The 71,065-nt window shown below is 43.5% G+C and overlaps 2 protein-coding genes across 9 annotated transcripts in view; both read right to left on the bottom strand.

Annotated features, from left to right (window-relative positions):
* slc4a3 (solute carrier family 4 member 3) overlaps window positions 1–20,183 on the bottom strand; it is a 44,956-nt gene extending 24,773 nt beyond the window's left edge. For 2 of the 8 annotated variants that reach the window (XM_017302446.2, XM_017302448.2), the window contains exons 1-9: window positions 20,019–20,183; window positions 16,014–16,328; window positions 12,084–12,249; window positions 11,275–11,513; window positions 11,035–11,204; window positions 9,425–9,642; window positions 1,156–1,301; window positions 908–1,088; window positions 703–838 (exon numbers count right to left, since the gene is read on the bottom strand). In XM_017302446.2, coding sequence (XP_017157935.1) covers window positions 703–838; window positions 908–1,088; window positions 1,156–1,301; window positions 9,425–9,642; window positions 11,035–11,204; window positions 11,275–11,513; window positions 12,084–12,249; window positions 16,014–16,055 — 1,298 coding nt within the window. In that variant the 5' untranslated portion in view covers window positions 16,056–16,328; window positions 20,019–20,183. Of the gene's footprint in view, window positions 1–702; window positions 839–907; window positions 1,089–1,155; window positions 1,302–6,600; window positions 7,044–9,424; window positions 9,643–11,034; window positions 11,205–11,274; window positions 11,514–12,083; window positions 12,250–12,595; window positions 13,075–13,165; window positions 13,254–16,013; window positions 16,329–18,398; window positions 18,423–20,018 lie in introns of those variants that run through there. The other 6 variants (XM_017302450.2, XM_008404233.3, XM_081604717.1 and 3 more) reach the window with 6 other exon arrangements.
* Window positions 20,184–25,679: 5,496 nt separating this feature from the next.
* col5a2a (collagen, type V, alpha 2a) lies at window positions 25,680–69,141 on the bottom strand. The gene is made up of 54 exons (XM_008404234.3): window positions 68,875–69,141; window positions 48,586–48,813; window positions 47,065–47,084; window positions 46,953–46,985; window positions 46,854–46,886; window positions 46,700–46,753; window positions 45,323–45,415; window positions 45,176–45,247; window positions 42,339–42,383; window positions 42,209–42,262; window positions 42,070–42,123; window positions 40,241–40,294; window positions 40,108–40,161; window positions 39,909–39,962; window positions 39,048–39,092; window positions 38,886–38,939; window positions 38,754–38,798; window positions 38,074–38,127; window positions 37,887–37,985; window positions 37,743–37,787; window positions 37,564–37,662; window positions 37,426–37,479; window positions 37,223–37,330; window positions 36,777–36,830; window positions 36,596–36,694; window positions 36,452–36,505; window positions 35,434–35,532; window positions 35,296–35,349; window positions 35,169–35,222; window positions 35,043–35,096; window positions 34,884–34,937; window positions 34,767–34,811; window positions 34,594–34,692; window positions 34,037–34,144; window positions 33,898–33,951; window positions 33,684–33,737; window positions 32,836–32,889; window positions 32,699–32,752; window positions 32,514–32,621; window positions 32,326–32,379; window positions 32,186–32,239; window positions 31,274–31,435; window positions 31,082–31,189; window positions 30,618–30,725; window positions 30,036–30,089; window positions 29,857–29,964; window positions 29,705–29,758; window positions 29,516–29,623; window positions 28,304–28,357; window positions 27,922–28,029; window positions 27,529–27,838; window positions 27,269–27,450; window positions 26,955–27,197; window positions 25,680–26,618 (listed from the first exon to the last, which is right to left on the bottom strand). The coding sequence occupies exons 1-54, from the start codon at window positions 68,957–68,959 to the stop codon at window positions 26,472–26,474; spliced, it is 4,488 nt and encodes a 1,495-aa protein (XP_008402456.2). The 5' UTR covers window positions 68,960–69,141; the 3' UTR covers window positions 25,680–26,471.
* Between the last annotated feature and the right edge of the window lie 1,924 nt (window positions 69,142–71,065).

The raw sequence follows: 71,065 nt of genomic DNA, 5'->3' as shown, positions 1-71,065 counted from the left end.
AACATTAATTTAGGGGAAGCAGTTAGCTTCCCCTAAATTAGTTGGAAGCAGTTAGCTTCCCCTAAATTAACCGCGCTGAGCGTTTTCAGAATGAGCAAACTGTGGATTAGCGCCAACAGTTGGTTTCCCCCAGTGTCTCAGAGTAACTGTGCTCCGTTATGTAAGAACGGATCGATTCATTGATCAGCTCAGTTCTGGGCTCACCGATCAATAAGTTGGATCAGTGGAGAAAGCTTCGGACGATTTAATTGGATCTAAATTGGCGTCATGATGTGTTAGTGGCTTTTTACTGGAGGACGAACCAGGTGAACATGTAGGATCAGACGTCCGGCTGGTGGAAGGAAAAGTCTTTTGCTAGTTTTAAAATAAATGACTTGGTTCTCAGCAGTGAAGTGATGAAAGGAGGATGTGGAAGCGTCTCCAGGTCTGAATCTGTTAGCTCTTGGTTTAGCGCTTTAGCGTGTTTTGCTAACGTTGAAAAAAATGTTTAGCTTCCACCGTTTCCTGTTTTCCTGAAGCACAAACTGTACAAGAAGGTGAGCAGTGGCACATTTTACCCTGTTGGGGGCGATATAACACGTTCCAACACACATGGCTTCCGTTAGCATTTAGCATTAGCTCCCGCTAACTGCCACGTTGACGTAGCAGAACTGATACTTTTCATCTCGTGTGGCTCACCACTGTCTAAAATATCCGGCTGACCTGTGTTTGAGGAGCAGCGCTCGCAGAACGCCGGGCCGGTCCTCCGCTCTGATCTGATCCGAGATGATCATGGTTTCCACCACCAGGTGGGCGATGCCGGGCAGAGTGTTCTGCTCCAGGTCCAGAAGGACGGCGCCTGGAAAGCAGACAGGAAGCAGTGACGGGACAGGTGAGCGCTAGCCAGAGCAGGAAGCAGGAAGCTTACCGTGCGTGATGGTGCGGCGGAGCTCCAGCAGGCTGCGGAACGACAGCGACGCCACGTGAGGTTTTCCCCAGCGGTCCGTTTCCTCCTCCACGTCCTCCTCAAACTTGATCCAACGCGCCCGCTCCTTCCAGCGCATCTCCTGGTCCTTGTCCACGATGAGCTCGTTGAGCTCCACAAACAGCTGCGGAGCAGAAACACCGGCGTTAGAGACGCGAAAACGCATCAGAGCTGCCCGAACGGCCGCGGACCTCGTGGGTCTTCTTATCCGCCGCTCGCTTCTTCTTCTTCAGGCTGGACAGCGGCGTGGAACTCATGCTGGACCGAGACATCTGGCAACGCGAGGATTTCTTCACCAGGTGGCGCCGAACGCCGGGGTTGTCCTCAAACCTGTGACCTGGAAAAGCAAAGCAAGTCAGAGAGGCGGAAAGACGCAGCGTCCTCAACGTGAAACAGCGTGAATAAACGACGAGAAGAAACGACGAGAAGAAACAGCGTGAAGAAACGACGAGAAGAAACGACGAGAAGAAACAGCGTGAAGAAACGACGAGAAGAAACAGCGTGAAGAAACGACGAGAAGAAACAGCGTGAAGAAACAGCGTGAAGAAACGACGAGAAGAAACAGCGTGAAGAAACAGCGTGAAGAAACGACGAGAAGAAACAGCGTGAAGAAACGACGAGAAGAAACGACGAGAAGAAACAGCGTGAAGAAACGACGAGAAGAAACAGCGTGAAGAAACGACGAGAAGAAACGACGAGAAGAAACAGCGTGAATAAACGACGAGAAGAAACGACGAGAAGAAACAGCGTGAAGAAACGACGAGAAGAAACAGCGTGAATAAACGAGAAGAAACGACGAGAAGAAACAGCGTGAAGAAACGACGAGAAAAAACAGCGTGAAGAAACAGCGTGAAGAAACAGCGTGAAGAAACAGCGTGAATAAACGACGAGAAGAAACGACGAGAAGAAACAGCGTGAAGAAACGACGAGAAGAAACAGCGTAAAGAAACAGTGTGAAGAGACGAGAAGAAACAGCGTAAAGAAACAGCGTGAAGAAACGACGAGAAGAAACGACGAGAAGAAACAGCGTAAAGAAACAGCGTGAAGAAACGACGAGAAGAAACGACGTGAAGAAACGACGAGAAGAAACGACGTGAATAAACGACGAGAAAAAACAACGTGAAGAAACGACGGCGATCCGCCTGCAGAGCAACAGACTCAGGGACATTTTTACAAACAAACCGAGGGAAGTGACAGACTTTGGGTTTCAAACAGACGAGCAGAGACTGAAACCAGGTTCTGTAAAATACAGACAGATTTAACTTCTATCAGGTATGTTGGTTTACCTGTGATGTTTTAATAAAACGTTCTGCTCGACGACATGATGGCAACAACAACATTCCAGTTAAAGTTAAAGTGACTCACATGATCAATTAAAAACAACAAGAAACTGGTAACACAGCTAATATAATTACATTACTAAATAAGGATACCGCAAAGTATGTTGCGTGTCGGGGGGGGGAATAAGAAGGGTTCGGTGAATGCGCATATGAAACTGGGGGGTTCGATACCTCAAAAAAGGTTAAGAACCACTGCTCTAGGTCTATGACTCTAGATCGCTCCTCTAGATCTATGGCTCTAGATCAGTGTTTCTCAACCTTTTTTGGCCCAGCGCCCCCCTAGCCTTTATCCAGGTCCCTCACCGCCCCCCACCAAATAATTTGTAGGCTACTTTGCACTGACCATTATTTTATTATTAATATAATAATATATAAAAGATGATTAATTAATTAATTAATTAATTAATAATATAATATCACTATTGTAGATGTTTTGAATCGGCGCACCGATTATGTTTTCCCGTGCACTTACGCTCCTTCACCTCGCGCACATAATGGGGTAAATGTAGCGAGTTTTGCACTTCAACAATATTATTTTACCTTTTATCTGGAAATAGTGTCTGTTTATTCTTGCCATACAGTCTCTGTATTAATTATTGCTCGAAAGGTCTTGCCATACCAGTTTATTCCTCTGTATTTACTTTAGTTTTTTAGTTTCTTCTTGCATTTTGTTCTTCATTCATTTTCATTTAGTTTCATTTGATTAGTTTTATCCTCTCTTGGTTTATTGCTATGTCCACTTTAGTTTCTTTACTGTTGCTACATTTATTTGATCGTTTATTCACCATCAGTAATCTTCACTCATCACCTGCTGCGCCGTCTAATCATCATGTTTCACATCATGTGTTGATTTTTCACTGTTCAGCGTCGGATTCTCTGTTTTTATGCCATAATTCACATCCAGTTCGTCGATCCGTTTTATGTCCCACTGCTCATGTTTCAGAGTTTTGCGCAATGTGAGCGTCTTTTTTTAACCCCTGAGGTGCAGGGCGGTGGGGAAGCGTATCGATGGGGAAAAGGCAGACTGACATAAATCTTTTAAAACAACGGAAACAATTTCTGCATTCTGATTATTGAAATATAAAAGTGCTGTGTTGTTCTATCAAACCCGTTTTATGTCGGACCACTTACAGCTCCGTGTTAACGCTATAAAATGAACGCTCTCTATCGTGGTATCACACATGGAGGGATTTCTTTATTTAAATGGGTTCATGTTTCAGAGGGATACAAAGTGAGAGCATCGTGATTTTAGTAATTACATGTTTATAAGAGCAATTTTCTGTTGTCCTTCCACGGAAGCGGGCAGCTCTCAAACGGACAAAAAAAAACTTTTTAATATAAATTGCTGCTTTGACATGATCACAGAACTGCCAAAACATATGTAGCTACATAAATACCAGACAAAGTGAATCACAGCAGCGTCATCAGCCGGTGTAACGCTGAACTGATGTGGAGCCATGAAGCTACAAACACTGACTAGAAGAAGAGCTGCCATCGATACAGCTGCAGCCAAGCATGATTTAATGTTACACAATACAGTTTTACCAAGTTGCTCAAAGTTTAAACTGGTATTGTTGTGCATTTAAGGTGTAAAGTTTACCTTCGACCAAACGCCCCCCAAAGGCATCCCAGCGCCCCCCTTTTGTGAAAATGTCCGCCAGCGCCCCCTGCCGCCCTCTGAACGCCCCCTGGGGGGCGGTAGCGCCCACGTTGAGAACCGCTATTCTAGATCTATGGTTCTAGGTCTAAGACTCTAAGTCTATGACTAAATGTATGACTAGGTCTATGACTCTAGATCTATGACTCTAAGTCGTCCCTCTAGATCTATGACTCAAGAACTTTGACTCTAAGTCTATGACTCTAAATCTATGACTAGATCTATGGCTAGAGCCATAGATCTAGTTCTAGGTCTAAGTTCTAGACCTAGAGTCTAGAACTTAGACTCTAGGTCTAGAACTAGATCTATGGCTCTAGGTCTATGGCTCAAGAACTTTGACTCTAGGTCTATGACTCTAAACGTCTATGACTCTAGGTCTATGACTGTAGGTCTATGACTCTAAATGTCTGACTAGGTCTATGACTCTAGGTCTATGACTCTAGGTCTATGACTCTAAATGTCTGACTAGGTCTATGACTCTAGGTCTATGACTCTAGGTCTATGACTCTAGGTCGTTCCTCTGATTTGTCACTTCCACACGTCTCGTTTTAATCGTCTTGGTGTTTGAAAAGGTTCTGAGTCGCCGTTGCTGTGACGTAGAGCTGCTCATCATAGATGTCTGCAGTAAAGAGTAACCTGATCAACGTAGAGCTGCTCATCATAGATGTCTGCAGTAAAGAGTAACCTGATCAATGTTCCCACCAGCCTGAACAGGAAGTGATCTGGATTCACACAGGAAGTACAAACTTCTCCTGAACATCAAAGTTCTGCTGACCGACAGAAAGAGCCCAGGCAGCGACAAACACGTAGCTGCTACGTTAGCTAGCAGAGAAAAGCTACATTAGCGAAGCTAATTCTGGTAAGTACTGCAGTAAACATCACCGATACCTGGTACCGATACCTGGTGCCGATACCTGGTACCGATACCTGGTACCTGGTGCCTGGTACCCGGTACCAATACCTGGTACCGATACGTGGTACCCGGTACCGATACCTGGTACTGGTACCGATGCCTGGTACCTGGTACCGATACCCGGCACCGATACCTGGTACCTGGTACCGATGCCTGGTGCCTGGTACCTGGTACCGATGCCTGGTACCGATACCCGGCACCGATACCCGGCACCGATACCTGGTACCGATACCTGGTACCGATGCCTGGTACCTGGTACCGATGCCTGGTACCGATGCCTGGTACCGATACCCGGCACCGATACCCGGCACCGATACCTGGTACCTGTACCGATGCCTGGTACCTGGTACCGATGCCTGGTACCGATGCCTGGTACCGATGGTACTACAGAGGTGAGCAGAGAACTAAAAACTCATCAGTTAATAGTTGTAATGTTCTTGTTTGTAAGTTAGACAGGAAGGAGACGAGAGCCTGTGGCTTGCTTATTGTCGTCATAGCAACTGCCTACCAAGATGGCTGCTAGCTACAAACTTCATGACATCACATGAGATCTGTGTGTTAGTCGCTATAATCTCGGCGCCGCCGGAGCAACAGAGAAGCTCAGAGATGCTCCCTGCTCTCCCGCTGCGTCTGAACTCGTCGTGTTTACTGATGGCTCCGTGTCACTTCCTGTTCGACACAGTGGAGGAGTCAAACCCGACGGGATGTTCTGTGGGCCCAAACCGGAGCTCGGAGCAGAACCGCTGCGCTAGTCAATGAGATGTTTCCGCTCGGCTGCCGCTGACCCGACAGGAGCCGCCGATCGATGCCAGGCAGGAAGTCCCGACCCGATTCTGCAGCGCGCCGCGTGAGATCCAAGCCCGTCATGGAAAGTCACTTCCTGCTCATCGATCGGCCGTGTAAAAATATCCCAGCATGCACCAGAGCTCCAGGACAGTGATGTGATAGTTCCCAGTAAAACTACAGGCAGCCGTTCACACTCACTGAATCGGTAAAGGTCAGAGGTCATGATTCAGAGGGAGGAAAATGGCCTCATTCATGGCAGAGTGAGAGCCAGAACCGCTGCTGACCCGGACCGACCAAACGACCCGAATGAAACGGAAAAAACCCAAAACTTTACAGATTCACATCTCGTTTTAGTGAGTTTTATTTTATTTTTTCAATTTTTGCTCCTCATTCTGTTTTCAAATTATCAAGTTTTTTTTTTTTATCTTGTTTTGAAGAAAAAGTTTCTAATTTAGAATCTTGTTGCATCTAATTAAAGATGATTTCATTTAGGGGCAGCAGACTGGATGAACGACACACCACACTTTTCAGGTGTTTCCTTCATCCTTTCCTTCAGCTCCTCAGTTATCAACTTGGTTCCTGCTTGATGGAAACCGCAGACCTAAGTTTTCCTGCCAAGCTCGGTGGTGGCAGTGTGGTGATGTGGGGCTCGGTGGTGGCAGTGTGGTGATGTGGGGCTCGGTGGTGGCAGTGTGGTGATGTGGGGCTCGCTAGCAGAGGGTTTGGAAGGAGAATCTCTCACTGGGACCAGAAACTGTAAATGATCCTAAACTCACCAGCAGCTCATTTCTGAATAACTCAAAAAAACTAAGTTAAGGTTTTGGAGTGTCCTAGTCAAAGTCAGGGTGAATCTCATCCACAGTGAGGATGCCCCACCGGTTCCTGCTGGTTCTGGATGATTCCCCTCCTAACGAAGGGAAGCTCGGCGGTTTGGACTCACGGCTCGGTTCCTGCGGCGCCTCCAGGTGGCTGTGGATCGACTCCAGCAGGTCGTAGTCGTCAAAGTCCAGAACAAACTCCTCAAAGTCCTCGAAGCCGTCCGCCAGGGAGAAGGAGCCCTGGCGCTCGTAGTGCTGCGCCGCGGCGCCGAGGCCGCGCAGCGCGCTGCAGCGCCGCTCGTGCTGCGCGTCAGAAGGGCCGGCGCCGCCGCCGGCGCGGCTGCGGCTCGCCCGTCCCTCAACGTCTGTCATCTCCAGCGCGCGATCCGCCTGCCGGCCGCCTCTCCGCTGCCGGTGGCTCTGATCATCCAGCGATCCGGACCGCGAACCGAGCCGACACGCTGCGAGGGCACAGAAACCAGAACCTGCGGCCCGCTGGCAGCGCGGAGGCCAATCTGAGGCTGCAGGACGGAAACGGAGGTATTGGTGCCGCGGTGGCGCCGCCCCCCTTATTGACGGGTTTGGAGCGGGGGGGGGGGGGGAGAGCGGATCGGATCAGGACACGGAACGACCTCTATTCCGCTGAGCCTCTTTCCAAAGCAGCTTCTGGCTCACTGGAAACCACAACAAGCTTCCATTCACAAAGCTGAACGTTTCCCCGACTCCGAAGACTTCAGCTGCTTTGGACCACAGATGAAACATCGACAGACTTATTGATGAGCATCAATAACTTGATAAGCATCAATAAGTTGATAAGCATCAATTAGTTGATGAGCATCAATTAGTTGATGAGCATATTGATGCTTATATTCATTCTCCAAATGAATATATAGAAAAAAAAATATTCTCTCTATTTCTTCTGCTTTGGTGACATAAAGCCTTTGAGCTGCCTCATTGACAACATATACAAATGGACTTGATTGATTGATTGATTGATTGGGGTCTTTATTTGTGAAAAGTTTATTTCAGATGCAGACCCGGCAGTAAAAGTGTCTCCTGGACGAAGCTGCTAAGCTAACTGGCTCCCTGAGTAACGTTTAGCTCTGATCCGAACGCGTTGAAGTTAAAGAGATGCAGAAATGACAAGAGGTGATGAAGATGAGGAGAACCAAACTGATGAAGAGGAGCGAGTCGGCGGGTTTCTAACTCAGCTGTTAGCGGTTAGCATCAGGATAAAAACATTTTCTCTAGTTTGTAAGAAACATTTGTTACAAAAGACGTAAAGATGCTTCATGCCTCTTTAAACATCCATTTATTAAATCCCAATTTGTTTTGACTTTGTGTAGCTAATGGCGTTAGCTCCTGCTAATGGCGTTAGCTCCTGCTAATGGCGTTAGCTCCTGCTAATGGTTTAGCTACAGCTAATGTCGTTAACTAACTTTATGAAGCAAAGCACTGCCCTGTTGCTGGAATATGCTGTGCAAATAATCTCATTGATAATTAGCGGTGTTAGCTCATGCTACTGGCGTTAACTCTAGCTAATGCTGTAGTTGTAGCTAATAGCATTAGCTCCTGCTGTTGGTGGTAGCTTTAGCAAATCATAACAGTTGATCACAAGTCAATAACCTAATATTTTTAGGCTAATGAGAAAATGAAAACATATTTAGTCAAATGTGTTTAGCTAGTCGAGGATCCGTTCAATAAACATTAACTGTTAGCATAGCTACTACTGTTAGCCTGTGTGTTGCCAGGCCTTCAGTGTTCCAAATAAGGAACAGAGGAAGCTAACGTCCTAAAGTAAGTAAATATGAAATGTGAGTCTGTCTTCCTGTCCCATGTGTTGCTGCAGAGCAGCTGCTAGCTGCAGCCTGCATGCGGCGCGCTGCAGCTTTCAGGGCGGACGGCTCTGAGCCGTCGATGGCCGCTCCGCTCCGCTCTGGTTGATGCAGGAACCGCCAGAGGCAGGGTCGCCGCTGAAGGGGAATCGACTCCACCGCCCGTTAATTAACGCCTCCTGACTCTGAAACCTGCTTTTCTCTCCACACACAGGAACTCGTTCGCGCTTCCACTGCCGATGGCTCCTCTGGAGAAAAACACTCCGGAAATTATGTCAGAGAAATTATAAGGATCTGTGAGAAAATCTCAGATGAAACCGACACTTTGTCTAATTTAGTTTTCAGCTGAGCTGCAGCACCTTCACCTCAAATGCAACTAAAAGTCAGATTTTTCTCCTTGTTTAGTTTTACTTAAGTTTGAAAAATGTGTAAAATTCTGTGGTATTTTTTACCAAATATTCACAACGTTTGGGCTTCAGTGTATTTAATTTTATAAGTTATACTGAATTTTAGCATATTTAAATATTTAATTTTGGCATTAATTCTCATATTATTTATTTAATCTTTTGAAATGTGTATTTATTTATTTTGTACTTATTCACTACCTCATCTTATTTCATTTTAGAACTTTGTCAGATTTTTATCATCTACTTTCTTGTAGTTTATTCAACTTTGTTTTTATATTTAATTTTTGTCCTTTAATTTGATTTTTATTAATTTATACAATTATTTTATTTTTACCTTTAAGAACCTGCTTTGTATTTATTTCATTTTAATACTTTCATTAATTTTATGTAATATTTCTGATTTTAGATTTTATTTATTTATTTATTATTTGTATTTTTGTTTCTCTGCTTTAATAAATTCACTTCGCTTCAAATAAGGTGAAGTTTTAATTCTTCAGAATAAAATCCTGCCGTTCATCTCAGCAGTATTTGCTCCACTCAGCCAGCAGGTGGCGCCAGATCTTCACTATAAAACACAAACGGATTTTGTGGCTCTTTAGAAAATAATAATAAAACAGAACCGATCATATTGGCAGCATGATTCATTTGATTGATTTGAACTTCTTGTAACTTGATGACTCAACAGAATAAAAATCCAATCGTACTTTTCATGTCGTCCAGGTCGGCGCTGACCAACATCTGGGCCTCGGCCTCGTCGGTGGGCACCTGCTGGTAGACGGCGGTCTCCATGGCGGTCATGCTGCCGATGCAGAGCCGCTCCCGCAGGTCGTAGTTGCTGCGCTGGGCGGCCATTAGCCGATGGTGGACGGCTTTGCGCCGCAGCCAGCCGCGGCTCGGCGCCGGATTGACGGCTTCCGACGCACTGATAAGATCAACAACAAAAGGAAAAAAATCAGCAAATGTTTCCATTAGCTACTAAATCCAGCTTTGTTTAATTTTAAATGACTAAACGCGAGTTTTCTGTTGGCACTGTGTGAATTGTAATGCAGCAGGTTGGCCAGCAGGGGGCTCTGATGGAAGCCTGAGTCGGTTCTGCCCGACCCAATCACCATGGAGCCCCGGGCCTCCCGCAGCAAAACGCCATGCATGATTCAGAGTCAACAAATTATTCATATTCTGCTTGTCAGGCGCCCAGCCGGCCCAATTAATATGCAACATTCAGCGTCCAGAATCCTTACTGGTTCCTACTGGGAACAGTTACTGGGTCTAATGGTTTCATGAAAACATCCTTCTGTCACGTTTCCTTTATGATCCGTGTTCAGAAAATAACCAGGTTTCCAACTAAAATCCACCTTCGAATGCAAAAAAAAAAAAACATTTTTAATTATTATTGTTTTATTCATTAGGTTGGTTATTTTATTTCAAATAATTTCATATTTATTGTTTTCTTTAGTATTTATTTTATAAATATATTTTCTTTATTATTTTAATATTCATGACTTTTTCATTTTTAATAATTACATTTAACTTTTTATTCATTTAATTCATTTTTAATCCTTTATTTTTTAATTTTCCATTTAGTATTCATGAATATTTAATTTCATTCTTATTATTTTAAGTGTATTTTTTATTCAATTTAAATTTTACTCCTTTATTTTTTTTTTATCTTATATTTATTTAATTACTTTAATTTTAGCATTTTTAGTAATTTTATTTATTATTCATGACAATTAATTTATATATATTAATGAAACAATTTTATCAGTGTATTCTTGTATTTGATCTATTATTTTATTTCAGTACTTCAGTTTTTTTTTATTTTGTATTCTGTATTTTCATACAGAAATAAAATCACTTGACCTGGGGTTGCTAGGTGACGGGCCTGAGCTCAGGTTGCTAGGTAACAGGGCTCAGCTGGGGTTGCTAGGTGACGGGCCTGAGCTCAGGTTGTTAGGTAACAGGGCTCAGCTGGGGTTGCTAGGTAACGGGCCTGAGCTCAGGTTGCTAGGTAACGGGCCTGAGCTCGGGTTGCTAGGTAACGGGGCTCAGCTGGGGTTGCCAGGTAACGGGCCTGAGCTCAGGTTGCTAGGTAACGGCGCAGTTCCATGGAGGTGACTTAACATTCGGGGGATTTTTGAAACGGCTTGTTTTCTAGAGACTAAACATGAACTTATCACCAGAAAACAGTTGGTGGGTTTTTTTAAGTGTTTGTTTTGTTTTTAGAAACATAAATGGAAATACAAAAACATCCGATATGGGGGGAAATAACTTTTCAAGCTGTGGCTTCTGTTCAGGCCTAAAGGGAGCCGCGAACCTTCGGGAAGCTGCTCGTCCTCCATCTCTCTCCTCGGTTCCGTCGTTTTTCGCCGCCTCCTTTATCAGCGTGAGCGCCGTTTTCCTGGAAGCGGAACGCTCTTCGTTTTCCACGTGGACCGCAGCGAGTCGTAGCGGTTCCTCCAAGTCCTCTTGGCTCCCAAAGCTAAACTGAGAGGAAGACGAAGCTCAGTGAGAAGAGAGGAAAGGTCCGTTTGTTTGTTTCTCAGACTTATTTTACCTGCGGCCGGATGTCGGGGAACTCGGTGGGCGTGGCGGTCGCCAGGTCGGCATCAGGCTCCGCCTCTTCCTCGTCTACTTCCTGGATGGTGGGCGTGACGTCGGAGGGCGGCAGCGAGGTTTTTTTCCTCTTGCGTTTCTTCCTGTGCCTGCGGTCGGCGCCGTGCGGCCGCTTGCGCTGCGACGCGGGCAGGTGGGTGGATAACGGGTGGTGTGTGTGGAGAAACGCGTGTCTGTGATCTGCCAACGAAACAACAAGCTAAACTGTATCTGAAGCAGAAAAACGTTAGCTAAAGCTAACTGATTCAGTTAGCTTTAGCTCTCAGTGTGTTTGACAGCTTCTACTAGCATTAAACTGTTTAGTTTCTATTAGCTTTGCCTGGGTAATGAATAATTAACAGAAGATTAAATTATATTCAATTATTCCTATAGACAAATGGCTTGTTTGTCAGCTAATGGCTAACTAAAGGGTAACAGTCTAGCCATTAGTCTGTTTGCATAAGCTAACTGCTAATGCTAATGGCATGTCTGCTAGTAGCATTTTGGCTAGTCTGCCATTTTGTGAACTAGGAAGATTACGTAGAGTCGCCATGTGACGTAAACTGCTTCAGTGGGAAAAATAAAATGTTTCAGTTCAAAATAGATTCATAAACATAAAAGAGAGAATCTCTAATGGTTTAGTTTCATAAATAAGTCATAAAGCTCCAGTTAGTTCCAGCTTTTCCCCATTAATTACCGTTTAGCCACAAAGTAGCAGCACATAAAATGAATCGACATTAAGCTAAATGTGTTTATGAAACGGAGGTTTACGCTCAAAGTCCTTCTCGGTGTAAAGTCGGCCCATCCGCTCGGCGCCGCAGGACGCCGAGTCCCCGATGATGTCTCTGAAGCGCTCCACAGACAGAGCCTTCTCCCAGCTCTCCTCCTCTTCCTCCTGCTCCTCCTCCTCAGCTGCATCCTGATCCTCCACCTTCACCTGGAGGACAAAAAACGTGTCAAGTCTCCAACACCCATAGATAAGGGAATAATTCAGTTTTTGGTTTACTGACGATGGATGCTAATGCTAGGCTAACCTCGTAACACGAGTCGCAAAAAATAGGAGAATAAAGTCGGGAAAATACGAGAATTAAATTCTTAAAAGTACAAAAATAAAGTCGCAAAAATGTGAGAATAAAGTTGAGCATGTTGTGAAGTTTTAGTTTAATAAATCATGAATTCCTCTGCATGAAAACAATCTGTCTCATTTACAGCCCAGGTATCATTTAAATTATATTAATCTGATTGAATTTTATATGTTACTGAATATTTTAGAAATATTCTACCTTTAATCTGAGGATATAATCCCAGAATCTCCCCCAGACAACAGAAAGAAGACCGCGTCTTTAAAACTGCAGCGAAAACAAATCAATACGTCGAAGTGCTAAGCAGCAACAAAAAATAATGCACTTCTTTCCCTGGGGAGGCTGGGGGCGTGTCCTCGCCATGCGGAGCTTCTGATTGGTCAGAGCCCTCAAACAAGTCGCTGACTCAGCGTCCGATTGGTGCTGACCCAGGAAGTAGTCTGATCCCTGAGCGGACTCAGGTTTCTGAGGCGTCCATTAGCTGCTAATCACCAGAGGGACGTGGGGACGGGAGGCATTTAATGCTCCACCTGCTGCAGGCGGGGGGCAGGCGGGTTTCTACCGGGGGAGAAATCCAACTGGACAACCCTGAATTTACCAGATGTGATGGAAATGGACTTTTTCCACCAGAAAAAACTATTTCACATGTCTGAACAAGCCAAACATGACGGAAACCTTAAGTTAAATAAAATTAATAACATTTTTCTGTTTATGTTTTTGTTGTTTAAAGTGAAGCACTGGCAGCTTTTATAACTGGTAAAATATTTTTACCAGTTTGCAGGTTTCTCTCTGGGCGCTCCGGCTTCCTGCCTCAGTCTAAAATCAGGACTGGGTGTTAATTGGTCTCTAAATTCTCCATCTGTGTGAATAAAACATACATTTTATGAGTAAAATATCAGGGTTTCACAGTGGTGACACCGCTGCTGGGTTTGAGTCCCAGCCTGGGCTTCTCCCCACAGGCCAGAAAGATTTTACATGGATGATGGAAGAAAGCAGAAGCTGGTTTATAATATTATTATTATTATGATTCACTGGTTGGTGATGTAAAGCCTCTTCTTTGCTGCATTAAGACACTTTCTGCCCGTCTCTCTGTAGGACCGTCTGAGCGGCTCTGGATCACACACACGTTGGAAAGTGTGTGTTAAATTCAAAAGGCTGCAATGGTCCTGCCGTGTGTGTGTGTGTGTGTGTGTGTGTGTGTGTCGTTTCTGTACTTTCACATTCAATCTCAGCATTGCTCAAAACAATTAAATTCAGTGGTATCAGCATTTTCATCAGTTTATGGGGAATGTTTTTTTTACGTAATGCATTAATAAATTCTAATATTATTTAACGTCTTTTTGTTGGTGGTTAACATCACCCAGCAGCTTCTGAAGCTTTACGTTAAATAAAATACAATAAATAAACAAGCTAATAGCTTCCAATGAGCAGTTAGCAGCAGCTAACAGTGATAAAAATTAAACGTGGCTAACTAAGACGCACAACGTTAATTATGTTAAGTTAAAGACATGAACAAATTTACTCATGAAACACTGTATGCGATTAAATTTGTCTCAAATATATGTTAAAATATGATAGTTGTAAATAAAACCCAGAGCCAATCCGAATGCAGACCACGGCCACAGAAAACGGGGGAGGGGGGCGGCAGTTACTGGTTGCTATGGTAACCACCAAAACCCAGAGCCAATCCGAATGCAGACCACGGCCACAGAAAACGGGAGGGGGGGGCGGCAGTTACTGGTTGCTATGGTAACCACCAAAACCCAGAGCCAATCCGAATGCAGACCACGGCCACAGAAAACGGGGGGAGGGGGGCCGGCAGTTACTGGTTGCTATGGTAACCACCAAAACCCAGAGCCAATCCGAATGCAGACCACGGCCACAGAAAACGGGGGAGGGGCCGGCAGTTACTGGTTGCTATGGTAACCACCAAAACCCAGAGCCAATCCGAATGCAGACCACGGCCACAGAAAACGGGGGAGGGGGGCGGCAGTTACTGGTTGCTATGGTAACCACCAACTGCCAAAGGAAGGCAACGTGACGTTCAGAAAGTTTATGAAGAAATTTAGGGGGCGTTTACACGACAACGATCCAAAAAAAAACGAAACTTTTGTTCCGTTATTGTTTGATCGTTTACACGAAAACGTTTTAATTACGATCTGTGTTTACACAGTAACGGTACACATCGAAAACGTGTAATGCTCTCGCTGCGCCTAGCTGGTGCTAGGTTCTTTAAGTGCGCATGTGTTTAAAAAAAAGTTCAACTTGAAGGCATGTGGATTCGCGTTTCCCCATCAGGTACCGCTCTCCCATAGATTGGGAGAAAACACGCATTGTGAGCGTCTGATTAGGGCGCATATGCAGTTGGAAAAAGTGGGATAACTTTGCCGAAACACCTTGTTTGAGCTTTCACGGTGTCTGTAGCGGCCCGGACTGGAAGCTGTTTGTTGTTTTTACCTTGGAATGGCCAACAGTCTGTTATTCCTATATCAATTTGATAAAATAGGAGTTCCCGCACGTCCCATATCCGTGTCCTCTATTACCTTTTTCAGCAGTTAAAACAGTTTTATCCGTCGCTAACAAGTCGTAACCTGTTTTTCCGAGCCGCCTTCAAACGCAACATGAACGCTGAGACGCTTGCGCTGGGTTTACACCTGTGAGGCAGCGAAGACCTGATGCTGCTGCTGCGCAGGTGTGTGTTAGAATCATGGCAGCAACCCAGCAAAACGTAAATAACTTGGTACAGTTTTTCCCCCGAACTAACCGACTGAGTTGAGTAAAGCTGTTGGATGCAGGTGATGTTAGCTAGAAGATGACTGGCTAATATCAACACAGCACGTTAAGGTTGTTAACAAGTAGCCTGTAGGCTGCTGGTGTTATCTATATTCAGCGTAAACTCATAGCCCCCCCAAAATAAGTCTGTGCCCCCCGGTTAAACACGTCTGGAGCCGGGCTGGTCCTGGTCCGTAGTTCTCTAGATAACAGCGCTGAACAAGCAGCCTGTATTTTGCCACCTGGGCGGTGCGGCGCGGTGAAGAGACGCTGAGGGAACCGAATCTGATGGGGAAACAGTAACACCAGCATTGTGAGTAGTTTCTTCTTCTTCTGTGGATTGTAGGAAGCAGCTATGTTTGCGTCATACTGAAAAACAGATCCGTTTTCTCGGTTTACACGACAACGGAAAACGGTACGTTTCAGAAATATCGCACTCTGGATCCCGTTTTCAATCTGTGCCGTTGTCAGAGAAAACATTCGGTGGTTTCGTGTAAATGCGCACTACAAACGCAACAAAACTCTTCCGTTTTCCCCCGAAATCGTTGTTGTGTAAACGGGCCTAAAACGGAGCCCGTCGGTTGGATCCCAGCCTTAAGTAAATATGACAATAATGTCGTCATAGTATGAGATTAAAATCATCAGAATATGAGATTAAAGTCGTAATATTGTCAGAATAAAGCAATATTAAAATGAGAATAAAGTGATAGAGCGATAAGTTTTTAATTTAAATGAAGTGTTTTGTCCGGAATGTCAACATTACGTCAGTTTTAGAAATGAAACAAAAGCTTTATGTCTGTAACGTCTCGCCTGGAACAGATAAAACTCACATCAACTTGATTCCTACCTGTTGCAGGTTATCCAGAACATCATGACCTCCAGTAGCCATGAGTCCAAACCAGCAGCCAACAGGAAGAGTCTCGACTCGCAGGCTAGCTAACAGGCTAGCTAACACGGCCGAAGGCTAAGTTAGAGGAGCTAACGGGCAGGAACCTGTTGATGGAGGAGTTTAACGGGGTTAGGACTGAAGGGGAGGTACGGTTATCGCCATGGGGAGAGGAGGGAACGGATCGGGCGGGAAACTGAGGGGACCTGGAGAAGGACGGGATCAGCCCTTCTCTTTCACCGCAGGGGGTCCAGTAATCCTTTGGGGTGGCATAACCTGAAGGGGAAAGACAAAATGAGACACATCAACCTCTGAGTTATCGCTTTCACCTGTTAGAGATAAACACCATCAGTATTTATCACTGGATAGCACAGCAACTGTTAGCTGCTATAGCTAGTGACGCCTGTTAGCCACTATAGCTAGTGACAGCTGTTAGCCGCAATAGCTAGTAACAGCTGCTGGCTGCTATAGCTGGTGACGCCTGTTAGCCACTATAGCTAGGGACAGCTGTTAGCTGCTATAGCTAGGGACAGCTGTTAGCTGCTATAGCTAGTGACAGCTGTTAGCCGCAATAGCTAGTGACAGCTGCTGGCTGCTATAGCTGGTGACGCCTGTTAGCCACTATAGCTAGGGACAGCTGTTAGCTGCTATAGCTAGGGACAGCTGTTAGCTGCTATAGCTGGTGACGCCTGTTAGCTGCTATAGCTAGGGACAGCTGTTAGCCGCTATAGCTAGTGACAGCTGTTAGCTGCTATAGCTAGGGACAGCTGTTAGCTGCTATAGCTAGTGACAGCTGTTAGCCGCAATAGCTAGTGACAGCTGCTGGCTGCTATAGCTGGTGACGCCTGTTAGCCACTATAGCTAGGGACAGCTGTTAGCTGCTATAGCTAGGGACAGCTGTTAGCTGCTATAGCTGGTGACGCCTGTTAGCCACTATAGCTAGGGACAGCTGTTAGCTGCTATAGCTAGTCACAGCTGTTAGCCGCAATAGCTACTGACAGCTGCTGGCTGCTATAGCTGGTGACGCCTGTTAGCCACTATAGCTAGGGACAGCTGTTAGCCGCTATAGCTAGGGACAGCTGTTAGCCGCTATAGCTAGGGACAGCTGTTAGCTGCTATAGCTAGGGACAGCTGTTAGCCGCTATAGCTAGGGACAGCTGTTAGCTGCTATAGCTAGGGACAGCTGTTAGCTGCTATAGCTGGTGACGCCTGTTAGCTCCTATAGCTAGACATTGAGTCATGTCAACAAAATTATCCGTCACAAAGTTAGTCGTAGCTCATTTATTTCTTCTCCAATTTCTATAAAATATGGCTGAAATTAAAGCTGATATGTAAAATATGAGTCTATTTAGAGCGGCAGCTAGTGAGTATTTTAGTAATCAAACAATCGGATAAAAGTTGTCCCATTCTACAGATTTTCATTTAACCACTTAAGCCTATTTTATAATATCTCAAATACACTAAGATGTAAATAAATAAATAAATTTAATAAGAAAATAAACATTTTATTGCATAAAATGCAACAACATAGCATTCCTCTTTTGTACGCGTCATTTGAAGATTAACTGATTAAATAACTTGAGTCTATAGTCTCCTTATAGGAGATTTTTTTGATTTTTGCACAATTTGAAGCACGTGAAGCTACAGACAGACAGACAAACGCTGGCTCAGCTTCTGCTCAGCCAGCTCCATACTATTTACTACAATAATAATATCAAATGTCTGTGTAATGAGATAGCTTTGAATGGATCAGCTTTTAAACGACTGAAGGAGACGGTGATACATGAAGCTGGAGTAATACTCTGTTAGCACACAGTGTGGTCAAAAGGTGAATGATAAATACCAAAACTGAGGCTAGACAGGAAAATAAAACATGTTTGCAACGACCTCAGATGGAAAGATGAACTGTTGGTATCGAAATAAAGCTAACAGAGTTGGAGCTAAAAAGGAAGTTAACCTTTAGCACTGAAAAGCTGCTAACATAGCTTTGTCTTTAGCACTGAAAGGTGGCTAATACAGCTTCACTGTTAGCACTGAAAAGCTGCTAACATAGCTTTGTCTTTAGCACTGAAAGGTGGCTAATACAGCTTCACTGTTAGCACTGAAAGGCAGCCAGCAGAGTTTTGCCGTTAGCGCTGTAAGGCGGCTAACATAGCTTTGCTATCAAGGCAGCTCTAACAGCTTGACAGCACAAAACGACAGCTACTAGAGCTTCAACTTTAGCATTGAAAGGCAGCTAACAGAGCTTGACCATTAGCAATGACAGGTGGCTAACAGCTTTAGCTCTGAAAGGCATGGCTGACGCGCTCCACTGTCAGCATTAAAAACCAAAGCTAGCTTCATTGCCTTCATTACACGACGTCCTTCCATCTCCTCTCTCCCAGCTCCTCCTTCAGTTCCTTTGGGTACTGAATGGGAATAAAACCAGCAAACAAAGCAGTTGCATAATTTATAAATAAAACATTCACCGTGGGAAAACATATCGGCTACTTTGGGCAACAAACGCACCGTTTGAATAAACCTTGAAGAAAAGCTCTTGGTTGTACAGATGGGTTGTTGTCAATGATAAAAGTGATTTGGTTGTTTTTTTTGTTAACACAGTTGGACTTGGCATCGTTGCAGCGACATCTTGCAGAGTTTCACAGCCCACACTCACAAACTGACAGGTTTTTCATGCACAGCAAACAGAGAGTGGAAGATTGTGACTTTACTGGAGTTAATCCGACTAATTAAATGCTCCATTCCCCCAAAGCGGCTACAACAAAATTAAAATCTATATTAAATCCAGAGTCTGAACCTGAAACTATCAGCAGACTTAGAATTCATTTGTACAAAATCATCCTGACAGACTTTAACTGATTTCAGACACAAGACCGCTCTGGTTCCTCTTTGAAACAAAATACTCACCAGGAAGTTAGCTGCATTTAGCCAATATCAAAACAAACTTAATATTTAGCAAACTAAACAAGCTTGAAGCTAAATACTTAGCATCAAATTAAATGTTTAGTTTTCTAAGTAAATTTAGTTTAGCTTCAAATGAAATATTTTACCTGCTAACTAAATAGTTACTTTGAAATTAAATAGTTAGCTTGCTAACTAAGCATTTAGCTAGAAAGCTAAATGCTTAGTTAGCAAGCTAACTTTACTGTGTTAGCAGTAAAGTTAGTTAGCTTGCTTAGTTAGCAAGCTAACTAAGCATTTAGCCAGCAAGCTAAATATTTTACAAACATTATTTTATTTGTTTAGCTTACAAAATGTTTAGCCTCAAAGTAAATAGTTTGCTAACTGAAAATTTCGTGCTTAGCTTGATAACTAAACATTTAAGTAAACAATATTTTATTTGAAACTAAACATTTAAGCTTGATTAGTGTTTAGTTAACAGGCTGCGTATTCAGCTGGATAATATTTAGTTAAGATCTGTTCTACAAATAAACAAAATAATTAGCTTCAAACTAAATATTTAGCTTGCCAATTAAATATTTAGCTAGATTAAATATTTAGTTTAAAACTGACCTTTATATAAATTGATGCTAAAAATAACTTTTTCTCTTATGGCTGAAAAACCCAAATTATCGCTGTTAATTTTTACTGTGTAACGTCACCAGCAGCACATCCTTCCTGTCCTTTTCACAGTAAAATCCTGCATTTATATTAAATCTAGTCGCAGGTGTGAAGCGCCCGCCTGTCGAGCTGCAGCGGATCTCGGTGTTTGCTGAGTCATGATTCCCTGCGCGCCTCTCCAACAGGCTCCCTGTGCTGCAGAGCCTCCGCTGCTGCATCACCCAGCTGCAGCACATCCACACTAACCAGCTACTCCGACTCTCCTGACGGCACCTGAACACACCACGCTGCTGTAAAGCTGCACAATCAGCGCTGTAATAATCTGCAGCAGCTATTTACACGCGACATGCGTGTCTTTGCTGCAGCCACCCACTCGGGATCATTTCCACAGCAGCGGAAACCTACCTGCGCCGTGGCAGCGCAGCGGTCCGGCTGCAGAGGCGGAAAGAGCCGATGTATCCCGCGGCTGTGCGCGGAACCAGCCCGACTGCTGCGCGGTTCCGTAACCCAGTAAAGACACGCCAGTCTGCCCACTGCGAGGATGCGACACCACGTGACCGTGGACGGACTGCGAGGAAAAATAAAACCCAACGCTGCTTCTGTGTTTCACGTCTGAATTCAGTCAGTTTTGCTGATTAAGTACATTTCGATCTGTTTTTTTTTAATAATAATGATGATGATAATAATAATAATAATAATAATAATAATAATAATAATAATAATAATAATAATAATAATAATAATAATGATGTAGGTAGAAACACTGAATAAATTTCTGCCAAAAATTTTGAGATTAATTTAGAAAATCGTCAAGAAAAAAACAAACAAATTTTCTGCGATTGAAAAGTCAAAAGATTTGCTGGGGAAAAAAATCGTAAATTTTGAGATTACATTCAGAAATTTCCTAGAAAAAAATAATAAATTTCTGAGTGAAAATTTTTTTGAAGTTGAAACTTTGACATTTTTGGAAATTTTTGAAACATTTCTTATTTTTGAAATGAAGAAATTCCAAATCTTTTCTAGAACATTTCTGAAATTAATGTTAAATTTTCAAAAAAAAATTCTAGCAAATTTTTTAATTTTGAAACTGAAATTTCTCCTCAAAGGATTTACAGACTTACCAGAAATGTGCAAAACTCACAAACACAAAGGTTCCTTTCAGAATATTTATATGTATAAAAAAAAGAAAGAAAGTGATTAAAATGTTGAAGTGAACACATGAAATTTAGTTTGTCCAACACCCGTCAGTGGGCGGGGCTTAGGGACGGGGCGGGACTGATTACAGTATAAATTTAATCCTCAATGTACCTCACCACAGGGGCCGCGTTTCATTGGCTAATGCCCATTTCACGTCACAGCGCAGCTGCCACGTGCGTGACCGTCTCACAAACCCAAGCTACAGTAGTGAACATGCTAATGTACATTGTGGACTAGCAGAAAGTTTTTGCGTCAGGACTCTACAAAGAATGGTTCTCCACCGTCAGTGGGGTATCTGCACAGGCGATGTCAGGTATCCTGATCGTATTTGTGGAACTAAAATTCACAGATTTCCAAAATCTGAAACGGAAAGCCTTGCTTGGATCAAAGCTTGTGCACGACCGTCGTAGGATCGATAAGAACAAAGTGTCTGCCGGCGTAAGTATTACTGCTTTGCTTTCTTTGTGTTTAGTGAATAAAAAGATAAAGTCAATAATAAACACCCATTATGAAAACCTTTTAGCCAAGTGGCAGTACCGATACAACTTCTACACCCTGAAGCCTGTCTGTTACAGCCTTATGTTAGCTGAACAGATCAATATGCAATGTGTACCGTATCTGACATACATTAAAGATTTTATTTCACCTGAAAAGGCTTTTTACTAAACTGTAATCGTGTTAGCCACGCTAGCTTTTACTAAACTGTAATCATGTTAGCCACGCTAGCTTTTACTAAACTGTAATCGTGTTAGCCACGCTAGCTTTTAACTAAACTGTAATCGCGTTAGCCACGCTAGCTTTTTACTAAACTGTAATCATGTTAGCCTCAGAGTACCGTGTATCAGGCTAAGGCACATACGAACATTTGCCAACAACAGAAATCAGTGATTTCAAAAGTAACCCTCTAAACCATGAATGTCCGACTCACCCAGCCAGAACAACAGCCATCAGTGATCTTGTCCACAGCTATATTTATGCTGAGGGTCTGAGGATCTGCTGTTTTCCTCATCGACTGGTAGCATTTAGCTGCAACTCGCACAATGTTGGAGGCATCATGTGGCTAAAACATCTTGATGTCGTCCAAAATAGATGACATAAACTTGTTGGCTCCCTTGTCGTGGCTGATATTTTGTGAAAATCCGGCAGAAATGCTAAACTAATGGACTCAGAAATACTCTGCAGAGAGTCAGTCGAAACGAAAGACGCCATGTTTACATAGAAGCTAAGCACCGTGAGGCTTTGTTTGTGAGACATGCAGCCATGTGGGTTTTAGAGGGCGTTTCTGGGCGGAGCTTGGTAAGGTCCACTCTGCTGACCTCTTTCTTTGGTGGCCGCTCTGGTGTTGGATCATTAACTTTCCTCTGAGCTTGTAGGAGAAATTTTGCTCTCAGCAGATTATCGTCATCGATAAAAACAAAAACATGATTGAATGTTTCAGTAGATTTCTAATATCGCCATCTGCTGTATCGGAGTGTCGTCACCTGATCTGGGATCGATTTGTCTGCACTGGATGTCATGAAATCACTAAATACACATTTTATTTGTTTTCTGCATCAGCTGCAATAAAACTGACATACATAAGTGAATTGTTATTACATTATGTAAATATTTATTTGTTTCATGGTTTGTTTAATTAATGATTTATTGATGCATATATTTAATTTTGTATCTGACTTTTTATGTGCTGCTGAAAGAAGACAAACTGCAGACAATGAATCATTTAAAAAAATCAAATATAGTCTCAATAAAACATCAGTTATCTTCATTTGTTTCCTGTTAAATTTAACTTTTCTTATTTCATGTAAACAAAAACGGCGAGAATCTGTCAAATAAAAACTCTGAGTTGAATTAATTCATCCCTCCACTAGAGGGCAGCACAGCTTCAGATTTAACAACATTGAACTCTAAATAAAATATGTTTTTCATTTTTAATGGCTCTTAAATCACTAGTAATGATGAACACATTAATGATGTGAGTTAAGTTAAGGACTCTGCTTCACATGGGATGGATTATCAGCATTCAAACTCTTTTATCTTTATTTACTGCCTTTATTATTTACTAAACTTGTCTTTAACTTGGAAAAAGTTACCATACATAAAGTAGAATGACTGAGAAACATTTTTTCCAGTTTTGGTTCAACTGGAAGGGTTAAATTCATAAATATAATCCAGCATCGTTTCTCGTTTTCCTGCCCCTCTTTATGAAGCTGCTCCTGTTGATGATCTTTATCTTTAGTTTGATGGGCTTTGCCAAAAAACACGAGTAACTTTTATCAGAAAAATACACATATAGATCTAAAAACCTTCCAAATCAAAGGCTGTTTCTTCATGATTGTGCACAGAAACTCTGTTTGCTGATTGGATGATGTTTAAAGTGCAACTAAACCCAAAATCAACTCTTTTTTTTATATATATATAAAACGTCTCAACTGGTCCATAGAGGTGCTATCTTTATGTTTACATTTGTACATTTTCCTGCAAATTTATTTAATTCTGCAACATTTTTTCCAAACCGTCCCAGTGCTGCCCTCGTTGGGGTGAATGGTGGTACTGCATGTGATTTTCCTATTGGTTCCAGTCCAGCCTGGTTGATGTTTACGTCGCTCAGCATTAAAGCGTCTCACTCAGGCGCGCCCCCTGGTGGCGAGTCAGGAGGTGGACTAGCTAACATTGACGGATAAAGTTTCTCAGCTTTGCACATTTCAGATTTATTTACATTGTTGACTTTTTGTTGCCATTAAAGTCTCCAGAAACAAGTAAAACTGCGTTAGATTTATTACTAGCAGCTTATTGTTCTTTTTAAGAACGTTCTTTTAGACGTGTTGCTCGTTGCTTCTTCGACAAAAATTAACTAAATGTGTCGCTAGGTGCTTGGTGAAGAACTTGATTTGTTGCTAATCACTTATTTTAAACAAAGTCGTTAAATTTGTCTCTATTTGCTTTTTTGACAAAATAATCAGACGTGTCACTGTTTTGAAGAACACTTATTTGTTTTTTTTTTAAGTTGTTAGCATTGTCGCTAGTTGCTGTTTTGCAAAAATGTCACCAGGTTTGTTTGTAGCCGTTTGTGTCGCTAATGTTTTTATCTTAAATGTATCAGATTTATTGTTAGTTGCTGTTTTGCTTGTTTTCTAGAAGGTCTGAATATAAAGCAACATATTTTCTAAGTTGGCATCAAACTTTCCTTTTGTCCGGATCGTTAACCCCTTGATGCCCTCCACTCATTCCCAAGCTTAGCCACGCCCCTCCGTGTATTTTGGCTCCGCCCACTTTCTAGATTTTCAACATTTGTTTGGGGGCGGGGCTAAGTTTTCACAGGGTGTTGGTTCCTCTTTGAGAGCAGCTGGTTGCAGAGAGGAGTTTGTTTGTGGGTATCGCAGTAAAGGGGCTGAATACAGACGCGGCTCAGCAGGCTGTAGGTTGAACTCCGACCTCGGGGGCGTTTGCTGCAGGTTTTCCCTCATTTCCTGTCCGAAAGGCACAGAGAGCATCCATCATCCTCCTTCCACCGCAGTTTAACAGCAATGTTGATCTGCTACATAAAATCCAGAAATGTTACACTTCAACGTGACAAAATGTGTAAAAATATAAAGTGTTGTGAATAATTTTGCAAGCCGTTGTAAATTTAAACTAATAAATGAGATTTGAAAACTGCCACCTCTTCTTATCAGCAGAAAAAAAACAACTAATCAGTTAATTACACGATCAATTATCAAATTTTTTGACTGTTTTTTACTAAAGTTCGGATATTTAATGTTTTTTTCCAGTGTTGAATGTTCTTTAGAAATGAAATGGGTCTTTCTATCTTTGCGAGGATCTGTTTGCATTAATGCCATATACACTCTTACTATCAGTTGAAATATTATTTTTGTTTACTGCAATAGTTTCTGGATCAGTTTATCCAGAAAAGGTTGTTATTGTGACAGGCTTATTTATAAACATTCAAACTTTTCCACTTCCTGTGTGAAAAACTTCCTCTTCTTTTCCACGGTGGACGAAAGGTGCAAATACGCATCAAACACATGAATGATGAAAACTCCAAAATGCATAATCTCCAACGTTTTAGACCAAATCTGGTGCATAATTCTTAATTTCTTTCTTGGAAAAAATGACAAATGACAGAAAATGTTTTAAAAATGTTTTTTATTTCAGCCGTTCCTTCTGTGACTTGACCTGAATTCAAAGTTGAAAAAGAAAAATAAGAAAATGATTGTCAAACAAGATGGTAGTTCTTAGGTTCGCAAACATTGCTCTCAATTATGGAAGCCCAAAAGTGCATTGGTAAAAAAAAAAAATCCAAAAATTAAATCTTCAGAAACAGAAAATTTGATTAATCTGTGAAACTGAATTATCACCTGGCTTTACATAAACACCAAAATACAAATGCAACATTAAAAATGCTGCACACAGAAAACAGAAGCGGGAGAGAAACTGCTGCAAATCGCAGAAACAGGAAGCACAAAACGCTGCAAACTCACTTTACTAAACGAAAGTCCTCCTGACCACTAGGGGGCGTCTGGAGTCGGTAATGTAAACATGCTGCTCAACGATTAGCACACATTCTCTTTCTTCCTCAAACTTTCTTCTGTTCATCCCGTCTCTCTTGAAGGTCTGTTCCCAGATGATTCAGCGGTCGACGCCCCCTGGTGGTTTGGAGGACTTCACAGTCTACAGCTTCTATTTCCTGTTTTCTTTTGCGTCTGTTTTATTATGTTTGTGTGTTTTGGAGTTTGAATCATTCACATGTTTGCATAATAAATTCTGTTGACTGAAATGGTGACAGAAGATCTTTAAAAAAAAGAAACGGTTCACGTTAGCGCCGCCTCCAGCCTGACTGGACCTCCATTAATTTGACAAAAACTTGGGCGATTAAGAAGCATTCAGTTTAATTTGTTGCAAAGCAAAAAGTACAAAGCAGACAGCCAGTTATTCTAAAAAACTGAATATAAGAAGGATTTCTAGAGCGTCATAATAAGTCCAGAATACGGCGAGCCGGCGTTGCGTTGGATGGTGATATTTGCGCTACCTGCTGCTGTACCGTTTGTTTGGGTCAAAAGTCACCACACAGCACCTCACTCGTCCCTCCATCATCTTTATTTACAGCCCAAGCAGCTCCGCACCGGGAGAAGAGACCACTTGGAAAACAGCACCTGGGAGGACAGATTTACACGTGGTTTTCTGGTTTCTGAGCGTCGGTGGCGAGGTAGCTAACTCGGAGCGATCCGATTCCCCGCCTGGCGATCCGGGGAACTCATCATCCGGGGCTGCCGTCCCCTCTGTAGCACCACAATGTGTTCAATTCAAACATAAAGACAGAGTTCTCATTAAAAACAATAATAATAATAAAGGCAATGAGAGCGGGACATGCGGCAACATTTCCGGGCTTTTGAACAGCAGCTCTCAGTTACTTTGTGTCCAATTTGTGGAGTGAAATTTGCTGCATGAAGCTTTGAGCAAACAAACACGAGACGACAAAGGAAGGATTTAGGTTTTTTCTTTTTTTTACCAATTATTTTTCTTACAAACCAAACATTCGTACAAAATTAGAAATCTTGGATGTCTTGGTGTGGGTGAAAGGCACAATAAATATCCTGCCACAGGGCCAGAAGAGTCCTCCGTACTCTGACCGTGCCAGCTGTCAGTCCAACAGTCTCAGGGAGTTTACAAGAAGCACACGGGTCCGATGTCGATGCCGAACTCCTGACTGGGGCCACCAATGTCCACAGGGGCCAAATCCACTATGGGAAGTCTGGCTGTTTTCTGTGTCCTGTACTCAAACACTGTCTTGCCCCAGCTGCTGGACGCTTGCTGTAAAACAGAGAAACCAAATCAGTTCCTGACGGCCTCAGGTGTTTACACTGGCACTGCAACAGAAACGGAAAGGAAGTTATTACTTCTTCTTCAACTAATTCCTAACTTTAGCATTAGCTTCTGCTAAATACCATGTTGGTTTTATTGTATTAGCATTAGCTTCTGTTATATATCGATAGCGATATGATAGCGCTAACGTTCAGCTAGCATCAACCACTGCTGGATTTATTGAATCGGTTTCTGCAGCCGTTCCTCTCTAACATATCCAGTTTTGGAGCAGGCGGTTGTTTCTCTGTCTCGTATCTGTTGGTGTTTCGTGGCGGTGAGCCGTACCGAGCAGGAGTCCTCCAGCACCGTGTATCTGAAGCGGTTGTTGCCCTCGGCCTTCAGCTCCAGGTCGTTGGAGCCTTTGAGGATCACGGCCTTCTTCAGGTTGCCCGCCTTGGCGTCGCTGTAGCCCACGGAGTTCTTGCAGTGGTAGGTGACGGTCTGAGACGCCTCCTTGGACAGCAGGCGGATGAAGGTCATCTGCACCGCGACGGAGTTCGCCGGCTGATCCCTGTTGCCGTAGGTGAACTGGAAACAGAGAAAACGTCAGCGCCGAGCCATGAAGGCCTTCGGGTTCTGCTGAGGAAGTTCTGGCTCACGTGCGTCCCGCCGTTGATGTCGGCTCCGAACCACACGGGTTTGTTCCTGGACGCGGTCCACCACACTTTGCGAGGTATACTGGCCGGGTTGGCAGAGATGCACGTTTCTCCGGTGTCCATGTTGCAGTGAACCTTGATGGCATCTTCTGAGCTGCCCTGGTTCGGATCCACCCAGTACTCACCTGCAGACAAAGTCACCAAAAGCTACTTCACCCTTCCAGTTCCCTTCCTGAGGCGCTGCCGGCTGTAAAGCGACGTACCGCTCGTCTTCATGGGGTAGCACCTCTTCAGGTCGTCGCAGGTCCGGGCCGGGTGCTTCCTGCTGCCGTCCGGACTCTTCATGCTGTCGATCTGACTGCTGAGGGCCTTCAGGGTCGCCTGGACGCCCGGATCCACCGGGAGGATGGTGGACGAGTTGCTGTTGGGCAGGGCTTCGTCTTCGCTGAACTCTGGAGGAGGAGGGGGCCCGGAGTCGTAATCCTGGGGGCCGCCGAACAGATCGTCCATCGCCGCCACGGGTGGCCCTGGAGGCCCAGGAGGACCGGAAGGTCCGGGTTCTCCTGGAGGTCCCTGTTGATTCCACACCCAGCTTGATTTATTCCAGATTAGTGAAGCTTTCAGTGACTCTCAGATGAAGCTTTTAAAATCTTTACCTGAGGCCCAATTTCTCCACTGAGTCCTCGCGTGCCTGGAGGCCCCATCGGGCCCGGCTGACCCATGTACCCCTCCTTTCCAGGAGGCCCGATGGGCCCGGGAGGACCCTGAGTCAGGTTCAAGGAGAACTCAACATTAGTAGAAACCAATGGTCTGAGCTGAACTGATGCTAATGCTAATGTTGTTATGCTAATGTTTAACATTTACAGCTAATTATTCAGATTTCTGGCCTCATTAAAAACAGCAGAGCTGGCTTGAGCTAACATATGCTAATGCTAACATTTGTATGTGACAGTTACTGGAGGCATCAGCAGCTACAGTTTTTATCCTGCATTAAACTGAAAAGTTTGATCATAAAACCGATGCAAGCGCATCGCTTACCCTCGGGCCGCCCGGCCCAACGATCCCAGGAGCTCCTTGCTCTCCAGTTGTGCCCTAAAAATATTAATAACAAACACGAGGAAGGATTTTCAGGCAGGAAATCTCACATAATTGCTCTTTTTTCCCTGTTAATCAGATAAATGGAGGCTCATTCTGAGGATCTAAAACCTTAGAAAACTGGCCTTCCTGGTGATTCCGTCAACATGCTTCTCTCTGAAGGTACAAATACTTCAAAATGTCAATGTTTACACTTTATTAGCCTGAAATTAATATCTTATAGCGCCCATTTCACACACAGTTAGAGAGTTGCATTTTCCACTCCTTCAAGAACAATCAGGCATAACATTATGACCTTATTGAGACATGGACTCCAGCAGAGGCAACCTGGGGTATTTGGCAGTGGAAGGTTGTCCAGAACATCCCAAAAGTCCGTTTCAATAGATAAAGTTTCTGTTTATCTAGAAAGTCCGGATCGTTTGGGAAGCCTAACCAAAGTCTGAAACAAACTCGGATCCGTCTACAAACCTCGGTTCCGTTGACGTGAACTCTGGTTCAGCTCCAATGCATATGTGGACGCTAAGCGGACCGGAGACCAAACCAGGAAGTGGACTACAGCGCAGGGCATTCTGGGTAAATACAACGTATTAGCCTAGCGCTAGCAGGAGAAACAGATCGTAGTTTTTAGCCAAAGACTAAAGAGAAATCCTGACGCCTCCATCTTGTTTCCATCTGGTGAAGAAGGAAGTTGCTCTCAGTGTCTTCAGAGGTTTTCATGTCGTTTCCTGAAGTGGTTCTTGGTGCAGCGCCCCCACAGGCCAGGAGGGGAACAGGTTGGTTTGACTCAGAGAACCACAGCAGCTGGAGGTGGAGCAGATGTTCTGGTTCCAGTAGAACCGGGTCGACCGGATTGTCACGTGTGAAAACATCTGAAGATGTGAGGAATCTGGAGACCAAACCAACAGTTCCTGCTGGTTCTGGTCTGTAGCCAGAACCAGCAGCAAAATCCATGCCGATGGAGGAATCCAAGGTTTCCTATTAGAACACGACCCAAACAGTCACACGCCCCGGTTTCAGTGGACAGGGGTCAGATTGGACCCACCACCAGGGGTCACCTGGACAGTTACTGGTCATAATGTTATGCCTGATCAGGGATGTTGAGGTGGACAGCATCTGTCATTACTGAGGAGCCTCTTCATGAGGAGCAGGCCGTACCGGAGGTCCAGGAAGACCCTGCAGACCCGTGTATCCTCGGTGACCCTTCTGCCCTCTCTCTCCGTGATCGCCCAGGTCCCCCTTATCTCCTCTCGGTCCTTGTGGTCCCTGAATTGGAGAAACAACGTCTGTAGCTGCAGTTCATCTCAAAATGTGTCATTTGTTTTGTTTCACGGCTTTAGGACGGACCACCAGTCCTCGTTTCCCGGCTGCTCCGGGTGGTCCTTGGGGTCCTCTTGAGCCCTAAAGTCAGTGGGAAGACCTCTGGTTAACCTTTGACCTGGACCAAACCCCCAACAAGCTCCAGCAGATGATGTTAGAGCTGAATGGTAAAGACTTACAGGCTCGCCTCTCTTTCCTGGAGAACCCGGCGCACCGACGGGTCCTGGGGTTCCAGGAAGTCCTTGTGGACCAATCAAACCCTCCGGACCAGAATCTCCCCGGTCTCCCTGAAACGTTTTGGACTGTCAGTGTTTTGCATCATAAGAATCAGAACCAGAATGTTTGGTTTTCCTCCTACCCTCTGACCCAAACCGCCGTCTTTCCCTGGAGGTCCGTCGGATCCGGCCGGGCCCTGAGCAGAACCAGCACATGAGTTACAGAGTCCAGAAGGTTTAGCAAAGGAAAGTGATAAAAAGGAAAATCCTGCAGAGTTCTTCATAGACTTAGACACTATAGATCATGAATTACTCTAGAAATACGGTGGAAGAGGAATCGATCATTCATGGGTAAAACTCATCAAGGATCAAAGACATCGACCCTAAAGTCAAACATAAAACATACATTTAAAATAAATATTAATGTTTTTATCCTTTATCTGTGACTTGTCTTTGTTTTGCTAAAGTCGTTAGCATGTAGCCTGGTAAAGACAGGAAGTGGTCATGGTTCCAGGAAATAAACGGAACCGAATATGTGAATAAAAAAACTATAATAAATAAACAAACTTAGTCTGGTGGGGAGCAATTAAAGCCTGGCGGCCCGCCAGGCTGAGAGAAACCGTGCTTATGTTTCTGATGGAAAAGTTAAAAATTACCTAAATGAAAAATTCATAATAAAAATCACGTCTTTGTTGAGCAACTTGTGGAAACCAGCTTTTACTTACATCCGGACCGGGATCGCCGCGCGGTCCGTTAGCGCCGGGAACGCCGACCGGACCTGGAGGGCCTTTATCTCCTGGTGATCCTGTGGAGCCCTGCTTCCCTGGAGGCCCCTGGAACCAGGAACACAGAACCGGATCAACGGTGGAACCGGATCAACGACAGAACCGGATAAATGACAAAACCGGATCAACGGAGGAACCGGATCAACGGTGGGACCGGACCAACGGAGGAACCGGATAAATGACAGAACCGGATCAACGGAGGAACCGGATCAACGGTGGGACCGGACCAACGGAGGAACCGGATCAACGACAGAACAGGATCAACGACAGAACCGGATCAACGGTGGAACCGGATCAACGACAGAACCGGATCAACGGAGGAACCGGACCAACGACAGAACCAGATTAAGGTCTGGTGGATCCAGATTACTCTGCAGATGAAGCAGAAGGTCGGGGAAACTCACCGCTGGTCCTGGAAGGCCCGGCATGCCCCGCTCTCCTCTCTGCCCAGGAAGACCCACGATGCCTCTCTGTCCTGTGGTTCCAGCCGGACCCGGAGGGCCATCAGGACCCTGAAGCACACAGGAAACTTTAACTGCACACCTGCAGGCCGGACGGCTTTGTGGGCCGGCTGAGCCGAGGCGTGGTCAGCTCACCGTGGGGCCGTCCTCTCCGGCGTCGCCCTTGTCCCCGGGGCTCCCTGGGGGCCCCGCCGGGCCGCGCTCGCCCTGCCTCCCAGGCGACCCGTGGTCCCCGCGGAGCCCTGGGGGGCCCTCTTTCCCCGGGGCTCCCTGGGGCCCCGCTTCCCCGACCGGGCCCTGAAAATCCACAGACACAATCAGAGAAACGGAACCAGCGTCGGGTTTTAGGAGCTGCTGCACCTTTAAATCTTAACGTGGAATAAATCCTGAACAAACAGAATATTAATGTTTAATCCGCCTGCGAACCGAGACGCAGCAGAGCAACAGATACTAAATGTCCACAGAACAACCAGTTTATTTCACATCTTTTGGTTATTAGACTGAATCAATTTCATAAGATAAGATTTGGTTCTGACTTTAAGCACTTATAACTATAAATACATGAATGAAAATGGCTCTTTAAATTGTAAAAGGCAAACATAAGTAAATTTACATGTAGATCTGTTGATTTTACACTGGAGGAAACTACAGAAACTAACACATCCTGCTTGTTCAACTGTTGGTTAAATGCAATGTAATGATTGAACACGTTGGGTGAATGTGATGCTAACTCCCACCTGAAGGTGGCAGTATTACTTCTTCCCTCTGGAAAGTTATCGGAAAATTCCTATTATTTTTAAAGCAGCAGCAAAAATGAAATGAAACGAGTTTAGAAGAAGATCAGCTGAACTTCAGATTAATTATATTCATTTTGATGAAGTTTAACTGCAGACTTTAAGCTCTGCACTAAAAATGTCTCTTAACAGTTGAGTTTGAATTCATTCGGTTTAAATCAGATGAAGAAGTTAAACTGAGGAACTTTCCAAGCCTGGTTACTGAATGTAAAACCATTTGATCAAAGTCCAGTTTTCGCAGCGCGGTACCTACAGGTGGGCCCGGCGGTCCGACTTTTCCTGCAGATCCAGGGAAGCCAGTGGGGCCCTAAAGCAGGAAAACACAAAACATTTGACTCATGAGGCGTTTAGGGCTCGCTGGGGTAAATCAGTTCCAATGAATCGTCATCGTACCGGTGCACCCTGCGTTCCTCGACCTCCTTTCAGCCCAGAAACACCAATTGGACCCTGAAACAATAAGCCAGCACCTTAAGGAACTTCTCGGCAACATGCGCAGGAAAGACGATGTTTTTAACTCTAAGACGACGGATGAAACAGAAACTCGGTCATGGTGACGATGTCAGACCGAGTCTGAGACCCACCGGAGGTCCGTGGGCTCCGGCCAGACCCTGCGGTCCTGGAGAACCAGCATCTCCTTTCTGACCGGGCTCTCCGGGTTCTCCCTTCACTCCAGGTTGACCATCAGGACCCTGGGAAACACGGATGTTTAGGCTGGAGCTTTGGACAGCGAGGCGTTGCATGAGCGACGGACATTAAGGTCAGTTACCTGCGGTCCGGTGAACCCAACAGCGCCGATCGGACCGGGGTCGCCCCTCGATCCCTGCAGGAAAACAAAGTTTTGATTGGAATTATCTGAAATAACACGTATTGGTAGATAAAAAACGACGGTTTAGTTCAGCGTACTGGAGTTCCCCTGGATCCTGGAGGTCCGGCTGGCCCTTTGGGTCCGGGTTCCCCCTGGAAAGACGCCACATATTCACTGGCAGTAAAGACCTTTAATGTACTCCGTACCTTTAAATACGACCGATCATGAACAGGCTAGGACAGATCTACGGAATACAAAACATGACATTTTTTTGACAAAATGTGCTGGAACTCAGCTGGGGTTGCTAGGTAACGGGACGGAACTCTGCTGGGGTTGCTAGGTAACGGGACGGAACTCTGCTGGGGTTGCTAGGTAACGGGACGGAACTCTGCTGGGGTTGCTAGGTAACGGGTTGGGGTTGCTAGGTGAAGGGCAGTGCCTGCTTTAACGCCATGTTGCCAGATTGGGCGATTTTTCAACGGAAAAAAAGAAAATTAGTGTCAGTTGTTAAACTTTAAGATGCTTTTAACAAGATTCATCAGATTTTTAAAAAAGGTTTCAGAGGAAAATTATTTCAAATAGTTCCCACTGTGTGGCAGAAAAGTGCCAAATGTTAAATAAAATGTTATCGCACTTATTAGTTAATTTACTATCAGCCAGATCTGGCAACCCAGTTTAACATCAACCTGCCAAAGGGACTGGAGATGGAGATTAGCCACCTGGCTGCAATCTCCTGTATTTACATGTACATGATCATTAATATGCAGTGGAAGTATAAACATTTTTAAAACTAAGTTGTGATGTTACAACTGGGAAGGTTTTGAAGTGTTTCTACATCCCGACACCAAAAAACATCGACTTAATGCCAAAACCCAACTGGTTTTAGAACAAACGTGTAAAATGTTTCTAAAAACATCTAAAATCAGCGATGAAGCAGGATGTGAACCTTTTCTCCGCTCGGTCCGGCGGGTCCCACTGGGCCGAGGGGGCCGGGCGCTCCCTGTGGAGGGAACAAAGACAGTCAGCTCATCCAGAGCAGCGCGCCGCCGGCTCAGACGAGCCGGGACAAGCCGTGAGCCGCACACGTCCATCATCAGTTTATATTAAACGCCTTTGTTCAGGGCTGAGGCGGAGGAAAACTCGGTGGAGGATGAACTCACTCTTGCTCCATCGTTTCCGGGCGTACCTTCTGATCCCTTCTCACCGATGGCTCCCTGAACAGAAACCACAAAAACAAACCGTTTGCTTCCTTCTTCATCCTCCTCCATTGAAGAACCTGGCTCTGAGGGAGGGACTCACCCGATCACCCTTGGGCCCAGGAGGTCCAGAGATTCCTCGCTCTCCTGGCATCCCTTGAAGGCCGGGAGGACCGACGTCTCCCAGCGTGCCGGGCGGACCCGGACTGCCCTGCAGCCACATTTTGGATCGATGATGAATTTTCTCAGTGAACTGAAGCTAAACGACGTTTTTAACTGAGACACTTGATTTTTACAGTAATCTGATTAAAGTTGTTATTTTAGTTTTAAAAACATGTTGTTGTTTCCTGTCGTTACACAAACGTGGATCATATCTAAGCAGGTCTGCTGTGTTTTTGTTACACCTTTGAAAATAAGGGAGACGGAAAAACGAGATTCTCTAAACTCTTTCAGATCCCAATAAAATGATACCAACATTTACAAAGAGGTTTTTACTGTAACGTCTTGAATGAAATCAACTTGTAGCAGCAGAACTAGAACAGAGTCTTTTAGTTCTGAACTCGGGATAATATTAATAATAATAATAGTATTTTAACCTGTCAAACTTCTAGCTTCAAAAACTCCAGATTTAAGGAGCCATCTTGGATCAGTGGTGCTAACCTTTGGTCCGTCTGGACCTGGCGCTCCAGGAATCCCTTTGGGTCCCTGCAGGCCGGATGCGCCCAGCTCCCCTCTCTCTCCAGGGATTCCTCGCTCGCCCTGGAAGATACATCATCATTTAATCTAAACATCAGTTTAGATTTTATAACTTTAGACCATTTAGATTCACTGACCCTCGGTCCAATTTGACCAAGTGGACCAATTTCTCCAGGAATGCCCTGAAAGCAACACAGAGATGAGTTACTGGTTTGGAACCTTGTGGATAAAAATGTTATTTTTGTTGGACTTACTTGGTCACCTGGTTTACCAGACTCTCCCGGGGGCCCTTGGTTTCCTGGCAAACCCTACAGACAAATAAATAAGAGACGAACCACAAGACGATGGTTCTCTTCCAGTTTCTATCTGGATGCTGGGAAGGTTTTGTTCTAGAGAAAATAAACTCAACGCACCGGGAATCCGTTCACGCCCGGCGGCCCCTGCTCTCCTCTGTCTCCTGCGGGGCCCTTTGGTCAACAAAAGTCATTTTTTAGGTCTAGAAATGATGCATGAAGTTCATAACACATAACGGTACGTACCGGCGGGCCGGGCGGGCCTGCAGGGCCAACTTCTCCATCTTTTCCTGGAGGCCCCTGATGGCAAAGTGACAAATAAGTTCATCACAGAAGGTAAACGGCCTAGTTAAAGCTGGAGGAAATGACTTACTCTTTGACCAAGAACTCCTGGAGATCCTTGTTCGCCTGTTTTTCCAGGATCACCCTTTTTGTGAAAAACATATTTAAAGTCAGAAACAAACTGAGATTTTAGCTGAAATGTGTAAAAACGAAGGAGAAGCGATCTTACGTTGAAACCTTTGGGGCCCGGGGCCCCCATGGTTCCCACCGGGCCTCTATTACCAATCGATCCTGCCGGACCTGGACGTCCGTCTTCACCGGACGGACCCTAAAAACAACGTATTGTAATTTAAAGACAGTAAAATAAAAATAGCTCCAGTGCATAAAGTTTCAGCATGAACTGTTTCCTGAGCTCCAAACGATGCTAACCATGCTAACGGTTAGCATCGTCATTGTTGATATGTTTGTAGTCCTTCGTTATGAATGTAAACATTTAATCTCCTGGTTAAATTATATCTGTTGAAACTACAAAGTTGACTCCTTTTATGTAACTGCACCTAACGCAGCTCATGCTAACCGCTAACGCTAAAGGTACTAATGATTAGCTAACTTTTGATATGATGTGTAGTTTTCCCATATGTATGGAGAAATTTAATCCACTGGCAAATTTCTGTCTGCTAAAACTTATTTTATAAAGTTATCCTGGTTTATAATTCTTCTAGGTAACTGAACTTAATGCTACTTATTTTAACTGCAAAAGCTAAAGATGCTAATCATTAGCATCTTTAGATGCTAATGATTAGCAAGGCTAACATGTGCCTAACTTGACTTCTTTGTTTTATAACTATGATAAAACACTTAACTTAGAATCTCTGTGTGATTTTACTGAATTGACCTGATATTTCTGTATGTAAACTACATTTTTTTATTCTAAAGCTTTTAGTGTGAATTGGGGAATCATACTTATTTATAAATTCAATCTTACAGATTATTCATATCTAATTACTTCCAAACACGTTTCTTATTGATAGAAATGTTGATTTGCTGATTTTGGGTAAACATACATGCTGCAGTTTAAGCTAGCTGCTAAACCTAATGATGCTAATGGAGGTTACCGTTGCCATGTTCTGCATAAATAAATGATACATTTGCAGACATGTTAATCATTGAGCCAATCCTACATTTAAACATCTATCTGTGATTGTGGCTGTGAGTCGGCCCTGCTAACCAGTGAGTAGGTGACGTACCAATGGACCTGGCTTGCCTTCTGCCCCCTGGACTCCTGGGGTGCCAGTAAGACCCTGTGGAAGATTTACCAAATAAAAAGTAGTGATTCCTCAGACAGAACCAGTGAGATTTAACCAACAGGTGAAAGACAGCTCTGGTGTTACCCTTGCACCTGGTAGACCAGGCTCCCCTGGACGGCCCGGGTCCCCTAGAGAACCTTTAGGGCCCGACGGGCCAGAAATGCCACGATCTCCTTGAGCACCCTTTCCAAAAGGAGGGAATTACTCTTTAGTTATATGAATCAGATAAAATAAGACAGGAATATTCACAGCAAATGTACAACACCTTAGGTCCTGGCAGGCCATCAGCACCAGGGAAACCTCTGTTTCCAGGAGAACCCTGAAAAACCAGGCAAGGGTTCAGATCAGTCCAGAGTTCACTCAGGCACCTGATAATCCCAAAGGAAGACATTTCTGGGCAGCTGGTCCTGCGCAGACCAGCAGCTCTGGTCAGCAGGTGGACTTGTCTTGACCAATGACAGTCAACCAACATCGTCTATGCTAGCTCATCCTGGCAGCTTTAGCTTTAGCAACCAGTGGGGGAAGGAGAAGGACTCAGCCAACATCCCTGTTCAAAATCAGACCAAAGGTCATGGATGGACCGATTTGGTAAGAAGGATTTGAACTTGTGAATGTGAACATGAGTAAAAAATTAGGACTTTTCAAAACCCTGTTGTGAAATTCTGGGAATATTTAGAACAAGGTTTTGTTGTGAACAAAACGGCGACTCACTCTTTCACCGACGGGCCCTGGAGGGCCAACCGAGCCGGGATCTCCACGCAATCCTCGCTTTCCTTCCTCACCCTGGGATCCTATCACTCCCTGGGAACCTGGTGGACCCTAACACAGACAGAAACACAAACCAGAAAGGATCCGAACGTTAGAAAACTGCTCGTCAGGCTCAGGGAATCGGCTTCTTTTCAATGGACTCTTACCGGTTCTCCCTTTGGTCCTGCTTCACCTTTGAAACCGGGAACTCCAACGTCTCCCTTTGGACGGAGGTCAGTCTCATTAACATGAGTGGAGGTTTAACAGAGATCCAGAGATAGGTGAAAACTTTAGAGTCAGCTCACCCCCTGTCCTTTAATGCCAGGCTGACCGGTGCTTCCCTGCGGTCCTGGTGGGCCGGACGGTCCAGGGTGGCCTCCTGGACCTTGTGGACCCAAGTTACCCTGTGAAGAGAGACCCATTGGTTGGTTGGTTGATTGGTTAAAGAATGTAGCTCAGTTGGAGCTGAAAAACGTTTACACACCACTGGTCCTTTGGTTCCTGGGCCTCCATCTGTACCCAGGGGTCCCTGTGAACACAAAGCTCCTAATGTTATGTCTGTTAACAGCATTACATCCATTTAATGCCCTCTCTGTGTGCTGCAGTATAAGAAATGCCAGGTGCTGACCCTCAGTCCGACTGGTCCGGCTCTGCCTTGGTGACCGGTCTCTCCTCTCTGACCCTGAGGGCCTTCTGGACCTCTGACCCCTGTGGGACCGGGCTGACCCTGTGAAAGACGACCACCATGTACAATAAGCATCATGAAGTCTGTATGTGTCATGTTGTCATGAAACTCAGTGAGTTTCTGTACTTGCCTTCATTCCCGGGCCTCCTGGATACCCGGCAGGACCACTGAGACCCAGCGGGCCCTGAAGTCCGACAGACAAGAGGACATTACAGAGTTACACTGATTAAACTATCAATTAGGATGGCAGATAGACAAAAGCATGACCTAAAGCTGGCTTTATGGACTGTCTTAACACGGTGAGGAAAATGTTTTTCCAAAGAGATTCCAAGGAAACGTTGCTGTTTTTCACAAAAGGCTCAAGAATTTCTGATTATACAAACAGAAATTCAAACCAATGAACCTCAAAGGTGCCAAACATGTTTCCTGTCTGGTAAGTCTTTCAGACTCATGAGGACAATCCATTTGATAAGTGGCTAGCAGTGGTTAGCACACTCCTGCTAATCCACCAATGCGCTAAAGTGTCCAGCATTTCTGCTAACTTTGAAAACATTTAGCGCACTTAGCTTCCCTACATTTATTTTTCCAGATAAACCCTAAAGCGATTTAGCTAAAGTTGAAAATGTTCAGTACTTTGCTTTGACAACAACTGCTTTTGCTTAAACCAGGAAACTGTCGCCACCTGCTGGCCAGGAGGGATAAAAAAGGTAATGTTGGAACCACGCCAACATTCAGCTGCAAAATTCAGCTGCTTTTATCTGACATGGTTTTGTTTGGTAAACAGTCAAAGCAGAACATCGTGTCACTCACCAGTGGACCAGTTTTCCCGATGTTGCCAGGCATGCCACGCTTCCCCTAGCAGACATTGAATTTCATGTTTATGAGTGTTATTTTTACAATTCAGTGTCTATTAAAAGTAAAAGTTAGCATGAAGAGACGTACTGCCACGCCACCAGGTCCGGGTCGGCCCCTTTCGCCGGGCATCCCAGCAGGACCCTGTTAGTTAAAAACACAAATAAATTACCCATCCATAAAACTGATCTCATTCAATTTACACTTTCATGCTTTATGCTTCTAAGAAAAACAAAGTGTACTTTAACTCACCATGGGTCCCGGTCCTCCCATCGGGCCAGGCGGGCCTGTAGCCCCCTACAAAACCAGATAAACCTCCTTTTATTGCTCAGGAGAGATGCAGCATCAACACACCGTCTCTGTCAGTCTTAATGAGGGTTCAGTGGGAACGCGGCGTTCCTCAGGGACGAATCCTCGACTCCTTTCTATTTCTGTTCCTGCCTGGTTTGAACACCAGGCAGGAATAAAATTATTTGATCAATTCTACGCAGATGACACTCAGATGAGTCCATAAATCTGAAAATAAATCCTATTGTACTGTCTTCCCAAATCATTTCAGTGTAGTTGGACGGATTCCTGGCAGTTTGTCGTATAATGAAGAATTTGATTCCATTTATGTTGCTGCTCCAGTTAAAACATTTTCAGACTTCAGAAGTTAGCACCACCATCTTTAAGGCATTTTATATATCAAACAGAACTTAGTTTTTAAAAACCTAATTTGATGTGACGATTTCATAATCAACCACTTGGCCAGGGGTTCCCAAAGCGGAGGTCGGGGCCCCTGGGGAGGTCGCGGGACGTCAACCGCAGGTCGAGAAGTGATTCTCAGCATCACCATGATGTGACCCATGAGGTGTGTAAGGCCATAAATAAATGTACCCTGAAATGTCTCATTAAATAATGAACGGTAACAATAATTTTAATGAAATAAATTCATTTATTATGTAGGGGGCGCTATAACCACGACACATCAGATCTGCTGCTGAAAGCAAACCTCAAGTTTCCAAAGCGGGAAATGGATCGTTACCATGGAAACAATGGTCAAAGCAAATTGTTCTCATTGTTGTCATTAAGTCTTCAAACCTTTAGAAAACGATAAGATTATTTTTTTACCTTGGACCCCACAGCTCCAGTTTCACCCTTTTGACCAAGAGGCCCAATGTGACCCTGAAGGCCAGAAACAGAGAATTCAGTAAACAAACTCAACGTTAATCAGGTTTTTAACAATCGTCTAGAAGAAACGAAAATCAACTGAATCCATTTCTAGAACGCCGTGATCAATAAGATCCTTCCAAAGTTTGTTGCTACTCACTCGATGGCCCTTCAGGCCGGGCGGACCGGGCGTTCCAGGAAATCCTCTTGGTCCCTAAATGTGAACGAAATGCAAGATTATTTATGGGAAATGAAGATTTTAGTAAAATAAACTCTGTTGTCTCCAAAGTTACCGAGGATCCAGGGAATCCAACTTCTCCAGAATTTCCTGCTCTGCCAGCTTCTCCCTGGATGAGAAAAGACATTTACAATGTAAGGAGATGCAGGAATGAGTTTAGAAAATGTTATTCTATTATTAGCTTAAATAAACTAACATTTTCCATTATTTTACAGTAAATCCATTTTGTTCTTTTTGTGTTTTCAAATATTTTAAATACTTGTGCAGTATTTTCTGCACTATAAGGCGCCTAAAAACCTTCAATTTCCTAAAAAGCCGACAGTGCGCCTTATAACCCGGTGCGCCTTATATACGGACCAATATGGAGCCACAACATGTCTAGCAGCTACGGTAAGCAGCCGCTGACTTCATTTTGCCCGTAGAAGAAGAGCGCAGTGCATGCTGGGATAGTTGTCAGAACGCTGGTTTGTTAATAAAGATTGATAATGCATTTAAAACGGGGAGGGGAAGAGAGACAGAGACTGCAGTGGCAGCGTGTCGGTTGGTTTGTGTTACCCAGAATGCAGTTGGGCTCAATATCACAACACCAACACCGTGAGTGAAACAACGACTGGGGCTGACTAGTATATAAGGTTCTTTATAAATGTAGATGTACAGAACAAATTGGAAACCCAAACTGAGGCGTCTGTTCTATGCGTCTTACATATGAAAAAAGTTTTGAACTAGGCCATTCACTGAAGGTGAGCCTTATAGTGCGGAAAATACGGTACTTCCAGAGCCAAACATTTTCTGTGCTGTAAATAAACCTGAAATCAGACAATCAGCTTGTAAGTTGTGTTTTTTATGCAAATGAAGCACATCAGGTTTGACCTTTCACCTCTAAGAAAGGTTTTCCTCAGAGGAAGTTCAGGACCTTTTTGATGAACCTGTTTTTCCACGCAGATAGTTGACATTTCTGTCCCTGTTTAGGGTTCATTCACACCATCCCTGTTTAATCCAACTCCAGTCTGTCTGCCTAGTCAAAGTCCGGTTCAGTTGGGGAATGCTGATCGGACTCTGGTCGGCCTACAGACCTCCGTCTCGGTTCGGCTGAAGTGAATTTTGGTGCGGTTCGAATGTGAACACCAAGCGGACCAGAGACCACTCAATAAGCGCAGGGCATTCTGGGTAAATGCAGCCAGAACAAACGGGCTAGCTTAGCGCTAGCAGGAGAAACGGCTCGTAGATTTTAGCCAAAGACATAAAACTAATCCTCCAACTACTAAAATCTGACGACACGCCATTTTGTTTACATTTAGTTGCTCTCAGTGTCTTCAGAGGTTTTAATGCCGTTTCCTTCAGTGGTTCTTGGTGCAGCGCCCCCACAGGCCAGGAGGGGAACAGGTTGCTCAAAGGGTTTGGTTGGTTTAAATATCTCATCATAAAAACCTTCCTTGGTAGGTTGGAGTGGTGCTGCCAGAGCAGAATTAGGCCTCGTTTCCACTGAGTTGTGCGGTTTGGGTCATATTCTTGGTCAAACTTCAGTTGTTCATCAATAGGATGATGGTGGAGCTATGACACCTTCAGGTACCCGTGTCTGTTGACTGTGTCCAATCAACACCGTCCACTGATTGGAGGACAGAGTGAGACGTGTTGGTTTAACTTTACCGGCCCTGTGAGAGTCCAACTCCTGAAAATGCCGGACCGTAAATTATTGAACCACGTCGATCCGCTCAGAGGAAACGAGTGTCCGTCTCCGCTCTCTAGATTTCACTCAGTTTATTTTGATTTTATGGCTGCAGAGTTACAAACACAAATGTTTCTGCTCCTTTATCAAAGACACATTCAACATTAAGCGGCACTTGTTATGTGTTGTTGTTTTAACGGGGTTCTGCAGACACTCACATCTTCGCCTGGTTTCCCTGGCGGGCCCTCCGGTCCCCTCTGCCCTGGCGAACCCTGATAAACAAAAACATGACATTCAAATATCACAATGAATGATTGATCTGGAGTAAACAGTAAAGCTAGAAAAAGGTCTCTGTACCATGTGACCAGGATCACCAACTTCTCCAGCAGGTCCTTGTGGTCCAGGGTGACCCTGTAAGGCAGGATTGACACGTTTCAGGACAAACAGAGCGAACATGCAGAGATCATTAGGTAGGAGACGGACTTACAGGTGAGCCGTTTGGTCCGATTGGTCCTCTGGCTCCAGCTTCTCCCTGAAACAAAAGGATTCATTTCAGGAGCTGCTTCATATTTATGGTGGTGCAACTGAACGTTCAAAATGATCTCCCTGAGAAACCAGCAAGAAACATGCAACACTTGATACTTTGGTTTATTTCTTCAACTTTTAATAATAACATCCATCCATTGGTCAATAGTTTGGTTCAACACAGACAAATCCACCAACGGATTGTTATCAGTTAACCTTATATGGATGTTTTTTCCTGAGAGGAAGCTGGAGTACCTGGAGAAAACGTTCATATTCACGCTGAAACTATGCAAACGTCACGGAGTTAGAGCCGAGGCGGCACCACCTACAGCGCCGCCTACAGCACCCCCTCCAGCACCGCCTCCAGCACCCCCTCCAGCACCCCCTCCAGCACCGCCTCCAGCACCGCCTCCAGCACCCCCTCCAGCACCGCCTCCAGAACCCCCTCCAGCACCGCCTCCAGAACCCCCTCCAGCACCCCCTCCAGCACCCCCTCCGGCACCGCCTCCAGAACCCCCTCCAGCACCCCCTCCAGCACCCCCTCCAGCACCCCCTCCAGCACCGCCTCCAGAACCCCCTCCGGCACCCCCTCCAGAACCCCCTCCAGCACCCCCCCAGAACCCCTTCCAGCACTCCCCCCAGAACCCCTCCAGCCCCCCCCAGAACCCCCTCCAACAACCCCTCCAGCACCGCCTCCAGAACCCCCTCCGGCACCCCCCCCAGAACCGCCTCCAGAACCCCCTCCGGCACCCCCTCCAGCACCGCCTCCAGAACCCCCTCCAGCACCGCCTCCAGCACCCCCTCCGGCACCGCCTCCAGCACCCCCTCCGGCACCGCCTCCAGAACCCCCTCCAGCACCGCCTCCAGAACCCCTTCCAGCCCCCCCCCCAGAACCCCCTCCAGCCCCCCCCCAGAACCCCCTCCAACAACCCCTCCAGCACCGCCTCCAGAACCCCCTCCAGCACCCCCTCCAGCACCGCCTCCAGCACCGCCTCCAGCACCGCCTCCAGCACCGCCTCCAGAACCCCCTCCAGCACCCCCTCCAGCACCCCCTCCGGCACCGCCTCCAGCACCCCCTCCAGCACCGCCTCCAGCACCCCCTCCAGCACCCCCTCCAGCACCCCCTCCAGCACCCCCTCCAGCACCGCCTCCAGAACCCCCTCCAGCACCGCCTCCAGAACCCCCTCCAGCACCCCCCAGAACCCCTTCCAGCACTCCCCCAGAACCCCTCCAGCCCCCCCCCAGAACCCCCTCCAACAACCCCTCCAGCACCGCCTCCAGAACCCCCCCCAGCACCCCCCCAGAACCCCCTCCAACACCCCTCCAGCGCCGCCTCCAGAACCCCCTCCGGCACCGCCTCCAGAACCCCCTCCAGCACCCCCTCCGGCACCCCCTCCAGCACCCCCTCCAGCACCGCCTCCAGCCCCGCCTCCAGCACCCCCTCCAACAACCCCTCCAGCACCGCCTCCAGCACCCCCTCCAGCACCCCCTCCAGCACCCCCTCCAGCACCCCCTCCAGCACCGCCTCCAGAACCCCCTCCAGCACCCCCTCCAGCACCCCCTCCAGAACCCCCTCCAACTCCCCCTCCAGCACCGCCTCCAGCACCGCCTACAGCACCTTCCAATCTCCAGATCATTCTCAGAACCAAAAGCTGTTTACGAGGCTGAAGGAGTTTCAGAAGAACGGGACACAGTGATCCAGAATACAGTTCCTCCAGTAAACTCTGGGTCAGGCCTGAGGCGTCTCTGCAGTGGAACATGGTTGGAAAACCTCCAAAGGGACTCAATTCATCGTGAAGAGTTGCTCCGATCTCCCCCCAACATGAGAGACCTCCTCACCGTTCCTTTACCTTGTAAAGTTCAACAGAGACGAACTGGGCGAGTCTCAGCTTCACCAGGATTATGGTCTCTATGTCTGCGTTCACACCAGTCCGGTTTAGTCCACTGTAATCCAACTCCAGTCCGTATGTCTGGGAAGTCCAGTTCAGTAGGTTTGTGTGAATGCTAACTGACCTCTGACCTCTGGTCCTCCAAACCTCGGTCTGGTTTGGTTGAAGTGAACTTTGGTTCGGTTTGAATGTGAAGGCCAAACAGACCAGAGACCGCTCCAACAGCAGGAAGTGGACTACAGTGCAGGGCATTCTGGGTGAATACCACCAAAGCTAACATGCTAGCCTAGCGCTAGCAGCAGAAATGGCTCCTGGTCTTTAGCCAAAAACTAAAGAGAAATCCTCCAACCACTAAAATCTGACGCCTCCATCTTGTTTCCATCTGGTGAAACAGGAAGTTGCTCTCAGTGTCTTCAGAGGTTTTTGTGTCGTTTCCTTCAGTGGTTCTTGGTGCAGCGCCCCCACAGGCCAGGAGGGGAACAGGTTGTTCAAAGGAAAGTAAACTGTATCAACTGAAAATGTAACTATTGTTGAAACTTTGGTCTCCAGTCAAACCTGCCTGACAGTTGAAACAACAAGTTCAATTCATGTCTTAAAGGTTTTCATGTTCTTGGTGTTTTGTCTCCATCTAGTGGTCATTGTTATGCCTAATTTGGTACATTTACATATGTAAATCCTATAAGTAATGACTTGTTTTCTGTAAAATATGCAGCTCAGCAGGTTACTTGTTTTTCACAACTGGAGCTTTTATGTTGAAGGAAGCCAGAAATATTCTCCATCTAGAGAAGTTTCCAGATCTTTAACCCTAACAGCAAACCAAACAACATGAGAAACCAGCTCCTGATGTCCTCCATGTGGAACCATAACCCCCAGAGCCGTCCCTGCTGCCGCGGCGCCGGCCGGTTCTTACCCTGGCTCCACTCAGCATGTGCTGCGGTCCTGTTTTTGAATCCATTCCTTGAGCCATGTGCGCTCCCAGCCCCTGCAGACGACACGTTTCAGGTTAGATCAGGCTGCTTCCAGCTGCCAGCTGCTCAGACGCCACGGCTCCTCTCACCCCCGGGTGTGACGGGGGACCCGGAGGTCCCGCTTCTCCAGGCTGGCCCGGAATACCCGGCTCTCCATCGAACCCTGCCGGTCCTCGCAGCCCCTTTAAAGTAAAACAGACGGACTCAGACCGACTCCAACTGATTCTCCTCTGGTGCCGAATGTTTTTATCAAACTGAAACATGGAAATAAAAGTCAGAGCTGCCAGACTTGGTTTGATCCCACTGATCTGATTTTGTTCGTTTTGTTTGGATAAACTAAAACCCTGAAGCACAAATGGAGCTGAAGCTCACATTGTTGGTGGAGTTTGGATAATTCATTTGTTCTGCTGGGGAAAGGACTGCAGCTTGTGGGATTATCCTGAAGCTAGCATAAAAATCCCCCCTGAGTTTAATCTCAGAGCCAATAACAGCTGACCGGATGATTTCAACATGGCTTCACAAACACGTACAAATCAGATGAATAAGGAGGTCAGAGGTCGTTAGTGAAAGTTTAAAACCAACTAAAACGACCAGGAAGTCAGGATGGGGATATAAAACAGGCAGCATCAATCCGCTAGCAGTGGAGCTAACATGCTTTAGCATTTTTACTAACTAAAACATCGAACACGCTTCGCTATGAGGAGCCGTTTAAGTTACACTGTCAAAAGTTAACAGCTATAATTATTTTTTTTTATCCCTAAGAGACAAAAATTGGGGCTTAATATTTCAGCCATAGGTTATTAATTTATAAATGTCACAGATTCATACAAAATATTTAATTACCGAGCTAAATATTTAGTTAACTAACAAATTATTAAGCTCCAAATTAAATATTTGACTTGGGAAATAGTTCAATGTCTGTTTAAACCTTTGCATAACACCTTAGGTGTTTGCGGTCAAAAGACTTTTATTGAGGCAAATTAAACATTTAGCTTGCAAGCTAAATGTTCACTTAGCAAGCTAAATATAGTTTTAACCTAAATATTTAGTTTTAGACTAAATACTGACTTAGCTAGCAAGGTAAATATAATTTGAAGCCAAATATTTAGCTAGCAAGCTAAATACTTAGCTTTAAACTAAATGGATAGTTTGAAGCTAACCGACCCAGGTTTGTTTTTAGGAATAAAATACAATTTAAAAAAGAAAAATATGCTGGGTTGCAGATAACATTTTCCATTTAAAGTTAAAAAAGGGCCACACAAAGTTTTGCCATGGCCTGCAAATGGCCCACGAACCTCACTTTGAACACCACCGCTTTTTGTATGAATGTCTGTGTATAAAGAATTATTACAGGTAAGAGCAACAACTAAGCCGTTAAAAGCTTAAATCAATGTGACTCTCATGTCGATGGCGGAAACGTCTCCCTGTTGCTTCAGATTGATTCTGTTTCCCTGAACCAGACGTACGGGTCTCCCTTTGTTCCCGTGCGGTCCTCTGTGTCCTGGTGGCCCCGGCGGCCCCTGTCAGACAAAACGAGCATTTCAAACCAGCAGATCAAAACAGGGTGAGCTTAGCAGGAAGTGACGTGTTTGGGCGTAACGGGGAGGCGGAGCGACGCACCATGGGTCCAGGTCGGCCTCGGACCCCCGTCACCTGCAGAGAAAAACCCGTTAGATCTGTGAAACCAGAACCGCTCCAGAGATGTGCAGCTCTACTCACGTAAGGAACCTCCCCTGGTTCTCCTTTCTGACCCTGAGGACGCAGAGAGAAAACGTCAGAGAAACGCTGGCAGCGCCAGGCGGGCGCCACGAAGCAGGAAACGCCGCCTTACCTTGTAGATTCTGCCGCCGCCTGCAGGACAGACAAAACATTTCAGATCAACAAGGATGGTTAAGGTTTTTATTTTCTAAATGTATCATTTACCACAATCTTATCAAGAAAATAATCATGATAAAACCCAAACTGTCCGTATTGTTGGGATGGTTTGTTTTTCTCTCATGGATAAAAGATGAAGATGTGATTAAATGGTATTTGTGCAGTTCAGTGACACAAATAACTCAATTTAACTGCTGGCCTAAAGAAATGAAAAGGCCTGTTGCAATAATCAATAAGTCAACTAATCACATGAAATATTAAAATGAGCTCAATAATTTCCATTTACATAATTTATCTTTTTTTTTCTCTTTCAAACACAAGATGATAAAAGTCTACAGTCTGAAAAAGACATTTTTAAAAGGACAATTTAAAATAATTTCACTTATAATCTGTCAAAATAAAAAAAAAAATAGATGTTGAACGAGCACGCCACACTTTTCAGCAGGGCTGGGCAACATGGATTTGAAGTTTTATTACTTTTACTATATTTAGTGGTAAATTGTGAACTATTTATTACTTCTGTTTCAAATAGTAATAAATGTGGTAAACTATAATATTACCATCATTTATAACACCGATAATGTTTTAGATGATTTTCTAGTAATAATAATAATAATAATAATAATAATTAATAATAATAATAATAATAATAATGCAAAAACACATTCTCAAAGATTAATAACCTTTAAATTCTAACATTTAACGCTGGAAAACATTTTAAATATTCAAAATAAATCAACAGAAACTACAAATAAAATGAATTATGAACAAAATTTATCTTAATAAAATGTTTAGTTGAGACCAAAACACCAAACTGAAGAGAAAAATGATCAATCACACAACTGGACATTATTTATCAGGTGATTATTGATTTATTGTGACCAGCCTGTTTGATCTAACGCTGATTATACAGGGTGTCCAAAGTGTGGTACGGGGGCCGTTTGTGGCCCCTGGATTAGTTTGTGTGGCCCAAAGTTTTGTGAGTTTTTTAGGATGATATTTTCTGTTGGAAGTTTACATCTTCATAAAATGTTCAACAGAAATATTATTCCTTTAGTTTCTATTATTTCTATTATTAGCTTCTATTATTACTGTTTTATTATTATTTATTCTTACCTAATAATAAGTTGCGTTAAAAACGTCCAGCAGGTTTTTACTAAAAACCAACTTGGTCATTATATTTGGACAAATCAAGCTAAATTTTTCTTTTCTTTTCTGGGAAAAAACCTAAAAACATTTTATAAATTAAAAAAATTTAAAATAATAGATCTAAAAAGTTAAGGCAAATATTTCTTGTTTTATTTATTAAAAAGTAAAATAATTCACAAGAACATTTTAATTGGGGGGAAAAAAAGTAAAAATTTTCCCCTGAATATTTTAAACTCGGAGCTAAAAGTGATCAGACGTCAGTTTTGCTCGTTTTGAGGTTTTAGCGAAGCGCCGTAGGAGCGACTTCCTGTCTGAGGCAGCAGCTCACCGACGCTCCCCGTCCCGCCGCCGCCGCCGCCGGTGCCGGGCGAGTCGCCCTGGCAGACGGGGCAGCACTCGCCCTCCGGGATGTGCAGCTTCTCACAGTTGGTCACGTCGTCGCACTGGATGTCGTCGCACAGGACGCTCCCCTTGTCGCAAACGCAGATCCGGCACGGCGTCGGCTTCCAGATGTCGTTGTTGGTGTAGATCTGGCCTTCCTGTTCGCAGCTGCCGTCTGAAACACACAGGAACAGGAAGATCAGCTTCTGATGGAAGGTTCTGGAAAACAAGACGCCAACCGTCTTCATTCTGAGAATAAAGTCACAATATTCAGTTGTACGACAATAGAAGAATAAAGTCATAATTTTACAATTATCAATTAACCTTAAGAGAATAAAATCACACAATAAAGTTCAAATACTACAAAAAAAAGTGGAACGACAATAAAAATATGAGAATAAAGTTGTGATTTTACGATAATAAATTAATAATTTTTACCACAAAGTCGAAATGATCGGAGAAAAAAGTTAAAATTTATCAGAAAAGATTAATAATAAGAAAATAAAATCGTATGAAAATAAAATCAACATAATATGAGAATAAATTCATAGTTATACTAAAATAAAGTCAGAAGACTAGAATAAGGAAATTATGACAATTCCTAAAAAAAATAATTTTATAAATTCAAAAATAATAATTAAATGAAATGAGGAACATTTAGCATCTTGTGATTTTGGTTTTTATAAATAAGTGAATATTTTATCTTTTAACATCATCATCAGCATAAAACAATAATTATTAGCAAAACTTTTAGATGATTAGAAGAAAGAATCAGATTAAACTAGTTGGTAACACCTTAATAATTATCAAAACTTTTTTCTCATAATTTTACAACTTTATTCTCTGATATTGCATCTTTAATTCACTGATTACTGTGATAATAATATGATTTTGCTCTAAGAGACGCTGAACGCCGTTTCTCTGATTCTGCTTCCCAACTGTAGAAAAACCGGAACCGACCAGAACCGACCGGAACCGACCGGAGCGGTTGCTAGGAAACGGGCGGTTGCCTTCAGGAGGCGGGGCTTCAGAGCGACGAACCAGCCGAACGCTGCAGCAGAAACACCGTTTAACGTTTCAACGTCTCACTGAAGGTTTTTATTTTACACGACGGAGCTGCAGTTTCACACAATCACAGTTTGAAATGTGAAGATTTTCCCCCAACACCGTTCAGCTGAGAGCGATGATGTCACACGGGTCAGATTTTTACACCCACAGATTAACCTCCACATGTTACAGTTGAAAATGTGAGTATCTTTCTCTACTTTTAGCCAATGCAGCTCCAGGACTGATGGTGTTCAGTCAAATCAGCTCAGAAACATCACATTCCAGCTCCAAACTCATCATGAACCGTCTCTTTAAGCCATCATATGTCCTAAATAAAGCACAGCAGACATGAAATGTTCACCGTTCAGCCAGCGGGTTGGAGATCTCGCAGCTGAAAACGTCTTTCAGTTTTACAGTTTTGCTCCAGTCTCTGATTCTTCCTGAAGTTTCAGGTTCTTCAGTTACTCAGCAGTAACCTGAAATGTTCTGGTTCTGCATGTTCTGCTGCTGCACAAGCAGCATTAATGCGAAACGCAGGTTGATCCATGTGCTGCACGAGAAAAGAAAAGGCCTGGAAAACGTCTCCGTCTTCCAGACATGAGGTCATCCCTCCACAGGAAACGACCGACAGGCGAGAAAAACCTCCAGGTGTTTCACATGAACTCTGGAAATGATGTAAGAACCAGGAACATATGAGGCAGAGGACAGAAACCGTCCTGGTGCAGAGAGGGCGACCTCTGACCTTTACCTGTTTCTGCTGCCAGCAGCAGGTGGCAGCAGTGAGCAGCATGGACAGAAAGCGGCCATGTTGATACGGAACGGACAGAAAGCGGCCATGTTCATACAGAACGGACAGAAAGCGGCCATGTTCATACGGAACGGACAGAAAGCGGCCATGATCATACGGAACGGACAGAAAGTGGCCATGTTGATACAGAACGGACAGAAAGCGGCCATGTTCATACGGAACGGACAGAAAGCGGCCATGTTGATACGGAACGGACAGAAAGCGGCCATGTTCATACAGAACGGACAGAAAGCGGCCATGTTGATACAGAACGGACAGAAAGAGGCCATGTTGATACGGAACGGACAGAAAGCGGCCATGTTGATACAGAACGGACAGAAAGTGGCCATGTTCATACGGAACGGACAGAAAGCGGCCATGTTCATACGGAACGGACAGAAAGCGGCCATGTTGATACGGAACGGACAGAAAGCGGCCATGTTGATACGGAACGGACAGAAAGCGGCCATGTTGATACAGAACTGACAGAAAGTGGCCATGTTCATACGGAACGGACAGAAAGCGGCCATGTTGATACGGAACGGACAGAAAGCGGCCATGTTGATACAGAACTGACAGAAAGTGGCCATGTTCATACGGAACGGACAGAAAGCGGCCATGTTGATACGGAACGGACAGAAAGCGGCCATGTTGATACTGAACGGACAGAAAGCGGCCATGTTGATACAGAACGGACAGAAAGCGGCCATGTTGATACAGAACGGACAGAAAGCGGCCATGTTGATACGGAACGGACAGAAAGCGGCCATGTTGATACGGAACGGACAGAAAGCGGCCATGTTCATACTGAACGGACAGAAAGCGGCCATGTTGATACAGAACGGACAGAAAGCGGCCATGTTGATACGGAACGGACAGAAAGCGGCCATGTTGATACAGAACGGACAGAAAGCGGCCATGTTGATACAGAACGGACAGAAAGCGGCCATGTTGATACAGAACGGACAGAAAGCGGCCATGTTGATACGGAACGGACAGAAAGCGGCCATGTTGATACGGAACGAACAGAAAGCGGCCATGTTGATACTGAACGGACAGAAAGCGGCCATGTTGATACGGAACGGACAGAAAGCGGCCATGTTGATACGGAACGAACAGAAAGCGGCCATGTTCATACTGAACGGACAGAAAGTGGCCATGTTCATACTGAACGTCCTGCGCTGTTATTTATGGAAGAGAAACGAAGCTTCTGGCCCATGACGATCCTTTGCTTTTTCAGCCAGTCATGACCTTTGACCTTCAGCCTGGGAAGTGAAGCCTGTAGGCTCTGAGATGTTTTCCTCTTGGGAATCATTTTCCTCTCCGGCGGTGAAGTTCGTACCTCATAACCCTTCCCAGATTGTTTCAGCAATGTGAAACAACGTGCTCAGTTTTAATGATCTTCCTCATTTATTTTCATTTTGATTAAAATAAATGTGGAATCACAACAAATTTGGAAATCAATAACTGATATGTAAACAAAACAAACTCAGAGGAACCTGAGTGAGTCGAAAGTTGTTTTCTTCTTGTAAATTTTGTAAAAGAAATGATAAAAAAAATGTTTTTTCACTATAATTTTACTTAAAAAAATACTTAAAATAATAAAACGGCAGAAATGTATCTCCATTTTCTTTCTTGTTTAGGTATGAGCTAACACTGCAGCACAGCTCGCTGTTGCAGGAAGTTAAAAAAGTTTTAAAGCTTCAATAAAACATTAAGATTTTTTATTTACCTTTTTATAAGAGTCAACGGGTCAAAGAAGAGAAATAAAGTGAATTAATCTGAAACATTTATACTGAATAATGAAGATCAGCTGCACATCCCAGCCCTGCAGGCCCAACATTGGCGGCGGCCATTTTTAAACGGCCACAAAATGGAGACTTTGTTTTTAATTAACTAGACAAATTAAAATGTTCTATAATGGAAAATATTAAATAAACACAAAGTATTTGTCTCTTAGCAACCAGGACCAGATTTATCAACTTAGCTCTACATAGAAACAGATGTTATAGAATCTGCTTTTATTAACTAGAGAGAATCACCCAAATCCTAATTTTATTCCTGAGAAAAGACGGAATATTTTTTATTTTCCTTTCAAAAGAACGCGCAAACGTTCTTTTAACAACATGAAAAACTTTTTTCTTTTTCATCTGCAATGATTTAAACTTCAATTTCCTACAAAAACCGAACTTCTTGACACGTTTAATGAGAATTAATGAGAATTTAAATGAGAATTAAACGTGTCAGTCAGTGAGCTGAGCTCACTGTCTGTAAGTGGAGAAACATTTTCTGACCCACAAGTCGCTTTGAGTCGATGGGTTTAGACGCCGCTGGTTCAGATAACATTAACGAGGCGAAGGCTGCATTTATCTCCTTCCCCCCTCACGTGGAAACTGCTAACAATGATGCCATAACAAGATGGAAGCACCAAAATTTATCAGCATTAGACGAAATTAGAGGTTTGGAAAATCCACAAAAGCAGCAAATCATCAGAATTGGACTGAATTGAGATTTATTTTCTCCTCCCATCCGAAAAGCAACAAAGTTCTCACTAAAGTTACATTTACAGCTTTTTTTATGTGTTTTAACGTTGAAGCCTCCTGACGTCCATCAGCTTCGCTGCTCAACCCTGCGTTTCTGCGCCGACACACAGAAAACGTCACACCGTCTCGCCGAGTTTTCTGTTTTTTTTCCCTGCTGTGGTTTGGGGGGGGGGGGGGATTTGAAACGTCTCAGGTCCAACACAGTTTGAAGTTTACTGGAAATGTGGGTTTTATTAAAAAAAGAAGAAACCACGAAGAGCAGCGCTCACTTTCCACCAGTCAGCTTCTCTGAAACAGTCAGAGCTTTTCCACACGACTCACGCGTCTCTTCGTCAGACATCGCCATCATTACACTTAAAAAAACTAAAAACTGGATCCGTTGTCTTCAGCAGGAAAGGAAAACCTTCGACTTCTGTGATGCAGCTGGCAGATGTGGGGAGCCGAGAGAAACGGATAGTTTATGGATTTTTCCTGGGCGAATATGGAAATATTCATAACGGGTTGGGGGGGGGACGGGGAGGGGGGAAGCTTTGGCAGGAAGAGGTTAGAAAATGACCAAATGGAAACAGTGAGTCACTTCATCTTAAACACAAGAACAAACCAAACTGTCTTCTGATTTGAGAACATGTGACGCCTGGCTGGTTGTTCGTCTCTTCGCTGGTCCAGATGAGTTTCAGCTGCTTCCGGCCTGAAACTCCTCCGAGTCAGAAAGAAACTTTCAGCTTGACCAACAAAAACGTGCAGCCGCTTTGTTTTTGTTGCAGAGAAACATTTTCAGGGGAGAATCTGGAGCGAAGGCTGGGAGTTTGAACCGGGGCGGTCCAAACGTTTAGTCACGTTGTTGAGCCAAAAGTCAAGAAGAAGAAGAAGAAGAAGAAGCTAAAAAAGAAAATAAAGTAAACTGATTTTTTTTATCGTATCATTGTCCAAACATTTAAAAGGATTTTGCACATTAAACAAAAGACATTTAGTTCTCTAATTCTTTTAGGAACAAATTTGTATTCGGCTCTAAAACAGGATTTATTTAACTTTCTCTGCGATGTTTAACCAAGTTAAATAAACTAAATAAAAGGTCATTTGGCTGCAGCCGTAAAGAGAACTGGATAAATGCGGTAGAAAAGTTTGGTTATAAACAGACCAATACTTCGTGTCGTACTTAACATTTTCCATTCTAAGAAAAGTTTGTCGTAATTAAACAAGAATACGTTATAATTATTACAAGATTAGCTGCTCATTACACCAGAAAACATTTTGTTCGTTTCTCGTTTTATAACTTGTTTAAATGTTCGGTAACTTTTTAAATTATAAACTTTATTCTTAGTTTAAAAATAAAAAGTGAAAAAAACTAATTTGTATTATTCTTCAACTGCAAACTTTGGATCCACAAAAAGTCAGTCCAAGGGCCACAAACGGCCCCCGGGCCACTGTTTGGACACCCCCGTTTTAAATGGCAGCGACAGAAATCTGATATAACAAGAAACTTTATTATTAACTCCATAAAAAAACTAGATAAACAAGAAAATGTTTTCAAATGAGAATATTTCATGGTTGTAACGAGATAAAATACTTTTTGAAACAAGAAAACGCAAAACACGTTAAAAACTTTATCATTTTAACGAGTTTAAAAGGAGAAAATAAAACAAGTTTCTCGTTTGTTTTTTAGTTTTCTTGTTTCATATTTCTGGTGAAATATAAAAGTTTCTCGTTTGAACAGCAGAGTTTCTCCTCGTTTCTCATCTTAAATCTTGCTGCAGATTAATCTCCCGGCTCTGTCGGATGTAAACGGATCTCTGCGGAGCGAGGAAGACGAGCCAGGAAAGTAGAAACGAAGGAGCAGCTCTCGGCTCTCCAGTTGGTCGTCTGTTTTTAAAGGGCCAGCCACAGTTATGAGCCGCTCTCGTTCGACCCACAGAGGATTGTGGTCTCTCTCCTCCTCCTCTTCATCAGAGTCCAGCCATCAAGCGTTTTTAAACCGAGCTGCTCGCCGAGATCGAATCTCTGGTGCAGTTTTCTATCCTAAAATCGAGACAATCAGCCCTGAAGGAGCTTAACGAACAGCAGAGTCTGAACTCTCCGTGGTCCGGCCCGGGGCGTTCACTGGGGTCAGGGTCAAAGGTCAGAGCAGAAGGTGAATCTCTGTCATTGTTTATAGTGTTCAGCTGGAGAGAGTCACGCTGACGACTGGATCTTTAAGCCCAAACAGAGACGACAGACCTGCATGAATCCTCGAGTCATAAACACATAACTTTCTATTTGAACTGTTCAAACTTTAAATACCTTAAAATCCACTGACAGGCGCAGAGGAAACCATTTTAACCCACAACAACACAGCTTTTCTAAGCTCCTGTCGTAGCTAGCTGTGCTGCAAAGCTAACGCTAGCTGATATGTAAACAAACTCAAACACATTACACTGTCCAACATTCAGTAAAATACAGTGTGATCAAGGTTTATATTGACAATTATTAGCTTATATGCTAATAGACAGCTAACATTCTGTTAGCATTCCATTTGCTGCTAAGCTAACAGTTTATTAGCTGATATACTGACATTGTTTATAATACATTGTTAGCTTATCATGTAAGTGTTTAGTAGCTGTTCAGCTAATGGATAGGTGACATTTTATTAGCATTTAATTAGCTAAAGAGCAACAAGAGGCTAACGTTGCTAACGTTTCTGCTTGTGAAAGTTTCCAGATGTTTCCATCCAATCAGACTTTGAGAACATTTTCTTCATGTATGAAAACTTATATCACAAATTAAATAGAAAATATCAAGATGTCTCTATACCTGAAACGTAGCTGCACTGTAAAAACGCAAAATCTGGACCGAGTATTTTTGGTCCAGATTCTAGTTAATAAACTTGTAATAAGACAAAACTAAACTGAATTAAGAGCAACTCTTCAGCAACAGGAGCTTGTTTTAAGTCAATGTTATTTTACAAGTCCAGTTCTAGTTTAATTAGCAGATTAATTAACTTTCAACACAGAAAAATGTCTCATAATAAGTAAAATAATCTGCCAGTGGAAATGGCATATTTTCATCAATATTGATAAACTACTTAAACAAGCTCCTTCCTATATATTGCTAAAAAGCTACTTATAAGTCAGTTTATCTTATTTCAAGTGTATCAACATATTTGTATTAGCAACTAAAGTGTTAGTGTTTTTGCAGTGTGGAGCAGAAAATCCCGGCAGTCAGACTTAATGCAGCTTGGCTTGGGGAGCATTTTTTACAGTGCTGTGGGAGCGATGTGTGTGTGTGAGGGTCGACAATAACTCAGCATTACGTGACATGAAGAGAATGTCGATGAGGCAGCGCTAACGGCTACTTCCTGCCAGAGCGCCGCCTCGTCCAGCAACACCACAAATTCAGGTTTTTAAGAAACAAATATTTCTGTTGATCTGACGGTGAAACCAGGCAGATTGATCCCAGCTGGTTTTCCTGCAGGATGACGTCAGACATTCCAGGTTTTACTGAGCCGTCGGTCAAACTTCGGCAGCAGGTCAGAGCGCCCCGGCGTCTTACGTCCGCTAAGCAAACGGCCAGAGAGGAAACTGGTTTCCAGTGCAGGAAAATCCGTTTTCCTGATGAAACGCGCAGAAACGCAGCGGAGCCGAGCGGCTGGGCCTCGAAACCAAACGGAACATCTGGAAGTCAGATTACAGCGACGAGAAACTCACGACTGGAACCAGATTTTAGATTTATTCATCTGGTAGTAAATGCACTTCAGCTTTTTCCAGCTACAAACATATAAAAACTGGAAAAACAAAATGATCCACGATTCAGAACATTTCTGCAGAGAAAAACAGCTGCGATGGCAGCAGAGCGCAGGATTGGCTGAACGCTTTGCATAATTAACTTCTCAGGTTTTTTGTTTGTAGGAAAATGTTTTTAATCATGTTGAATTTTTTCCTTCTTTGTTTTTCACATTGAATTCCAATGAAATATATTTATGTTTGTGGTTACAATCTGACAAAACACAAAAACATACCAGGGGTGTGAATACTTTTGCAAGCCGCTGTAGATTTCTGAACATGAAAGGATTAAAAGCCTTTTATTTTCAGATTAAAATCTGGATTATAACGCCTAAAATTAAACTTAATTGATAAAAAGTTTGATTTACTCGGATCGATATCTGATTTATGTTGCCATGACAACACATTCGTGCAGGCCTGGAGGCCGGCGAAGTTATCTCGGTTGGGTTTGTTGAGCCGTACGGCTCTCTGCCCAGGGCGTCCTGCTGTCCAGGGGCGGCTCACAAAGGTAAAAAAAAAAAACAGTTTATTTTCTTTTCAACTGGACATGAAACTCGTTATATTTCATAGTTAAACTTTTCATGCAGACAGACGTTATAGATCTATAAAAGGACGTGAAATTCCAACCTTTACCTGATTAAAACACCAGTTTGCTCCAATGTGATGATTCAAAAACTGAATGTTTAACATCCTCAAATCCTTTTCCAGATTTTAGTTTTGAAATGATCTTGTCGTTTATCTGGTTATGGGTTCAGTTTTCAGACCCACCAAACACGACGCCCCAAATAAAACCCAGCTGCCGTCAGCATGAAAACACAACCAGATGCAGCAACAGGTTGCCAACACTCTTAATAATAATAATTAAGCTGAATGATTATTACTCTACAGTGAGAATCTAATTCCATCTTAATGACCTGTTCATGAAACAAACCTGCAGGCTGAATATAACGAACAGAACCAGGTCCAATGGATCCCAGTTCTGCTTACAGTACTTAGACTAACCTCTTTATGCTCTATAACTGCCTGCAGCCAAATGTCACTTTTCTCGCCTTGAAGAACCTCAAACAGTTTTATGCTGATGACAAACAGCTGCATCTCATTTAATCTGGCGCCAGATTAAAGGCTGATAATTTACGTTCTTTTTAATTCCAGTAAATCTCAAACAACAATCAATAAAATGGACATTTAAAGCCGAACAGAATGGATGAAGTTTCCTTCATCTCTTCCTGATTCAGTCGGTGACACCACGGTGGACCTCAGGGCTCTGCTTCAAGAACCCCTCATCTCACTGCTGATACTAAGGTTTATATTTCTGTAAAGCCTCATAACGTCTCCATCATACGGCTGAAACCTTTGAAGAATAAAAACTGAAGCTCTCGTTTGCCTCCATAGCAGCAGATTCTGTCAGATGTGAAACGTTTGGTCGGGAAGCTGAAATAACTCGTCATGATTTGCACAGCAGCCAGTCCAGAAGCTGCGTTTGTTTTCCGTGGCGCTGATTGTTAAGGAAGGCTGAAGGTATTAGCTTTAGCGGTAGCGCTAACATGGTTCCCACGGGAAGCACTGATGCAAAGCAAGATTTGGTGTCTCACATCATAACTGATCAAATATTCTGATGCTTTGAAAACTGATACAGTTCAGTCCAGATGTGGAAATGTGACCCGGATCGGATCTTTGGGGGATGAACAGAGCAGAACTGGGCCGTTCAGGCTGCTGTGAAAAAGAAATTATATTTTGGTTAAACTGTCTGCTGTGTGAACGCAGCCCAATGAGAAGATCCCAGATTACTGGGCTTTAACTGGTCCAGCACCGTCAAACCTTTACGTCTACATGGTAGGTTGATGAGGTCACGTAACCATGGCGATCACACGGAAACGGCGGGATCAAAAGTAAAGTCTGTTTTGGTTTGAACTGAAGGCGTTAGCTTTAGCGGTTGAGCTAATTTCCACTGCGAGTCTTCACGCATATTAATGTACATTTGGGCAAATTTACCATAATTATCCTTACTGACAAAATGTTTGTGATAGTTTTATGAACTGCCGTGTTGCTGAAAAGCGACATGAATAAAGTTTTAAACGTTTCCCACCAGGTGTGTGTCCGTCGCTCCTCAGCTCTGCGTTGCTTCATGAGATCCCAGATGTTTTGAGGTCGTCCGGCGCCACCGGCAGCAGATTTGCTGCTCTGACCTCAGAGCTGCAGAACAACTAAAATGGCCGCCGGAGGCCATCTTTCCCAAATCCCACTTCTTAATCTGGGTTTTCTCATATCCCCTCTTCCTTATCCCTGTCAAAACAAGGTGATTTTCCCGGCGCACGCTTTTTCTATCTTCTGCTTCCAGAAATCAACCAGATGCTCTGAAGTCCGAGCAGAACCAGAACTTCACAGCTGAACCCAATTAGGTTTCATCGCCAAACGTCTCGGCACATTTTGCATCACGGTTTTTGACGAAGCTCCGAGTGACATGATGGTGTAAACAGAAATGCAGCTTTGGGTTTGGGCAGCGGCCCTGGAAACCAAACACAGCGCCGCAGCAGAGTCTGTATTTATGGAGCAAGCAGAACCTGAGGTGTTCGGGCCAAACAGTCGGCAGGATGTGCTTGTTCTGCGGAGATCCAGGATCATCCGTCAAACTCCGACACATTCAGTCCACATTCAGAGGCAACGACTCGCAGATCAGAGGGAAGCGAACGTCGTTCAGGAAAGGAAGAAGCAGAGATTGCTGAGACTTTGAGGATTTACCACTAAGTCCATTTCTAGTAAAAGACAGAGACACTGAGAACCGACGAGGTCGGATTACGGCCTCACGGTTTTCAAACAGAGTGGATTATTAATGTAAAAAATAAACTTTTTATGCATGAATATGTAAGTGGGATTGAGAAAAGTGGCGCCTTCTGCTGTATTAAAGGAAACACTGAGCCACAAGTCGCCTGTTTTGGCAGAAAAACCGTCAGTTGGTGTTTCGGCCCCTGAGACTCGGTTTGATCAGAGACCAAAGTTTCATCTGCTGCAAACCAACCTGCTCCCCTCCTGGCCTGAGGGGGCGCTGCACCAAGAACCAACACCAAAACCTCTGAAGAAGATACTCAGCGCAACTTCCTTCTTCCCAGATGCTCTGTATGGTATGCCTATAGTGTCGAAACTCATAAAAGACCCAGAAAAACAGTGATGTTCACCGATTGTGGCCTTACAGTTCCTGCTAGCCTGAGATTGACAACATGGATGTTTCTCCAAATTAAATGTTTAATTAAATGACATGGTGTCATTTTTATGTCAGCTCTAAAATCTGAGTCTTTCAATAAAACCCATCTTCTTGTCCATGTCTCTCTCTCTGGGCTGAAAAGCTCATGAACTTTGTTGAACTTGGTGATTTCCTGGGGATGAAAGGTGAACATGTGGCTCTAATATGGAAGACATTTTCCATGCGGAGTTATTCAGTCACATGATTTTCTACGTATGGGAATGAAGGAAATCTCGCTGTTACTCATTTTATCTGCAGATCTCCTAGGAAATGACCTTTGACCTCTGCTGAAGCTGCTGATGCCCAACAGTCGGTCTCTTCCTGGCTGATGTGCTGCAGAAACTCCTCCCATTGACCTTAATATTTTATTCAGATCATCAACAGCTGTGTAGGATGCAAATACGGAAGGCTTACCCTGTCAAAATTGACAAATTATTAAAGGAGGAAATAAAACAACATAAAATGAAAGTAAACATATTTACTAATTATTTACTTATATGCATATTTATTTAGTGTTTTATTTCCCTCAATTATTTATATTTACTAATTTATTTCCTGTTTTATTTCCTCATTTATGTAATTACTGTTTTATTTTGATTACATTTTTCATTACTTGTTTTTTCACTTTTATTTATTGTTTTATTTCCTCCTTTAGTTGTTTACTATTTTATTTTCTACTTTATTTCCCTAATTATTACACATTTCTCATTGATTTACCGTTTTATTTCCCTATTTTTTATATTCCTCGTGGTATTTACTGTTATTTCCTCATGTATTATTTTTTGCCATTATTTTTGACAAGATTGGTCCTCCATATCCAAACAGTTCCGAAAGGCAAAGTGAAGAACTTAAATTTTGGTCACATCTGACCTGGTTTTGAAACATGTTGTGGAGACATTTTCACTTATTAACAGGAACATTTATTCAGTGGGAGAGAAAACCAGGAATCAGACGTTCCCAGTAAAACCATCATCAACAACCAGATCCCAAAACTCCTTCTGAGGAAATTCCAGTTAAGCAGAACTTCCTGAGCTGGATCCCAGAACGTTTTCCTCCCTGACAAACCGAGTCGCAGCTGAAACCGTCCGATGTTTGACATTTACTCCGTCTTCTCCTCTAAACATCAGGACGATGTTCCAAACAGCGCCGTCTCCTCGGCCTGTACTTAGCCGTCCGTGTTTTCTGGGTTAAGGCGAGTCTGTCATGAACTGCGGCGCGTTTCCAGCTGTGTTTGGTTCTGTGCGCCACAGAAATGACACGGTTGCTTTACGGCCTTTAGGTTTTGTTAGTAAACCGGCGCGGCTTCACGTTCGTCCACAGCGATCAGAGATGTTTGCGTTCGAAGGAATTCGTGTGATGACTGGAAAGCCGGCCGGCCGGCAGCAGGACTCAGGCGCTGGAAAGTTGGACCCATTAGGAGGTTAAATGTCGGCCGTGAGTCACTCCGTAGAGCGCGAAGCGGACAGACGCGTCGTTGAGCTCAAAGAATGAATCTTTCTGCTTGCTGAGTAATTCGCTGTCCCAGCAGTCGGCCATGTTTTTGTCTGATTTAAGACGACGGCGTGACGGCGGAGGCGAGACCGCATCGCCTCAAACGCCATCAGATGGAAAGTTTAAAACGTTCTTATTGTCGTTTCTGAATCAGACAAAAAAATAAAAGCATCACATTTTTCATAACTTGTATTTTAGCCTCAGCTCAAACACACGTAAAGGGAATATTGGCCAAGTTTGAATTTCAGATATAATTTAATTGGTTTTAAAAGTGAGTTAAATAAAAAACTGTAAACATGAGTTTCTGCTCCTCGTCGTACGGAAAGCCGTTAGTGTCGAATATAATCTGTAAAAACTGGATGTCGTTTTTTTATGTTGTGAATCTCAACAAGCGGCGACGTAAATAAAATAAAGTAAAACGTTGGTGACAGAAGGTGAGTTTTTCACGGCCGCGATGTGAATCTCAGCTCCGCTCACGAAAATGACAGGAAGAAACGCCAAGAATAAAACATGCCAACGTGCAGTCGTGTAAACTCTGAGTTCAAAATAATAATAAAAAATGATCCATAAACAGCAGGATGTGGTTTTTTATGCAGCTACTTTGTGAATCTGGTCGTTTAAGTAAAATTAGAATTTTTTAAATATCTGGATGTCATTTTTCTCACGTTGTGAATCTTAATGTTTTAACTGAATATAAAACCAGTTTTATTAGAATAAACGCTCCTGTTTTTATAAAACTCATTTTGGTAAAACGACCAGCGAGAAACGTTCCAGTTGTAGTTTGTTTATCTCTGTAGTTCGTCGTTCTGCCTGTTAACTGTGGATTAGATATTTTTATACAAGTCAGTCTGCAGAGTCAAAATGCAGGTGTTGAATTAACACCCAAAAGTGTCCATATGTGTCCAAGTCAGCAGGTGTTAAAGTAACACTTTTGAAAGTGTTAAAAGATTGACATCCATTTTTTGTTAAATTAACGTTGGTCTATAAAACTGAAATTGGTTTAATAAAAGTTAAACTTTCCATTTCTGTGTATTGTTTTGAATATTTTCCACTGGATTTGATTGATATTGACACTTTGTGGGTCAATTATTTACTTTTTTAACACCACATTATGTTTTGTGATCAACACTACACTGGTGTTAATATATTTTAACTCCAGCACCGTTGTAATGTTAATGTGACTCTCTGTGTTGTTTAACGCCAGCTGACTTGGACACATATAGACACTTTAATTCAACACTGGCATTTTTACAGTGTGAATTCATGCTGCATTATAAGGTGATGTCAACTTTTACTGAACGTCCTCAGTTAGAAATTTAAACATTTTCTATGTATAAAGAATTAATTTCACACCCAGAACAGAGTTTTTTCCTTGCTGCATGAGGGCCACCCACTGACCCACTGACCCTCTGACCCGCCGACGCTCGTCACCATCAAGGTACTCAGACGTCCAACAGCCTGCGGGGAGCCTGAACACATCGCGGCCGGCCGCAGTGTTGACCCTGGTCACCGCGCCGCCGCGCCGCTCGTTTCCCCTCTGGGGTTTTAAAACGCAACCGAGCCGCAGCGCAGAGTTTATCCCCGACCAAAACCTGCAATTATGGCCGAGTGTCACAGCCAGACTGCGAACACAAGCAGCTCTTCAGGATTTCCACCCAGAACAAGCTGTTAGCTACGGCAAAGCGACAGAATCTCTGGACGCCTTTTCGGGCTTTAATAAGATTTTAACGCACTAAAGTTCAGTTTCTTCTCAGTGAAGCTGGAAAAACGATTCTAATCTGCTGTGAAAACCACAAGCAGCTGCATCAGCTGAACTGGAGCCACGTTTGTTTCTCACTGTTGCTTTTCATTGTTGACAGAGATAATATTTGGCTTTAAAAGCAACACTTACAGGAGTCACATGCTGTCCTGGTCCAGTACTGGATCCAGAGCCACACGGCAGGATCAGGATGGAAACTTCCAGGAAGAAACGGAGACGAAATCCAGTCAGGAACGTTTAACTGACCGTTTCGTGTTAAAACTACTTCAATGTTGTTTACATTGTTTCCCCTAAAACTGATCATCCTGCATGAACCGCTCAGCACAATTCGTTTTACTAAGAGAAATCTGAAATGTGCGGTGTGCATTTATGTAGGCCAAACAGTTTGAGCTACAAAAACTAACAGGTTTCCCCTTTATTTAGGGGCATCAGAGTAAAGCCATGTTTCATGTTCCTCAATAAGTATTTGAAAGGTAACATTTTTCACTCATTTAGCTAATTAAATTAAAAATATTGTTTTCTTTATCATAAAAAGAAATGTAAATATGCTGCTCATAAAAACCAAGCCTCCAGTAGCAGTCAGGCTTGCAGCACATCTGAAGAGGCCTCTGACTGTCATGACAGGCGAGCAGCTCGAAGTCGGGCAGCGGAAATGATTTTCCACAGAAACACGTCTTGTTAGCTAGCTCTAGCTAGCTCTGCTAATCCACCTCATTTGCTTTTGCCACTCGCTTTAAAAATGACTAATTAGTTTATTTAGCATTTAGCACCTATAAAATATATTTTTGCAGTATAAAAACTTAGTAATGCTGGTTTGTTGTGAAGATTGACTGGCTTGACTTCAGCTGGGGGTATTTTTAATTTTATTTTTTTATTTTTCAGCAGCTGTTGGGATGATTCAGCCTGTTGGGCTCAGCTGCTGGTTCTGGTTCTGGTTCTGTCAATTCCCAGCAGGAATCACAGAGCAGACAGGTGACAATCAGTTCAGGTGGTTCTTCCTTCAAAATAAAAGTCCTGCAACTTCTGACAGAATAGAATAGAAAATACTTTGATGATGATTTGATGTATAAAACGTTTTTTCTTAAAAACCGACAGAAGATGCTCAACGTTCCTCATCGCAGCTCAGTGGAGAAACTGCACCTTAAATTATTACTTTATTCTCAGTTCATTCCTGAATTATAACTTTATTCTCGCATTGTTACGACTTTATTCTCGTATTATTGATACTTTACTCTAATTTCATGTCGACTTTTGACGCCTATTGTCCTGTCAGTGCAACTTCACTGTCGTATTATTGCTGCTTTATTCATTTTGGGGCTTTATTCTCATATTTTCATGACCATGTTATAACTTTATTCTTGTACTTCTATAACTTTATTGTTGATTATCACCTTACTTGTGTTATTGTGACTTTATTCTTGTTTCACCGTCACATTATTCTGTTATTATTTCCGTGTTTTGCTTCTCTTTCAACGATCCCTGTTGTGTTTTTTGTTCTTTTTTTCATAAACCTGCCAGAGCAGAACCATGTGGTTATGATCCGTCCCCCGGCGCCTGCAGCTCTTTGCTTCACGAGTTTTTCCCACGCAGGCGGTGATCCACCTCCAGACGCTTCGCCATCGGACAGCTGATGATCCCGGACCCATCAGCCGACCCCTCCGGACAAACGGAGGCGTGTGATAAAGTCGGAGCTGAAAAATGCAGCATGTGTTGCTAATGGAAACCGCCTGCGGACCTGGACCGGTTCGCATGTTGGGCCGTTTTCTGGCTTCGGTAGAAAACGGCCCATTTGTTGCGATGTCAGTGATGTGGCAACAACAACTGGAAGCAATTTGGAGAAAAAACATGAGGCTGACGTCATGTCAGCCAGTTTGCAGCGAATGCCTTCGACTTGTTTTTAATATGTTTTACAGCTTCAGCCAATCCCGTCTGTGGTTGGAGGAAAAAAGGAACGACTGGCTTTTATTACCAAAGTCAGAAAGAGGCTTTACTGCCATTTTCTGAATATTTACAGTTTTTCTTCGGCGTCTTCTTGGTGTAAAATTGTCCGTTTTGTGCGAACAACAGAACCGATTCCCGCTGAAGAATTTTACAAGACGAAAGAAACTCAACTTTGTTTTCACAACTTGGTTTTGTTCAGATTGTTTTGACTCGAGCTGTAAATAAGACGATTCCAGTGGGCCTGATGCACAGCAGGGCCGGCCCAAGATTACATGGGGCCCTGAGCAGGGCTCGATTTGGGGCCCCAGCTTCCAGCTCATTCGGTTTCCTTTAAAGCAGGGGTCCCCAAGCGTTTTCCTGTCAGGGCCACATAACTTTTCCCTTCTCTGGTGGGGGCCGGAATCAGTTTGTAACAGAAAAATGTTACACGTTTATCACCTGCGCTGCTAGAAAACCGTTAGTGAAACGGTCACTGGGACTGACTACTATATATTCCATTGAGGGAAAGTAACTTTAACATATGAATTCCTCATATGTTTCATATAAAGGCTCATTTTGAAGTATAAGTTGCTACTTACAGGCTTCGAAGAATTCGACCTGAATGCGGCGTTCATAACAAACACGTGTTCATCTGCTCTACCGCTAGCAAACAGCCGTACTGATTAAATAACATAAAAATCAAGCAGTTCCCTAAAAGTCCAACAGATGGCAGCAATGCGCCATGCAAAACAAAACACCCACAGTTTACAGGACACACTTCCTGCTAAAGAGCCCCCTGGTGGTGGAAGAAAAATCCACATATAAACTGGAAAATATGAAAAAAAATCTGAAAGCTCTCTGGTATTGTTCAGGGGGCCGGACCAAATGTGGAGGCGGGCCGGATCCGGCCCGCGGGCCGTAGTTTGGGGACCACTGCTTTAAAGCGTCTAAAACAAACAAACAAAACAGCTACATTTGCTGTTATTTCTGTTTTTACTGGATGAATAAAAATAAAAAATCTAAAAATGTCCATGTTAAACCTCCCGCTATATTTTTATAGTGTATTAATAATTAAATCTACTGAAGTCCACACATAGCTGGGTATCTGGGAAAACAATTATTTGTGTTTGCATTGGTACATGGCTGATCCGTCCGTCCGTCCGTCCGTCCATCCATCCACAGAAACTGACCTCCTTGCGCCATCTTTAATTCCAAACAGGAAGTTGTGGTTTTGAAGGATTCCGATTGGCTGACGTAGGTTTTAAGCTTTGCGCTATACTGCCCCCTATCTGTTTGGCATTGTCACAACGGCCATAGGCAGAAAACGTTTCTGAAACAATACCGTGTTGTTTTTAAAAATCTAAAATTTTAAAACTTTTTATTGACTTTATCATCAAATCTAAACTAAATTTGAAGCTTAAAATTAGATTTTTAAGACATTAATCCAGAACGAACAAATTTGAGGTTTTGAGGGCCGTATTCTCGTGTTGCACCTCCTGCGCTTATGCCTTGGGCCGGCTCTGTCGCAGCTGGAGTTTGTTTCTGAGCGTACAATCTTCCAGTTTTAACCACTTTCTTTATGATGAAAGAATGGAAAATAAAACCAGTTGCTGTGCCTTTAAATCCTTTCACAGACGTTCCCAACGTGCCGGTGAACCACATTTCCCCCCCCCCAGCCTTCAGCCACCCTGAACTTTCCACAAATGGTCCAAATGCAAACCCCCTCCCCACATATGGAAAGACGCTCAGCAGGCTGCGGCGCAGCTTTATGGGCTCAAACAGACAAACAGGAGGAGAACGAACCGAATCCAACAGGATTCAAACGAACCGAAGCTTCAGAACGAGCCTTAAAACGCAGCCTGAGGTTTTACTCCAACGTCTTCAAGACAGAGAAATGAAACGATGATTCTACATTAAAGTATTTTCTCACCAAGCTGCTTTGTTCGTTGCATTTTATTCAGATTTGTTGCCATTTAAAAGCAATTATTAACAGTCGATCCGATTTACTGCAGTTATAATTATGACTGTAGTACGATGGAGGATCAGGGTCAGACTGAGATCATATTCTTATTTGAAATTATTGGAATAAAATCATAATAATACGAGAATAAACCTGCAACACTATGAGAATAAAGTTGTAACAATACCAGAATAAAGTCACAATAATATGAGAATAAAGTCACAATAAAAAACTCAATTTGAGAGTGAAGCTGTAATTTTATCAGAATAAAGAATCGTAACGCAACGTGAACATTTGGGAGCCAAAGTGTAAAAACATCAGGGTAAAATCACAAACGAGTAAAGAGACAATACAAAAATAAAGTTGTAATTTTATGAGAATAAAGTTGTAAAAATATAATTGGGTATAAGTCTGACCACTAGATGGCGACTAAATGGTTCCAAGATGGCCTCCAGCAGATAGATCATAAACTTTAATCTTTGGTTAAACGATAATCTGTTGCGTTAAGAATAAAATGTCCCCAAAGGTCAGAACGAAACATCCCCGATCGTCTTTAGGTCCAAAACTTTACGCGAAGCTATTCAACGTTACAAAGAATAATAATTTTTAAAAACATTGATTATTAAGAACAACAAACAGCGAAGTACCAGGATCCATGAATCTAGTTTTTGTTTTAACCGGCAGACGTCGTGAGGAAGGTCTAAAGTGTGAAAAATCGTATTTTAAAGCGCCTATGTGGAGTAACTTCTTTACAGCACCACACGGTGGCGCTCCACCAGTTACAAAGCAGCGTCATAACTCTGACCACTAGATGGCGACTAAATCATTCCAATGTAGATTAAGCATCAACTGACGCAATAAGAACGAAATGTCTCCAACGATCACCGACTGGAGCGCGGTCAGAACAAAACGTCCCGCCATCATCTGCAGGTCCAAAACTTAAAAATGGAGAACCAGCGAAACGACTCGACGACATAAAGAACAACAAAACTGTTTTTTATTGATTATTAAGAACAACAATCATAAATCTGGACACTGGAGAGTTTTTGTGTTTTAACCGACATCGTACGGCATCGTACGGCATCGTAAGGCATCGTACGACATCATAAGGCATCGTACGGCATCATAAGGCATCGTAAGGCATCATAAGGCATCGTACGGCATCATAAGGCATCGTACGGCATCGCAAGTGAAGGTATAAAGTGTGGAAAGTCGTGTTTTATAATGTCTGTGTTGAGTTTACAGCACCACATGGTGGCGCTCTAGCAGTTCCAGAGTCACGAAGCAGAAACAAGTCGTGAGACTTTGTGACTTTTAAAACCTGTAATGACTTGCAAACTAAATCTGATAAAATGAAAGAAAACCAAGAAATATCCATTTATAACAACGACCAGAACCGTCAGCGGCTGACGGCAGAAGACGGGACGGATCCAAACTATTCCTGAAACGAAGTAAAACAGGAAAACTCGGGAGAATCCGGCAGCGCCTCCTCGGCTACCATCGGCCCGAGTCGGAGGCGTGCCGGCTCTCCTCACAGGTCCACAACCAGGTCCAGAGATGCTGCTCAAGCCTCCCCACGAAACGCTAAAAATCAGGAATAATCCACTTTGAGGGAAGACAAACCCTCCTGATGTGTTTGAACAAGCCGTGTAAAGGAATCCGACAGGAGAATCTGCTCAACCTCAGCTTCGCCTCAACATCTTCACAGCATTTAGGTGTTAAAGTCAAACACTTACCGCTGTCCGCATCCTGACATGTCACAATCAGAACCTGCGAGACCGCCAGAAAAACCAGAATCCTGAAACGCACACAGATCATCATGTCTACCAGGCAGACATGAGCCGTCCCCGAGTGCAAATCAAAAACAAAAAATGGGGGAAGAGGGAAAAGTGTTCAGGTTGTCACAGCAGCACCATGAATACGGAGATCGTCTCCTTGTGAGCAGACCCAGCCCAGACTGCCTGAGTGCCTTTTTTCCTGTAGTTACAGCTTTAAATGAGAAGAATGCTGGCAAGCCTAATTTTCCTCCCCCTTTTGTCGGCCCTCTCCCATCCCCTCACAGAGCTACACCCATGTTCGCAGCAGCAGCAGCAGCAGCAGGGTGACGACAGCCTGGGGGTTTCATCATTTCACTGCCTAATTCAGTTGGTCTTAATTAGCGTTTGCTAGTTTCTGTTAGCTGTGGCAATAGAATAAAAAAAAAAAAAAGGTCAAAGTATTGGGGTTAAACACACATCAATGAATATTTAACACAAGATACTGTTTAACGTTGAATAACCAACTGATTAGATTTTTTTTATTTTTCCAAACTTTTGCTGCAGCCATTTTGTGGGCTAGCATACCAGCTAGCGTATGCGCCGTAATTTGCTGACGGCTGACGTAAACTGCTTGAGTTGAGAGGAAAAAAAAATCAGTTTCACATCAAAAGTCCGAAAGGCGAGCAAATAAGATCCATAAACACGAAAACACAGTAAACTATAGCTTTATTATTTCAGTATGTTTTAGTTTTATAAACTTACTAAGTTAACAAAAATTATTTCTCAATTTCAGTTTCCGTTATCAGTTTTAGTTAACGTTAATAACCTTGATCTAACGTTAATAAATCTGCCGTTGTGTCTGAGGAGTGAAGCACGCCGCAGGACGTTAGGGTTGCCTAGCAACAACTGGTTACTGGGTAACCAACCGGTTGTTGCTAGGTAACCAAAGACTCAGCAAATTAACAAAATGTTGTTAGTTTTAGGTAACCATGATAATCTTAGCTGCATTGCATTATGATGTTTTACATCGATTGGTTATTGAATACTCAACCGAAATGCTGATTTCAAAATATGTGTCTAAATTCTGCAGGAGGAGCCGTAATTTGTTCAAAAACACAAAAATAAAGAATAAAGGATATGAGATCTATAATTCCAGTTCGTTTTCCCCCATTTATTACTTAAAAATGTTTTCTCAATTTCAGTTTTTTTAATTTCGTTCGTTACCATAACCTTGGTGCCCACTAAGCAGTTCTTTGTGAAAATTACTTCGAGCTTTTATACCGACGTGTAAATTTGTATTTGTTGAGTTAATTTGTTTGGAAAATGTTCAGTAGTAACAACTTTTAAACAGCAACTGTCTGTGTGTAGCTAACATTGGCAGGAATGGTTACCGTAAATGACAGAGGTTGAGTTTTTGTTTTGCTTGATCTCAGCTTAGGGCTGAAACGATTAATCGTGATTAACTGAAGTAATTGTCAACTAGTTTAGTAAATGATTAATTGTTAGCTACTTTAAACGTTAACAGCATTTGCTGAAGGAACAACAGAGCAGTAATTAAGACAAAATTATACAAAAAAATATGTATTTTTTCTTTATTTCGTTAGTTTTGGTCCCAGCGATGTTCCATATATTACCCTGACAAATTGTTCCTGTATTTTTCTTGCTCTAAATAAAGTTATTTGGTAAATAACCCACTTCTAAATAACTGAAAGTTTACAAAACATCCAAATAGATAAAAGCTTCAGAATTCATCCAGAAAAATTTATTTAGGGGAAGCTAAGTGTGCCACAAATATCCAAAGTTATGGCTAAAGCACTAAAAGAAACGTTAGCTCTGCTGTTAGCAGAGCTAATCAAAGGGGTCAAAGTTCAGGTGTTAGCTGCAGATCAGCTCTTCCCTATTTCTAACATGAAAGTCTTGTTTGACTTGTTTCTACATCAAAAGAAGCCAAAGGTTCATTCATTTTACTCCGTTTTAAAACAAAATCGAGTTTTTAGAGTTTTTGAGAAAAACATTCAAACGTTTCCTTGGTGGATAACTGAACCTGAAACTCCGAGTCGGAAAGCGTTTTAGCATCCATCAAGTTAAAGCAGAAAGTTTTCCCTGTCAGGTTCAGCTCCCATCAGACGAGGCGTTCCCCCAGGCTCCCGTCTCAGTCCTCTGCTTTTTC

Source organism: Poecilia reticulata, chromosome 2 (assembly GCF_904066995.2).
Source record: "Poecilia reticulata chromosome 2, P_reticulata-male-v2, whole genome shotgun sequence".
Classification (NCBI taxonomy): Eukaryota; Metazoa; Chordata; class Actinopteri; order Cyprinodontiformes; family Poeciliidae; genus Poecilia; species Poecilia reticulata.
Note: the sequence above shows the minus strand (reverse complement) of the source record. Positions and strands in the feature narration are given on the sequence as shown.

Bases quoted from the DNA above. Each gene is read 5' to 3' on its own strand.
- col5a2a (XM_008404234.3), bottom strand. From the start codon at position 68,959: ATGATGATCTGTGTGCGTTTCAGGATTCTGGTTTTTCTGGCGGTCTCG. The intron at 38,799-38,885 runs GTACGTCTCTTC...AATGTCTGCTAG, and splicing joins CCGGACCTGGTGGCGTGGCA to GGGAAGCGTGGCATGCCTGG. The intron at 28,030-28,303 runs GTAAGCGATGCG...AACCTGACTCAG, and splicing joins TTGGGCCGGGCGGCCCGAGG to GGTCCTCCCGGGCCCATCGG.